The 72,089-nt window shown below is 38.8% G+C and overlaps 1 protein-coding gene across 1 annotated transcript; it reads left to right on the top strand.

The window, feature by feature from the left end:
- Window positions 1-56,837: 56,837 nt before the first annotated feature.
- On the top strand, window positions 56,838-57,269 carry LOC104098209 (uncharacterized). The gene has a single exon (XM_009604879.1). The coding sequence runs from the start codon at window positions 56,838-56,840 to the stop codon at window positions 57,267-57,269; it is 432 nt and encodes a 143-aa protein (XP_009603174.1).
- Window positions 57,270-72,089: the final 14,820 nt, after the last annotated feature.

The raw sequence follows: 72,089 nt of genomic DNA, 5'->3' as shown, positions 1-72,089 counted from the left end.
TCTTTCAAAAACATTTCCGAAAATTGAGCCCAAGTTGGTGGTGTTGCATCGGCTGGTCTAGAAATCCTTGGGCATCCTCTGAAGTTGTGCCACTGAAAGTAGGTAGACTATACCTCTTAAACCTATCAAGTCTCTTTTGTTCTACTTCTGATGCCCCTGGCCTAACCTCAGGCTAAACCGGAATAGCAGGCCTTACCGGTACTACACCCGAAACTTGACCAATGTGAATTTGCTGCTCTGGATTACAAGAGGTTGGAGTCAGAGTTACTCCCCCAATCTGTGCAATATTTGGTGCAACAGAGATCAATCCCGCCTAAGTTAATGTACCAAACATATTCAAAAACTGTGCTAAAGTCTCCTGAAGTACGGGGTAACAACAGGTGCTTTTGGTACCTATTCCCCTACTGGAGCTACTGGCGGCTCCTCAGCTGCTGCTATCACAGGTGCTCTAGTCGATACATGTGCCCTTACTCATCCTCTACCTCGGCCCTAGCAGTATGTGCAGGTGCCTGCTCAGCTGACCCAGTAGCACGTGTCCTTACCATCTGTGAGAGAATAGAGATGCAAAGGCTCAAATTCAAAATTCAACAAATTCCTCATGAAAAGAATGAAAGAAGTGAAAATTTTCTAACAGTTCTGTAGCCTCTCGAATATAAGTACAGACGTCTCCTTACCGATCCGCAAGACTCTTCTAGACTCGTAGAACCTATGAACCTAGAGCTCTGATACCAACCTGTCACAACTCAAAATTCCACCTCAGGCGTCGTGATGGCACCTAGTCTCTAAGACTAGAAAGCCGATTTGAATTACATTTCAAGCCATTTTGTTTTAAAAGTAATCAAATCTAACAGGGAAACAAATATAAAAATCTCCAAAGACTGGTAACATTGAGTCACAAACACTAGTTGAATACATAGAATAATATCAAGGATCGAATACTCGATACTATTTGATTAAAAATTAATAGTACAATAAAATGAAAAGACTTCAAGGGATTGCGATGACCAAGCAGCTCTACCTTGAATCCTTACGATCCTGCTTTAACTCTGTCCAAATTTTATATCTCCAATACCTGGCTTTGTATAAAAATGTGCATAAGTGTAGTATGAGTACACCACAGTCGGTAACCAGTAAGTATCAAGACTAACCTCAGTGGAGTAGTGACGAGGTACTGTCAAGACACTCGTGCCCACATTTCATATCATAATCCGCCTAGCAATAGCCACATGCCCCAAATTTCAACATAAATCGGACTATTACCAATTTACCAACAACAAGACCAATTGCACAATATATAAAAATAAACACAAGGAAGATAACAACATCACATAAAAATCACCAACGCAACAACTCCACATCATCACATATCATCCCTGACAATAGCCACCCTTATCTCTCTTATAGCCATCTTTATCACTCTTATATTAGCCTCCCTTATCCCTCCGCCATGAAAATATCAATAGCCACCCTTATTTCTCATATAGCCACCCTCACCACTCCTATAATAGCCTCCCTTATCCCTCTGCCCTGACAATATCAATAGCCACCCTTATCGCTTTTATAGCCACCCTAATCTCTCTTATAGCCACCCTTATCACTCCGCCCAGACAATATCCCAACACACATAACAACGGTGAAATGCCACCCTTATACCCACATAATATCAATAGTGGAATGCCACCCTTATATCCTCAAAATAATAACTCAAATAACACAACAATTTACACGGAATATTATCACGACAACATAACAAAAACCAATTAACATCACAAATTACCCAACGGCCACAACTAAATTCCAAAGATATAAAAAAATCAATTAATTTCACAACAAATAGCCCAAGGCTCTACCCAATGCATATAAAATCTCGAATCAACAACAGAGATGAAAAAATAACTCAACATAGGACAACACCTTTTTTTTATACAAATATTTGGTAAATATACTAACACATATTCTTAAGCTTATTTAATTATTTATTTGCAGAGAAAAAATCAATAATGAAATTAAATTCCAAGAAACATCAAATCATCAAACTCACAGAATTCACATTAATATTCAACTAAAAATCACATCAAACTATCATTTAAAAACAAATTCAACAAACGCGAATTGAGATATGGCAAATAGATGATTTAATAAATGTCAACAATTATTCAACTTACTAAAAATTTGTCTACGACTTTAACCCAATTTATTTTTCACATATAAGCCCGAGTACGTACTCGTCACCTCGCGTACACGGCTTTTTACATTTCATAAATGTCACATAAGACTCGATGCCTAAGGGGTTATTCCCCCACTCGAGGTTAGGCAAGATACTTACCCGTTTGAAGTTGTGCCGATATTCCAAAATCACCTTCTTTCTTGAATTGACCTCCGGACAACTCAAATATATCCAAATTAATTATGCAACTTCATTAAAATTCATCGAAAATAATTTCGGATAATAAAACGTCGACTTAAAAATTTATTCCAAAAAGTCAATAAAAGTCAACGCGCGGCTCGTCCCTCGAAACCGAAAATAATTTTCATGAAATCCGACCACTCATTCCGATACGAGTTCAATCATACCAATTTTATCAAATTCCGATAACAACTCAACCTCCAAATGTTAAATTTTTTTTTTGGAAGATTTTGCAAAAATCTTGATTTTTTCCATTTAAATTCGAATTAAACGATGAATATAACCATCAATTTATAAAATATAAACACCTTCGTGTATAGGACACTTACTTGAGTTGAAATTGTGAAGCAATCCTCAAAATCGCCTAAGAACTGCTTTTTGGTCCTTATGTTTTTGCCCAGTTCCGCTTATGCGAAGACTGTTCACGCTTCTGCGTTTCATCCGCTTCTGTGAGCATTGTTCACGCTAATGCATTGCCTCCGCTTCTGCGAGCATTGTTCACGCTTCTGCGGGCACTATTCAAGGTTCTGCGAGCACTGTTCACGCTTCTACGATCACTGCTCATTCTTATGTGAAAAAAAACCAGCAAGCTGCCAGCTACGCTTCTATGGTCTTACTTGCGCTTCTGCGATTGCGCAGGTGCGCAGAAATCTCCGCTTCTGCAAGTTCAAGTCAGCCTCTGTCCAGCTCCCTTTCCAGTCACTTCTGCAATGAAACTTCGGCAGAAGCGAAAGCATTAAATGCTGCCTAGAAATTCCAGCAGCTTTTCTTCGAGTCCGAATTGATCCGTTAAGTTTTCGAAATCCACCCGAGGCTCTCGGAACCTCAACCAAATATACCAACACGTCCAAAAATACAATACGAACTTACTTAAGGCTTCAAACCATGTCAAACAATGCCAAAATTAGGAATCGCGCAACGAATCGAATTATGAGTTTTCAAATCTTCAAACTTCTATATTTTGCGCCGAAGCGTATCAAATCAATTCGGAATGACTTCAAATTTTGCACACAAGTCATAACTGACGAAATGGAGCTATTCAAATTTTCGGAATTAAAATCCGACCTCGTTATCAAAAATTCAACCTTCGGTCGAACTTTCCAAAAATCTTCCATTTTCCAACTTTCGCCAAAATGCGTCGAATTATCCTATGGACTTCCAAATCCAAATACGAACATACGCCTAAGTCCGAAATCACCATGCGAAGCTATTGACATCATAAAAATTCCATTCGGGGGTCGTTTTGCTCAAAAGTCAACTCTTTCCATTTAAACTTATAAATAGAAATTGTTCTTTCAATTTAATTCTAAATCTTTCGAAAATCAAACTCGACCACACCCGCGGGTCATAATACATATTATGAAACTGCTCGAGACCTTAAGTCACTGAACGGAGCATTAATTCTTAAAATGACAAGTCGGGTCATTACAAATGCACAATAATATGTATCACAATCAAAACATACAAAAACATATTAAGAAAAAATAAGATAACAATAAAAGAGTAAAAACAAAAGAATATCATATAAAAAACATTACAACTTACGCTTTTTCCTGTTGAGGCAAGTCATTCACTGATAAAAGAGGAAATGGTTCAGATAGATCCTTTTTTCCCAAATAACGAGATATATTCCTTGCAATATCAGTTCTTTGCTCATAAAATGGAGTAGTTTTTAGCAACGATTGTATCATTACAACAAATGAGTGCAATGCTTTATGAACAATAATATCATGACTTGCAGATCTCATTGAGTCGTATATGTAAATGCAGCCATCATGCAAAAATAGACAGAATGCCCAATATCCAATGCCATGCATCTTTCACGTTAATTGGCATAAGAACATAATCAACAAAAATCTAGGGGGTGTTACAAAGAATATAAAACTCAAGCACATACTCTTTTAATATCTTAGTCTAGTCAAATATCTATTTTTTTTACATTCCCGCTATCTGTGCTTGATTTATTGTACACCTCTTGAATGGCACAACTGAAATAATTGTCAGTAGTTGTTATCCTCACTTTTCCATATTTAACTTTCTTCCGGAGGTAATAGAATATAGCATAAATATGCTACAAAAAGAAAATAGACATCAATCGAACATACCCACACATAGTCAAACTAAAACAAATAATGTTTGTTGACATACCGTCTCATTGATACCTATACCAATATAGTGAAGTTCAAAAAACAATGTCCTCTCAACTATAAATACAATTCCAAGATCAAACTATTGATCTAGTATATTATCCTTCTTTTCATACACCTTCTTGCTAAAACGATTTAATAAATATATAAATATGATACTCCAGACTATCATTAAAAAGAAAATACAATCAAAAAATAAATAAATCTGTAACATTACATGCAAGTTCCAATTAACTTTATTTCAACAAACTTAGTAAACTCATCACTAATTACTATAGGAACTTCCTTCGTAATTGACGTTTTAAAAGAGCGATCCCCTTTCACAATAACACGAGGTACAACATGTTTTCTTATTCTTGTTGCATCTTCTTGAGTAGTCATCTGAAATCTCATAAGCTTGGACACCTTCACAACTTGACTGAATAGGCAAAGAAGAAGTTACAGCATCTTCAAGTGTAGAGCATTTTGGAATAGATGACATTATAGGAGCAACACCTATGGAATTATTAGCAATCTCAGAAGTTAGTTTATAAATTTGAGACTCAATTTGAGAGTCAGTCATCTCAACCTCATAATCTGTCATCATCTCGGTTGTTGATTTTTTATAAACCTCAACAGCCGGAACATCTTCATTGCGTGACTGTTTAGGTATCTGAACAGATGGAATATCTTCAATTGTTGTTTGTTTACCAAACTCAACTGTTATTTTATGAGCCTCTGAATCACACATTTCCAACCCCTTATCTTAATCCAGAATTCCAACATCAACAAACCCAGGTGCTACATAAAATATACACAATGATGTCAGAAAAGATAGATATAAAACAATTTAAATATTCAACTATACGTTTCAATACCGGAAGTCCCTTCCTTTATCACTTCTAAATTCATATCATCTAATTTCGCATTTTCATTATTGACATCTTTTTCATTGATATCATGGGAATCCTCTACAAAGCCAGAAATTGAAGCATTAAAAATAAGTTATCAGAAAAAAAAAAAAGAACTCTAGTATATCATACTCATCCAGTATAAAAATACCGCAAAACAAGCCTTCAGAGATAAGATGTCAAGTATAATATACTGCAACAAAATTTTGAATTATGAAGGCTAGCACATTTTTCAAGATTTCATGTTATGAGAAATAATAAATATCCAGCAATAAATATTGGATTAGAATGGAAAACATAATAAAAAATACAGTATATTATACTTATACACTAAATTATACTCATCCAGTATACAAAACAGGACAACAAGTCTTCGCACACCAGATTTCCCAGCATAATATACTGTTTACTAGTATACCTTCTAAGACTTCAAGTATAATATACTAGAACAAAACTTTGAACTATCAAGGCTACCACATTATTATAGAAATCCAATAAAAATAATGGACTAGAATGGAAAAATATGATAAAAAATACAGTATATTTTTCACTCATCCACTAAATTATACTCATCTAGTATATAAAACTGGACAATATCCCTTCGGACACCAGACTTTCATCATAATGTATAGTTTACTAGTATACCATCTTTATTTTTATTGACTGCATCCTAGTTCCTATCACCATCACCTTCTTCATCTTTTCACATCTCTGTTGTCTTGATGCTACATCAATAATTTCAAATAAAATGTTATTAGGTTAAAAACTACCAAAAAACAGAAAACAATACAGACAATAAGTACTAGTATACCTCTAAATTGCTCTTCTTCATTGAATCAATGGCATGAAACACCTCCACAAATTTCTCATCAAGATAATTTTTTAAAACCACTGTTCATCCTTGTATTCTTTCTTCAATAACGTTACATCTTTCTTCAATTCCACTTGGCCATCTGCCAAAATCGTAAACTGAACATCCTAGTCACTACCTTTAGGTGGAGGGTCGAGCAATTTCCTACTCCATACTGGCCCATCATCAGCACACAATGATCAAATATCACACCTCATCAATGGAATCTTCCTCTCCTAGGTCTCACCTAGCTTCTGCGACTCCTTTGTCGCTTCTGCGGCCATCGCACCTGCGCAAACCACCCGCATGTGCGATCATACCAGATCCTGCAACCAGCTGCCTTAGCCAAAAATTGATCCAAACGATTTGAACAACGTCCGAAACTCTTCCGAGCCACTCGGGACCCTGCCCGAAAATACCCAATAGTCCTACAACATAATGCGGTCCTTCTCGCGGCCCCAAATCCCGCATAACAACATCGAAATGACGAATCACACTCAACTTGAACTTAAATGAACTTTGAACTTTCAACTTTCAAAACTCGCGCCGAAACATATCAAACTAACCCGGAATGAACTCAAATTTTTGCACTCAAGTCCCAAATGACATAATGAAGCTATTCTGATTCACGGAACCACAATCCGAACCCGATATCATCAAAGTTAACTCCCGGTCAAACTTATAATATTTTATAGCCTTCAAATTTCCAACTTTTTCCAATTAGCGTCGAATCCTTCTAAAAATATCCAAATGCAAATCGGGGCATACGCCTAAGTTCAAAACCACTATCAGGGCCTAATAGAACCATCCGCACTCCGTTCCGGGTTCAAATATACAAAAGTCAAACTTAATCAACTTTTCCAACTTAAAGCTTCAATCATGAGATTCATTCTTCCAAACCGATTTCGAATAACCTGAAAACAAAAATCTACGATTCACACAAGTCATAATACATCATACAAATCTACTCATGCCGTCAAACTACCGAGCGAAGTGCAAATGCTCAAAATAAATGGTCGTATCGTTACATCCTCCCCCACTTAAATATATATTCGTCCTCAAACGTGCCAAGAGTCGTTCCAAAGACATCAAATCTCTGTGTAACCTTACCACGCACATACCCGAGGGTGATCCCACGTCACCCTATTCCACATAGGCCTGACAACGCAACATAACTGAAGAACATTACTTCAACCTTAGCCCGTAAACAACGGAATCGAATTCCCAACATCTGAAATTTTCTATAAGATGTGAATCTCGCATCTACACACTATATAAGTATGAACAAGCTGTATGAAGCCATAACCATAACCCAAGATGCAATCCCATAATATACCACATAACTCAAATACTCATAGCAATAATTCCGACCATAATAACTATTCGAAGCAAACCCGGTACTGGTAATAAACATCGTATCAAACAAAACCGTTCTAAAACCTTTGTACACTGCCAATGATGGAAGAAACACGCAGAAACTCATAACCACTTATCAGATCAACGAGCCATGGAGCTCCCTCTCATTACACAAGAATTATAGCAAATTTCTAAGCAGGTCAGCAACAGTATCCTTTCAAATATACCGCAATCAGATCCGATATCACTCATTCTAGGTCCAACGACCTCATCTTATCAAATACAAGTTACTCTAATGAAATTCCACACCAATACTACCCAGAGCCACAAACCATTAAATTCGTGCACCAATACGCAACAATTCAAATGTACTCAAACATAGAAAATGACTCCAATGAGAGAACCATCCTGCAAACTCAACAAGTACCACAACAACTACAATGTTACAAACCCATCTTACATTGTAGAACCAAGACACACAAATCAAACACAAAGAATCATATCCCGACATAACTAAGCTGCAATGCGTGATTCCATCCAAAGACGGGTCCATATGAAATACCTCAAGCCACCATTCTCAAAATCAACAACTACACGCAATTCGACATCAAATACCCAAAGTGTATGACCATAACCACAGAGAATCAAATAGCACAATATTCCATAGTCCAAAGAGAACATAACCAATATGCAATCAACTATTCGACACCCCAATAACAATCTCGCTCAAATCCCGCTACAAGACCCAAATAGAACTGCACCATGTGTGCTTATAACCAACAAATCAAAACCCTTCGTGGCATAGAAGGGTAACTCATAGAACATATCAGAACACGAATACGCTCAACTCTGACCGAATGGCACATCCCTCAATAATAGCAGTACAGAATCAACCAATCCGACCCGGTGTAGAATAAATATCCTCATTGGGCCTACCAATTGACCCCAAATCAACTCTGGTCACCCACAAAGAGATAAGTAACCCTCCGAAAGTCTACAATGACTGAATCACAATACATACTATCATCTGGCTAGCTTTAGCCACAACTTCACAGTCCACGACCACAAAACAATCTGCTTCTGAGAACTCCCAGTCTCCAAATACATAGAACACACGAATCATCATATATGATCCCAACTCCATCGCCCGAATGGCTAACACATATCTCATGCACGATCATCCCACAAGGAATACTTCTAAAATTCTTCCGTGCCACATAGCAAAGATCTGAATATCAGCAGTCAATCAACCAGACGAGTACCGCAATACTAATGAAGCATTTGTAAGTCAACACACAGTGCTCCTTCTGAAATGCGCACCCTTATCAGGAATTACCAACTAGTTATAATATTCATATATACATATATATATATATATATATATATATATATATATATATATATATATCTGAAACTGTACATGCTGTCCAAAATTCATGGCCTTCCCTCCAAATATGAATCGTGACCTTGTACATGCAAAACTTAATCTTACACAATACATCGCATCTATTATGCCATCATATGAAAAGTACAAGAATCTCATAATCAACTCTGAGTCACCAGCATAATACTTACCCGATCAGTCAGAAACCTTCCATTTGATCCCATCCAGGAGAAAACCACAGTATGCAACATGTTCCTCACGCTGGTAGGAAATATCCATCTCAAGCCATAATAGAAACCATCGAGAACACATTGAAACTCATTTAGCCATAACAAACCATCAGAACTGAGCCTCTCTAACTCAACCAAGACACGCAAATTGCCAAACCCAAGAGTATTGACACCAAAACACATGTAAAGCCTCACCACATCATAAGTACCCAAAGAACCGATCATATCTATTACCGTACTGATATAACCTATTACCAAGATTTCCCATTTCTCTGAGTTCCTTCCAAATTGCCCTCAAGCTAACACTTCTCCTTATTAGAATACCACGATCCTCACCCAAAGCTCACCACAAGAGAGCCTAGCATAAAACCACACCGATCTAAGGCCCATAAGCCGTTGTATTCCCTATTAAGCACCCCCAAACGTACTGCAACTGAGATACCCAATTGAAAGAGACCTTTTGTGAATCTAAAGCCATTTCCTCTACCTTCTAATACCGAAAAGTAAAATTCATAATGACATAGAAATCCCGTGAGTCTCGACACCATCCAATATAAATCTCACATCCTAGCCCTACTCAAATCTAGAAAAATTGTCAATTGCTATATATAATTCTTGAATCCATTAGATCCTTCTCGATAGTCATCCATTCTACTCAAATCTTAATTATGTCACCCAAACGGGCCAAACGACCTATGCCCCATTATCACAACAACACCCAAAGAAGTAATCCACACCTTTAAGAAACCGAGCAATTTCCTACTCCACGCGCACTACATCCTTCACGAATAACAACTCAATAATCCCATGATTTGCATATACCCATAAAGTGTAACACATCCTGTATGCAGAAATTTCTTTACTCGAGTCATCCTTGATCTCAACCTCTGCAAGTCCTAACCGATCCAAAAGTATGCGTCATACCAAAACTAATACAACACGTAATCATGCAATCAAATCGTCGATAGCACACTCCCCCACTTAGCTCAATGCCATAGAATAGAACATCAGATAACTCACCATACCCATACTCTATTACTGCCATAATACTGCAGGGAGATTCAACTAAATCCTTCATAAGCTCAAATAACACAAACTATCTAGTACCTCAAATCATCTACTAAGATCCTATACAACCACATGACGTTCAAGTCAACTTTCTCAACCAAATTCAAATTCAAATCTCAACACATATACCTCTATGGTAGAAAGGAAACTCTCCCCACAACATTATAAGGATCACACCTCCGTAGATTACTCCGCATGAGATAACCTACCTGCTTAGCCTCAAATTGGCATCTTTCTATACCCTTTCGCATCCGCGATTACTACGCCATCACTTAATCTTCCTGAGTCTAAACTGTTACACCCTATATTTTCGTACGTAAAATTGCGTCGTAAGCAAACTAATGTAGGACCAAAAATGAGATAATATTTGAAAGTATATAAAGTAAGTTAATCACGTTACCTCGGAGGTTAAAAATATTGAAGATCATGAATAACAAGTACAAATAAGGTTGGAAGGTTCAGAAGCTAAAGGAATTGAAGAAAACAATGTTTCGTCAAAAGTCGACAAGTTGAGAATGTTATAACATGTACTTTTGGGGTGAGACTCGGATTCTTAACATGATAAGGAGATTATGATATTATTTATATTAGTTATATAGCAGTCGTGTATTATGTTTTGAATTCAAGCGAGTTGTGGAACAAAAGTCGATGAAAGTCATCACAAGTTACGTTCATAAGTTTTACTGAAACGTTTGGTCAAATGTAACTGCGATTTTCTCCTAATATACTTAGCGTTACGGGGTGTTCCACCCATGAAATTGAATATCTATGAGTCTAATTTCTAACTCATTAAACCGTTTTTCAATAAGACATCAGAGTAGACAAATATGAGCATTTTTGTGAAACTACGTAGGCTGCTAGGTGACAAGTAGGTGTGTCACCTACTTGCTTAAATGAGAGCCCAAAAATGGGCAATTTCGGGTCGTCCAAAGAGGCCTTTTAAAGGACTATTTTCTTCATATATTATAATGAAAATAGGGAATAATAACTAGACATAAACTCTGCAAAAATTCTCCCAAAACCTTCCTACAATCCCTAATTGATTTTCTCTCCCTTTCAAGTTCTAATTGGAGATAAAACCTAGAGTTTGCAGAACCAAGATAAGAGCTGAGTTATCCAAAAAATAAGGTGAGTTTACTGCTCTATTTCATCCATTTTGTCTGCTGTAAATTCATGGTAAGTCGTTCTATACTTGTGTGAACTTACGGGACGGTGATCGGAAGCCGTGGGTTCGAGTTATTCACTTGTAGCAGACTGTTTTGAGGACTGTTTTGTGTTGCTATTGGGCTTCGTGTTTTACTACTGTTTCGTGGGGTTTTAGAGGAGGAAGGGGTGGAGAAACACCATATAAATGTAGGGTGGTGAGCTGGTCTTTCGTCGTAAATTCCGGGTCGTTTGACACTACTATGGTAGTCGTTTTGTGTATGAAGAGATTGGGGTGTGTTGGGCTGTTTTGTAGTATTTGATGGTGTATATAAGGATGAAAAATAATGTATATATGTTGTTATTGTTGTGTTCTTGTTTTGTTTGTGTTATCTTGAATTTGGAGGAAGTAAGGATTATAGGGGAGATGCTGCCCGTTTTAATACAAAATAAGCTTATCGTTCGTTGTGCGATAGTTGTACCTTTCGTAACTTAATGATAGTATTATTATCGTTGTTCTAGATTAAGGTGTGAAGAGGTGAGTTTAACTTGGTGATAGGAAAGATTGTGATAAGGTATGTTAAGTCTAAGACCTTCCTGCATTTTGGCATGATCTCGTAATTACATGTGTTTGATAACGAGGAATAAAGAGAAGTTCATACTCCCGAATTTATATACACTATCCTAGTCTCATAAGTTAAAATATTATCCCTTACCGGGACTTCATATTCAGTTTAGTTTTGTCTATATTAAGTGAAGAGAGCAGAGGGTCTATATATATATATATATATAGTATTACAGTATTTTCACCACCATCGAGCTATAATCGGTGGGCAGGCCCCTATTGGCAACTTCTTATCAGATTGTAAGTTATATACCGAGCCTACTGTGGCCAAGCGCCTATGAGCGAGCCCAGAATGGCCAAGATACGTAGCCTAGTATGGCTGAGCACTTATGAGCGAGCCTACCACGGCAGAGCAGTTACACGTTCCCAATCTTATAGGGCCAGACATTTATTTTACTTATTATATTGAGAAAGTTGAGTCAGTATCAACAGGTAAGTAAATCTCCAGGTCATCTTTGACTCCCAGTTAATTTCAGTTATCATATTATCAGTTCAGTTTCACCTTTCAGTTATTTTATTGCCATACATACTCTGTACATTATTTTATACCGACGTTTCTTTTCCGGGGGCGTTGCATTTAATATGTCGGTTCAGACAGACAGACGGGTAGACCTCCTCAGTAGGTGTTGCCCGAGTTCAGCCTAATCGGTAAGCTCAACGTCCTTCGTAGTTGACGGGTCTAGAGTTTTGTGTACATCTTATGTATATATGGATATATGTTATGGGTAGGTCGGGGCCCTATTCCGATCACAGTACATCCATCAGTAGAGCCTTGTAGACATATCCTGTCAGTTAGTGCAGTATGTTGGGCTTGGAGGCCTTGTATGTATATTTTTTTTATTTGTCTGCTGTAATAGTTATGACGGCCTTGTCAGCCCACTGTTATATTGATGTTTAGTCAGCGTTGGTTTCTGTTTAGTTTTATATTTTTCTTCACAAATTGTCTTGCAATGTGGCCCCATGGCCAAAGTATGACATTATATGTTCAGAGTCCCTTAGTCGCATGTTGGTACGCAAGGTTAGGTAAGGCACCGGGTGCCGGTCTCGCCCCCCAAGTTCGAGGCGTGACAAATTTGGTATCAGAGCAGTTCTATCATAGGGAGTCTACAAGCCGTATCTAGAAGGGTCTTGTTTATAGATGTGTTGTTCACTACATTATATAAGCAGGGAACTACATGGCATTTAGGAGTTGGTTACCCCTATTTCAAATCTAAATCGTGCTATAGAACCGAGTATAAGAAATTTGAGTTAAACTTACGTGTTGGTGTTTGCATGCACAAATGACAGTGACTAGGAAGACTATGGCTAGCCACAGGAGAGATACAGCAGTAGGTGAGGGGACTTGTAGGGTACCCCCCAGTAGATGGTGACCAGTCTGAGGCCCAAGGCGAGACCCCTACTCAGCCATTACCGGATCCTCCACCACCTATGGAGATTCCTAGGGATACTTCACATCCAGTTCCCCCTCCTTTTCCAACAGATCAGGACTTGAGGAGTGCGGTATATTTGTTGACATAGTTGGTAGCTACCCAGAAACAAGCTAGGGCATCAGCTAGTGCAGGGTCTTCCGAGCGGTCTGGGAGTTCAAGGGTCCAAAAGTTTATTGCTTTGAGTCCCCCCAAAGTTCACGGGGACAGATCAGAGGGAGGACCCGCAGGATTTCATAGATCAGCTTCACAGGATCTTTCGGGTTATGCATGCCACGGAGAAAGAGGTATTTGAGCTAGCAGCCTACCTTTCGTACGAGGGATGGGAGAGGTCTCGGGGACGTGATGCACCTCTAGCTATTTGGGAGAATTTTTCAGATGCCTTCCTTGACCAATATTTACCGCGGGAGATCCGACAGGCTCGAGTCGATCAATTTCTAGCCCTCAAGCAGGGCAATATGAGTGTTCGAGAGTATAGTCTCCATTTTTACTTATTGGCCAAATATGCACCATCCATAGTTGCTACTATACGGAATAGGATTCACAGGTTTATAGCAGGGTTGGCCCCAGAGTTAACCGAGGTATGTGCCACCGTTGCATTGCAGGATAGTATGGATATCTCTCGAATTTAGGCATTTGCCAAGAATATAGAAAGAGTAAGGTGTCAGCAGCAGGGTACATAGAGGGCTGAGCAAGGGAAACATAAGAGGATGAGATTTCCCAGGTCTCAAGAGTAATATACTCAGTTAGGACCAGGTGAGAGCTCACGGGCGTCGGGTTTGCAGCGACAACGAGGTTCTGCATAGATATGGTCATTTCCGCCGCGGTGTGACATATATTGTAAAGGTCACTTAGGCCAATGCCGAGTAGGTTCTGATGCTTGTTATACATGTGGGCGTTTGGGGCATATGATGCGAGATTTCCCAAATAGAGATTTTGGGTGAATGGCACAACTAGCGAGTTTAGCAACAGGATCATCTATGTCTGTGCATCCTTCAGGGCGCGAGTCTTAGTCTTCGGCTGGTAGAGGTAGAGGTACAGGTAGAGGTTCCAGTTCAGGTGGTAAATAGAACTGTATCTATGCTTTAGAGGGTCGACAGGACCAGGAGTCTTCACCAGACGTTGTGACAGGTATATTGACCATTTGCTCTCATGATGCTTATGCTTTGATAGACCCAGGATCTACTTTATCGTATACTACCCCATTCGTCACGGGGAAGTTTGGTATAGTGCCTGAAATACTAAGTGATCCTTTTGCGGTACCTACACCGATCGGAGAATCGATTATTTCTAGATGGGTTTAACAAAGTTGTACGGTGACAATTTATAGTCGTCAGAATTCAGCTAACCTAATTGAGCTAGAGATGATGGATTTTGATGCTATCATGGGCATGGACTGGTTGGCAGCTTACTATGCCACATTTGATTGCCGAGCAAAGGCAGCCAGATTTCATCTTTCGGGTGAGCCAGTCCTTGAATGGGTATGTAATATAGCGACACCCATATGTAGGTTTATTTCCTATCTGAAGGCGAGGATAATAATCGCAAAAGGGTGCATTTATAATATTGTGCGAGTTAGAGATGCAGATGCTGAGATACCTACACTTCAGTCTATTCCTGTAGTCAAAGAGTATGTAGATATGTTTCTAGATGAGCTTCCAGGTATTACTCCAGAGTGTAAAGATGGTGCCGACAACAAGGCCCCGACTATACCTCAAAAAGTGACCATAATATAAAGAAAATGTACAATACATGACCCTAGAATGAAATAGGGCACACCGAGTCTACTGGGAAGATGATGATGTACACTAACTGCGATCAACACTGTCATCTATGTAACCACCTGCATCCATTTAAAGATGCATCGCCCCCGGAAAAAGGGACGTTAGTACCATCGAATAGTACTAGTATGTAAAGCTAAAATACCATCTCAATAGAATGGACAATAATACAAGGGGGAAAACAGTCATGAGTTCAATAAGAGCTTCAAAACAATACTAAAACATCAAGTAAGGATCACATAAGTTCTCAAGTCAATTTCCATTTTATTAGGTTGGGTAATCTTTAGTTCCATATGCCACAATCCACAATACCACTGTATTCTTACACAGAGTCCGATCTCGACCCAATCGGCTAGGTCATCTCATTTGAGACATCAACCATATCCACAATTTCAATTATCATTTCCAGCACAGTTACCACCATATGTGCGGCATGGCATCCGATCACGGCCCGATCGGCTAGGCCATCTCACTTGAGACATCAAGCATAAACCACAATTTCAATTATCTCACATCATAATTCTTTCATATTCTTTCGATTCATTGGCACTAGTAATCACTATTACAAAATCATTCTTGGAAATTGGCCATATTTCATAATTCCAGACCCCTTTTCCACATTCAAATATCATTATCATAATCATTATCAACAACAATAAGGCTTCCCATTCAACACATTAAATCCACATAACACAACAATTTGGGAATCTTAGGCACATAGAGGCTTTTCATACAATTTGGCATAACAACTTTTATTTCGATCTTAACATGAGGTCTTAACATTTCTAACACATATTCCACATTTTGAACATATCCTCAAATGGCAAGATGACATGATGAAGCATTTAGAATAAATATTGAACATATATCCTTCGACACAACCACATTAGGAATAGCCAATTCAATAATGATCAAGGTCTTACTTCAATTACATGAACACCGTGGGATTCGATTCTAACAAGAACGGGGTTTAGCCATACATACCTCAATTGAGCTTCCTTAATCTCTAAAATGTTCCAGAATTCTTAGCAACTTCGATCTAATTTAGAAATATAACAAGTTGGACCAAGATTAGGAAGATGAGCATGGTTTTAGCTCATTTGAGCATATTATTAAACACTAGGTGTGCATCAATGTTTAAAGCCCCCCTTTTGAAGGATTACATATTTCCCCAACCCAGTCTATACCATTTTTAGTTCACAACCTCCCCACATACTTCAAGGATTCATGCATGCAAGACAACAACCCTCACATCCAATAATTGTCTCTCTAATTAACCCATTTTTGTAAATTTTCGAAATCGAGAGCTAGGACATAGATTCTTACTTCTTTGGAAGAAGACATAAATGCTTCTATTTATAATCTTCAAGGTTTTAAGTGAGAATTGAAGAGCAATTTTGATGAAGATCACTTCTCCCTCAAGGACCCTCTCTCTCACTTTAAAAATATCAGACAATATATTCAAAATGGTCCAAGGTAGGTGCTTTAATGGAATGGGGTCGGGTTTAAAAAGTAGGAGAATGGATACTCCAAAATTCCGGATCGGGCTACAGACCAGGCTAGGCACGCTCTGCAGCGAGCTATTGACCAGGCTAGGCACACTCTGTAGCGAGCTATAGACCAAGCTAGGCACGCTTTGTAGCGAGCTATAGACCAGACGAGGCACACTCTGTAGCGAGCTATAGACCAAGCTAGGCAAGGGATATAGCACTGTCTAGCACGCTACAGACTTAGCACGGCGAGGGATATAGCATGGTCCAGCACGCTACAGACTTGCCTAGGCAAGGGATATAGCACGGTCTAGCACGCTACAAGCTGGGCGACGCGAGAGTGAAAAATTTCAACGACCCAACACAGTGATCAACCCAAAAACTCCAAAAATATAATACATTAGCGTACCTTGGCACCACGAAACCTTAAATTACTTAGCGATATTTTTCCGGTTCCTTACAACATGAAATGCAGCGTCCCAGGAAAGGGACGTTAGCACAAAATAATGTACCAAGTATGTAAGGCAGTAGAATAAATGAAAGTTGAAACTAACCTAATAATATAATAACTGAAAGTAACTGGGAGTCAAAGATGATCTGGAGATATACTTACCTGCTGTTATTGAATCGACTCCCTTAATAAAGTAAGTAAAATGGTTATCTTGCTCTACAAGGCTCAGAATGTGTAACTGCTCGGCCGTAGTAGACTCGCTCACAAGTGCTCAGCCATACTAGGCTCGGTATCTCAGCCATTCTGGGCTCACCCATAGGTGTTAGGCCACAGTAGGCTTGGTATAACACTTACCATCAGATCATAGGTTTCCAAATAGGGGCCTGCCCACCTACAATAGTTTGCTTACGACGCACTTTTACGTACAACAATATGAGGTGCTACAGATTCGATGTTGTTTGATGTAATCTTTGGCCTCGAGTAGGTCCGTTATGTGCTTTGGAACTTGTTGGTGTATTCGGATGGGGTCCCAAGGGCCCTGGGTGTGAATTAGAGTAAAAGCAAAATAATATTTGGACTTAGTATTGCTGAAGCTTCAGCTGTTCTAGTGCCATTGATGGTAGGCTATAATCTCGTATTTTAGTCGCTTATTGCTGGACAGTTCTGAAAATTCATATTTTTTGGTCCAAACCTATTTAATACTCGACCCAACTCATCTGGAAGACATCTTTGGCAGTCTTTGGGTGAGGATAAAAGCTTGGGAGCTAGGGTGCTTGCACATACACTTGGGAGTTGAAGATTTGAAGACTTTGGATTATATTTTCTTACATATTTTTACTCATTTATTCATTTCTTTGCTTTGTATTGAATATCTAAGTGTGTAGTATTTATTCCAATACTTAAAATTTGTTTATGGAAATATACATTGTGAAAGTTTGGATTAAATCTCTTGTTACGCTTATGTATTGAATGATTTTATTAATATTGAAGTGAGTTCATTATTCTCGTTCTTTAATGTTTCCAAAACGATTAGCTAACCCTAGGAATCTCTGATTAACTTAGAATTAATCGTGGAAAAGGTAATATGGGTTGGGAAAGATCAATTAACAAGAATTTGTGGCGTTAACCCTCACTTTAAGATTCTACCTAGAGATAGGATTGGACAACTTGTAGCCATATTCGAGTGCACTTAATCTCTTAATTGTTTTAGGGACAATTCAATTAGGATGTCTTGTTAATCTTTGGAAGAAGCTAATATAGAACTATTATCTGAGGCTAATTAACATAAACTCACTCATATTTGTAAAATCATGAAATACATTTGATCTACTTCGACGGAAGCTACCGATTTTTAAATAATCTGCCCAGTCGATGTTTTGCACCTGCGGAACACCTTGAGCTTCAACGGCTCTACTTCGACGGAAGCTACCACGCAAATGCGGCTTCCCCCAAGGTGCCAGCTTTTTTCGCTTCTGCGGACATTCAATCACAGGTGTGCATCCACTTCTGCGAAAATCATCTGCATCCGAGGACTCCCCAGCTCGAGCACCACTCCATACATGCGCGCCAATGACCGTACCTACAAAAATATCCCAAAACACAATACGGACTTAGTTGAAGCCTCGAATCACGTCAAAAGACATCAAAATTACAAATTGACGGGGAAAACCTTTCTTTCAACTTTCCAACCTTCAAACTTCGCCAAACGCGTTCGAATTACATTTAAACATCCTAGAATGACGACAAATTTTATGAGCAAGTCACAAATAACGATACAAACTTATTCCAAGGCTCAAAACTCCAAATGGAAATCAATAATATCAAAATCCACTTCAAACCAAACTTATGAAATTCTAGAACTTCCAAAAGGCCAACTTCCCGTAATAGGAGCCGAAATGCTGCCGGACAACCCGATACTCAACGCGAACACACGCCCATGTCCGAAACTCATACCTTAGTCAATTATTATTATTTCCAACTTAAAGCATCTGAATTTAGAATTTTCTTTCCAAATCAATTTCGAACTTCCCAAAATTAGATTCTGACTACGTGTACAAGTCATAATACATGAAGTGAAGCGCCTCAAGTCCTCAAACCGTAGAACGACGTGCTAGAGCGTAAAATGATCAGTTGGATCATTACAATAAGCCTGCTGAATGCCAGAAACATCACTCGGTTACTTTCTTTGCACCTGCAACTGCTTATTGGGCCTATATTTGTTTCAGTTTGTAATATTTGCGCATGTATTCTTTAATTTTGTCCTGTAATAATTTGTAATCACAAACAAGGGAGATTAGTAAAAACTGGGGGGCTGGTATATTTTATTCTTCGCATGTAGAAAACATTTCTATAGGGCCTTAATTTGTTTACTTGCCATTTATCTGCGCCATGTGTTGATATGCATACCTATTCACTTAAAATCATTACTTTGGGCCAATGAAGCATTTTAACTTGCAAATGTTATAAAACATGCCTATAAGAACTATGACAGGAATTGTTGATTGTTACACCTAGATACCATGTCTATAGGACCTCAATGTTATTAATCAAAATTACCATTGTTGCTAGTCTTATCATACTGCCTCCTAGACATCATGCCTATAAGAATAAATAAAACAGGTGTGTGTTCTCAACTACTTTGCTGCCTAGATGCTACTATTTAGAGATCATGCCTATACGATGTTACCATTCAATCTAGAAAGCATGTCTATACGACCAAAATGCATAATTTTATGTTTTTAATATCTTCACCACCCAGACGCAAATCGTGTAGTGATCATGTATTTAGGATGTTGTCACTCACCTAGAGATCATGCCTATAGGATCTTTAACAGAATTATGTATTACAATCAGCACCTTTGTCAAAATAGTCTGCCTAGAAAACACTTCCTATAGAACTTTATATCAACCTTTGAATCGTTCAATCACATAGAAATCATGCCCATAGGTATTGCACAATTCAATATACACTAACTTCAAACCCGCTCATCTATAGTCGCCTGCCTGATAATTTAAACACTGTTATAGTAAGTTCATAATTGCCTGTGTGCATCTGTGTTTATGTGAGGAGGCCAAGTTGAGTCCTTAATTGTTAACTATGTGTAGTCCAAATAGTTTTTTACTGTGCTCCTAGTTTTATCATTTGAGCATCCCAAGGAAGTCTAGAACTAAAAAAGTAGTAGGTTCAAAGCCTCCTGGACCATAGGCATGGGTCGGGTAAAGAACGCATATGGCACATTTTAGAATTGAATTACAAAATCTCTTAGGTAAACAATTTCAAGATAGTAATCTGGTAATAGGAGATGATAGTATGTACCCGCTGAATAATATGAGAAACTCTTGCACGGGGTGATCCTTTAGGCTAAAAAACTTAGGACACCCCCTATAGTTACTATTTATACACCTATCTATGCAAACTTAGACCAAACTAGGATATATCTTGTAATCTTCAAAAGGGCGTATCAATTATGTATGTGTAACCCACTTCTTTCTCTTTTAGTATTTGTTATAATTGGATATTTGGATTCCTTGTTACAATTTACATGATCATAAAGGATAAATGTAATTCAATAATCTCTACATAGCGTAAAATTCGGCGGGACCCACAATTGTGGACCTCGAAGAGTGCCTAACACCTTATCTTTTAGCTAATTTGAGCCCTTACCCGATCTTTGGTGGCACAGACTATCATCTCCTGCTAAAATAGAGTTATTAGCAAATATGTGCCCTAACGCACTTCTAAACCATTAGGTGAAGACTCTTCTCTTTTAATATCCATCTAAAGCATACTTAGGCTCTTATCGTAAAGAATTTTTGCTTGTGTGGATTGTTGGATTATTTGAAATATGCTAACTTCTTCCCTTTATCTTTTCCTTTCTCCGTTCTTTCTCTTTTTTTTATGGCATTATTTTCTACCCTTATGTGTTTTCACTATGGAAAATATCTGGCTACATGTTATTATTTTTTGCATAAAGCATGCTTTCAACATCATACTCCACTTATGTCTGTTGTCAATATAGTGACGCTTGATGAGTGCCCGCGCTTTCCGAACAATACCCTTTTTAAACCGGAAAGGCTTATTAGCGATAGACTAGTCGATCAGCGGTGTAATCACAACATATGTCCAAATAGAGAATTGATTGAACCACTACGTTCTAGGATAAAAAGAGATATGTGTTGCGATTTCGCAATATATAAATGACTCGTCTTGCAGAATAAATTGGGGGTATCGCCAAACTTCCATGGGATAGTCCGAGTCTATTAGTGCCAAAAAACCGTACTCCACACGGTTTTCTGAAAATGCTAGGGTTCAAGAAAAATGATGAGTTAGGTTGGTTGAAGAAATCGTACATCCATTTTGAGTTTCTCTATGAACTATATGGACACAACAAATCATATCGCTTGCATCACGAGGAGTTGGCTATCACCTCTTTGGGATGGGTTCATCGTCTAATTTATGTCTTCATAGTTTTCTTTCTGGGTTTGCTAGTTTTATTTATGCCAGGAGGGAAAATTCACACTCTTTTGGCCATGATCTTTAGGACCATGATGGATGAGATCGAGGGGCAGAAATACACCATCATTTCTATGATACTATGTGATATGTACCGAGCCTTGGATGGGTGAAAACATGGATTTGGACATTTTGAGGGTTGTAATCTTTTACTATAGATTTGGCTGCTAGATCATTTTCAGAAGGGAAACTGCAACCAGGAGCACTTGCGTAAACCACTGAATAACTATATCACCAGTCATCATCCAAAGAAGATGGCGTTTACTATGGATAGGTTTGCAAAGCCTGGGAATGTTGAGGGGTAGGTAAGCTTCTTCAGTAATCTTACTGACGAACAAGTGCATTGGAGATTTGAGTGGTTTGTTAGTAAAGAGTTCATAATCAGGTCCAAAGGGACTACTCATTTGGTGTTCATTGAGTTATGAGGTAGTTACCCTTAGACTCCTATAAGTGTAATAAGGCAAGATGGGAGGAAGAAAGTCATACCTCGGGTTTCTAATATGATTCAGTACAAGTCAGACTTCAAAGGGACATTATTCCATTCAAGCTTGAGGCCCAACACATGTGCAGTCAAAAGATCATTATAGATGGACAGACTATCAAACCAGACAGGTGCCACATCGAGCATATGTATTATTACCTTTCATAGTTAGAGGATGACATAACCGGGGACATAAAACCGGGAGTCTATTTGAAAGATAGAATCATAGATGAGGTGGCCAAGGCTTAGTTAAAGTACAAGAGTCTATGCAAAAGAGTGTTTGAATATGAGGCCAATTATCTGAAACATCATAAGATAGACATGGAGGCAATAAAACAATGGAAGGAGATTGCAAACAAGTCGACAGAGAGGCTGGAGCACTTAGAGCAAGGGTTGATGGAATTTGAAGGAAAGATGTGGAAGAGGCTTTGGAATTGCCAAGGTATGGGTTACGATGAAGGAGGGAAGCTGGCGATGGCATACTTGCTGCTAGACATGTGTGACCTTGGGATTGTGATTGATGGAGCAAAAACAGCAAAGCAATTAGAATGTCCTTCTAGGACCAAATAGATTAGGGGGAAGTTTTCTTTACTTCTTTCTAGTTAGATTTCGTTAAATTCCATGTAATAAGGCTTCATGCCATTAGTGACTTTATATTATTATTTAAGTTTAGTAAAGATTGGTTTGAATTAGTTTTCGCATTAATGAAATGAGGCAACATTAGCATAAAGTTTCTCCAAGTCTACTTGTCTCTTAAGCCTACCTCGGGCACAGCGAGATCCCCAAATTAGGACGCAAACTATTTAATGCCTTACGTGCTACTTGCTCAAATATTGCAAACACTCTTTGATTTTGTCTTACTGACTTGGCTACCTTTTGTTTTTTTCTTTCTTTTGATTGTTCCTATTCCCAAATATTGGTTCGTGCATACTGGCATCATCAGCATATCACACCAAATCCAGAGGTCCTCCACCTCCTCCTCCACCAAACGACATCAAAAGTAAATGCAAAGGAAAGATGGACGATTTTAGTGGTAATTGAAAGGACAATGCTACTATAGAAGAGTGTCGAGACTTCAGATGCAAGAAGTACACCAGGACAAAATGAATTAGTTATGTAGTTGGAGCAGAAGATCTTGGAGTTACATGGCGAGCCCGAGCAGGTCCGAAATCTTGCAAACCTCTCTCTTACTTTGAATGTCCCCGACATCAACCATCAGAACACCACCACCCATAACCAAACACCATCCCAAAATACACAAGCCCATAATCCACCACCCTTAGCTCCACAAAATCCTCCCACAACGCATCAATACCACAACCCCGCACCACCTCAAAACCTTAAGTCTCAAATGTTACACACTCCTAAGCAACACCACCATAATACGACCAAGTATCCGCAAATCACTACCTATCATTCCCCGCAGAATGTGCCATAACCTACCGTCGATCCACCTCGGACCTCAATCAATGATCACTCATACACTCAAGTCCAGGAACACACCAAGGCAACCCGATATACATGGAGACCGTACCACACAAGCCATAGTAAACATTATATATACCCGATCCAATCGAGAAGGACATGCTCATCCGGAACATGGCTGAAGAGTTAAAGAAGTTGACCGGAAGAGTCCAGAACGTTGATGGTGGAGAATATGTTTAAGGGTTGAATTATGAAGATTTGTATATCCAGCCAGACGTGGAGCTACCAGAGGGTTACAAACCTCCTACATTTGAGATATTTGATGGCACTGGTGACCCCAAAGTGCATTTGAGGACTTACTGTGATAAACTGGTGGGAGTGGGAAAGAACGAGTAAATCCACCTGAATTTATTCATGCGAAGGCTCACTAAGGATGCTTTATCATGGTACACTAGTCAGAATGTAGAAAGAAGTGGTCTAACTGGGTAAGCATGGCTTCCGATTTTATCGACAGATTCAGGTTCAACACAAAAAACATGCTAGATGTCTCCAATATCAAGAAACTCAAGAAGAAGCCAATGAAGACCTTCTGTGAGTATGCTACCCACTGAAGATCAGAGGCCGCCAAGGTGAGGCCGCCACTAGAAGAGGAACAAATGAACATGTTTTTCGTCAGAGCTCAAGATCTTCAATATTATGAGAGATTGGTGGTTATAGAGAATCACAAATTCTCCGACATCATCAAGTTTGGAGAAAGAATATAGGAGGGCATCAAGAGTGGTATGGTTACTAATTTAGAAGCGCTGCAAGCTACCATCAAAGACTTACAGTCAAGGGGCATTTCAAAGAAAAAGGAAGTGGGTGCCATGATGGTAGCCCAAGACCCTAAGTCTCCCCTTACCTACCAGACACCTCCACCAACATAAAGCCCTCACTTCCAAATTAACATTACCCTGCCACCACCTACCAGACCTATAATACCCTGCCAGCATACTACCATTCACCCCCCTGCATGTCAGAAATGCCCAAAAGCCCAACCAAATGTCGACCACAAAACTCCTAGACAATACACCACTATTGCTGAACCTATAACCCAATTATATCAGAGAATGAAGGCCGCTGGTTATGTCACTCCCATTCCTGTAGCTACTATTGAAAGCCTTTCTCAGTAGGTCAACCCCTACAAGACTTATGCTTATCAATCAGGCATGAATGGACATACTATCAAGGAATGCCGAATGTTGAAAGATTAAATCCAATCATTGATTGAAACCAAGGTTGTACAGGCGAAGGAGTCCGCACCAAATGTACGCAAACACCCCCTTCCTGATCATAGAGGTGAATGAGTGAATGTGATTGAGACTGATGAATAATAGGACCACGAAACATCCATCGGCCTTATCCAACAGGGAGACACTCACAAGACTTCTCCTGTCACACTTTTGCCAATTGTGGTGTAGACCAAGGCACCGTTCGAGGTCGAGGTAGCTAGACCCTTAACTGTGATGGTAGCTCCATCACCATCCTACGAGTTTGATGTTGTTCCATTGGATTACGTAGAAGAAGTAAGTAGAAAGGAAAAGCCAAGATGGAAGAGACGGGTGCTGCCCAGGGTATGACCAGAATCAACAAGGTTTACACGCCAGAAAATCATGGAGGAATGAGTAAGGAAACCATACCAAAACCACTTGTTGTGGAGACATCTCCCACATGCCCTTAGTCATTCTTTGCTGCCCAATTGCTGCCTCAAATCAAAATCTGTACCTATAGCCCCCGAACTAATAAATTGCTACCAATTCTAAGCCTCCTCGCAGATCATCTTTCTCGAGCTATATGCATTAGAAACTCCAATTCGATTTTTGAAACCGCTACACACCGCCATCTCTAACAACCGCTTCTCACGCATCATTTCACAACTCCCTACCCCGAAGGAAGATTGAAGAAGACCCTAACACCAGCGAACCTTAATGTATTCAAACACGGACGACGACACCACATCACAAATGAGAATTCCACCACTCTTGAAAATATCAGGTCTCGTTACTCTATCACCAAGGCCTGAACACCCACATTTCGATTGCCCTTCCTCCGCTGGAATTAAATGCCGAACCTCTAGTCATGCACCAAGATATCCTCCCTTCAAGTCATTCACTGCCTCGACACATAATCGAGCACCCCACCATTACATCAATACACTGCGATAACAACGCGTGGACATTATAGCAAGCTATGCACAACACCAAAACCATCAAAAATATAGCTGAAATGACAGAACATCTTTCTACAAGGCGACAAAAGTAGCCTGCCCGAATACACAGGGGAAAACATCCTACACCACCTCAGCAGTACCATTACAACTCCTCGATACCCAATTGATAACAATCGCTTCATGTGGCACGAGATTGAGTAGGAAGGAAATAAAGGCATAAGCCTCAAAGGAATCAAATCGCACGAAGAGGGATCAATAAGGGAAGTGCTCCAAATAGCCCCGTAGCCTCTCAAGGATAAGTACAGACGTCTCCGTAACGATCCGCAAAAATCTACTAAACTTGCTTATGACTCGTGAGACCTAAGTAAACCTAATGCTCTGATACCAAGCCATCACGGCCCAAAATCCACTATAGGTCATGATGGCGCCTAACGCCGCCATCAGGCAAGCCAACGGTGATTGATCAACTTAATTACTCAATTTATTACTTATGAAATCATAATTTCGATTAGTATTATGGTATGAAATAGAATTTACAAGGCAAAATGAAATACAAGTTCATCTGTCCGGAATACATCATTTATCTAATAGAGAGTCTACATGCTACAGATCATAATATGGAATACAGCTCACAGTAAAGTCCCCGCAATGGCCGCGCCTTTGCGCCAAAAAGACCACCAGACATGTATGTACTTTAACAATAAGTGCAGCAAGTGCAGCATGAGTACGTAAATCAACGCGTAGCCAGTAAGTATCTAGCCTAACCTCGGAGAAGTAGTGACGAGGGGTCGACAATGAAACTTACTATTGGTTAAATAAATCATGTATAGTAAGAAATAAATAGATGTGAGGTAGAGTAAGTAAACAAAATAAACAAGTATGAATAAGTGGTACAATCTTCCTCTCGACAATAAACGTAAGTTGTCAATTAGCAGTTACGTCCTCAACCAGAACATATATATATATAATGGACCTCACCAGATAGGTCGTCACTATTCAAATTAATAAAACTCGCAGATACACTGGCTTTCTTTTGTCAAATATTATGCACGATTATGTAAGAGTATTTTATAGAAATGCCGAGGCGTACGACCTGATCCCATCATATTGTGTGCACTATCGAGGGTCGAACGACACGAATCATAGATGCATCTATTATACTATCGAGGTGAACAACCCGTTCATATGAGAGTGTGGTACAAAATCCTTCCGAGGCGAATGACCTGATCCCATTCGAATAAGAAGGTTTAACGGGTCCTTGACCCGACTCATGAATAATCGTGTGAGATATAAATTTTAAGGAAAACCTTTCGAGGAAAATGCATAGCACGGGAGAAATTCATAAGAGGAGTATAATTATTTCGCGGCTAATGATGAAGCCCGTCAAATCTCTACAATAGCAAGTGCATCACCCTACGCAAGTCTAGTCTCAAGTCATAACGTATAATAAAGGAATTTAACAGGCAAGGGACAACTCAAATAGTACAACTATAGGATAGCGGGAACCTAAGTCTACCCACACATAATATGAATCTAGTTATCTATAGACTCTCATCACCTCGTGCGTACGTAGCCCCCGCAAAGAGTAGCACATATCAAATACATCACGTAGGGGTATTTTCCCCCTCACAGAGTTAGAAAGGAGACTTACCTCACTCCGAAGTTCCATAGTCGGCTCCAACGCCACTCTAACACCTCTAACCGATGCTCGTCTCTTCAAAACTAGTCAAACAATGTGCAAATCCATAAATATATACTCTATTACGCATCATTAATCAATTTATAACAATTCCAAACTCCGTTCGAATAGTCGATAAAGTCATCCCTTGAGCCAAAACACCACGAACTCTAATACATAATTTATTCCTAATTCCATCTCCAAATTTCGTGGTCAAAATCCAAAAATACCAAATTCTAGGTTTTCTACCAAAATCCCACATTTTAAACTAATTTTCATGTTTAAATCCTTATAGAATCCATATATTTAACTTACAATAGGTGGGAATAACTTAAATTGCCATAGATGATGAAAATCTCCCCTTGAAGCTCTCCAAAAATCGCTCAAACCAAGAGAGAAATGAGTGAAATGAGCAAACCCCCAATTTTTAAACATTCTGCACAGTTGAGTTTTTGCACAAGCGGAACACCATGCGCTTCTACGTCTATGCTTCTACGGAACTACCTCGCAAATGAGGCTTCCCCCAAGGTGCCAGCTTTTTTCCGCTTCTGCAGACATTCAATCGTAGGTGTGCATCCGCTTCTTCGAAAATCATCTGCATTTGCGGACTCCCCAGTTCGAGCACCACTCCACACCTGCGTGCCAATGACCGCACATGCGGCTCCGCAGGTGCACTATAGCACCCGCACCTGCGATCATCCAGCCCAGACAACTTCCGCTTATGTGCTTCTCCGCCCGCATCTGTGGTCTTGCACCTACAGTCATAACCTCACAGGTGCGATCGCACTAGAAGCCTTAAGCTTCAGCAGTTCCTCCAAGTCCAAACTCGATCCGTTTCCAAACATACCAATATTCAAACTTTGCCTAACGCGTGTGAATTACATTTAAACATCCCGAAATGACGACAAAATTTATGTGCAAGTCACAAATCACGATACAAACCTATTACAAGGCTCGAAACTCCAAATGGATATCGATAATGTCACGCCCCAAACCTAGGGAGGTGTGGCTGGCACCCGGTGTCGTACTATCCTGAGCGAACCACTCTGTAACTTTTGTTTTGTAACTATATTGGGTCAACATGTCTACAACTCATAATGTATAACTATAAGTGAGCAAACACTTATCAATGAACCTTCTTTCTTAAAACATGAATACATATGGGCCGTCAAGGCCTCTGACATACTGTACAAAATGAACCTCTGTCTACAAATCCTCTAAGATTATTTGACAAAAAATGGGACAGGGTACCGGACCACCCATAACTCTGTAGCAAAGCTCTGGCACAATAACTCATAGACTCGGCTGCACTCCGAATGAGGTGGATTCTTGCTGATCCTTCGATGAATGCCATTCACGTCTACTATGAGGGATCGTCAAATTGATTATTTATACCTGCAAACATGAATGCAGCGTCCCCAACAAATGGATGTCAGTACGAATAATGTACTAAGTATGTAAGGTAGAACTGAAACATAACAATAAGTCAACATTAATTAAAGACATATAAGGATCAACCTGAATCTCTAAAGTGCCTCCGTTTATGCATACTTATTACACTTACATATATAATGCTTCTCTTTGAGATTATTTCTATTATCCATATCGTATGATGCATGACTGCCTATCTGATCAGTGGTAACTGCCCGACCGGCTGTAGCGCTTTGGTAAATGCATTGCTGCCCGACCGGCCATAGCTCAGTGGTAAATGTGTAACTGCCTAACGGGCCATAGCTCGGTGGTAAATGGATGACTGCCCGACCGGCCGTAGCTCGGTGGTAAATATGTAACTGCCCAACTAGCCGTAGCTCGGTAGTAAATGCATGACTGCCCGATTGGGCGTAGCACGGTGGTAAATGCATAAAGAAGCATGTATCACTATATTATATACATTAACATCTCTATCATATACCTCAATAGGGACTTAGGAACATACTTAGACATGTTTGAATATCACTTTATAGGAATGAATAACGTAGATATCTTTAACTACTAAGAGTAGAATCAATTATGGAATAGCATTACATTTACGTATCGTTACTTGGATCATGCCAAAAGAAGGAAGGATCATCCTTAACATACTTGAACTGATACTCTTAGAATTTGCAATTCACGCTTTACAGAATCAACAACCAACGTTATCTATATTTGGTATGGAATTGTTTTGCTCTTTGAAGAACTCACGACCAGCCACTCTCTACAAGACATTCAATTGGGTTTTAAGGCACACATGAATTCCTATTGAAGAAACCTGAAGCAAACTAATCGTAGTAAGATGGGAACCCATGATCAGCGCAATCCCTAAGAGATTTAATTTAGTTCTTGAACCTTAGTCCTTTGTTACTAAGGAATAAGCATCTCACTAGTTGTAAGAAATATTTAGTGGGTGTGGCCCACTTAGTGGATCACTAAGACACTTTAAATCCTTCAAAATGTGACATCTATGCAAGACTTAAGTGTCACTTTAAATATGATGGGGCGCTGCCACGTTTTTGCACTTAAACTTATCCAAATTTTCACCACTTTTCCTTAATCAACTTATTAATCCCCAACTAATACAATAATTAACCAATTATCCACATAAGTAAGAATTATCTCAAATTACATAAAATACTACTCACTTTTAACACGCTTTGTACACCTTACTATTATGGTCATGTGGAACCATATAAAATCAATACGTACACTATTATTTCATTAAAACATCCGTGTAAAAATACATATTTTCTCAACATCTAATTTTCCTAATCTCATATAAAGAGTTCAAATTTTCGTACGCATAATTCTTAAAATGGTAAAAGATAACCTTCTTTTCTTGTGAGAAAATAATTTCTATCTTTACAATAAAGAAAATCTCATAAACTTTCTCATACTGTGTGTATTATCTAAAGCATATTCGAAAGTAGTAATATTAATAACTATATAAAATCATATTTTTCAAACCTTTTTTTCAATAATATTCCACTAAAAATACCATATCAAATGTATATAACGGTATCAAGGTCGTTAAATTTACGAGGTCTTACAATAACATAGTCACAAATCCTTTATAATCTCATGAATGTTCTTAATCCATGCAAGCTCATATGGATTACTACGACTCATCCTAATATCAAAGTACGGGATGTAACATCCTTCCCCCCTTTAGAAACACTCGTCATCGAATGTTAACTCTTAGAGATTTATAATACTTTTGCTAGGGTCTCGTTTGTAAACTAAACTAAAATCCAATCTCTATCTGAAGTCTCGACTATTCACAATCTTTTGTACATGAGTATCTCGTATATTCTTCACATTTACCTTTCTCAGTTTTCAATCTCGCATCGTATCTTCTGTTTCTTTCATAACCTCCGTTCCACATTAATGGAAATTACGCCTTAAAGCTCAACTATGATACGTGCACCTCTGGTGCATACAAAATCTGGTGAAAGCTTCATACTGACTTCTTACGACTCAACTCTATTGCACGATCCGGAAACAAAAGAATGGTAATATTTCCTAAATTTCCTATAGCCTGTCAATTATAAATGTGGAGCGCAACACACCCGTAAGTGAGACTCTACTAGGCACGACTTTTTAGACTCCCTAGGACTACACTAGCTCTTATACCACTTTGTCACGCCCCATACCTGGGGAGGCGTGGCTGGTACCCGGTACCGTACTAGCATGAGCGAACCACTCTATTAATTTTGTTTTGTAACTGTACTGGGTCAACATGTCCAAAACTCGTAATGTATAACTATAAGTGAGTAAACACTTCTGAACGAACCATCATTCTTAAAACATGAATACATATGAGCCGTCAAGGTCTATGACATACTGTACAAAATGAACCTTTGTCTACAAAGCCTCTAAGATTAATTGACATCAAATTGGACAGGGTACCGGCCCACCCATAACTCTGTAGAAAAACTCGGACACGATGACTCATAGGCTCGGCTGCACTCCGAATAAGGTGGAGTCTTACGGATCCTTCACTGAATGCCAATCTCGTCTACTATGAGGGCTCATGAAATTGATTATCTATACATGCAGGCATGAATGCAGCGTGCCCAACAAAAGGATGTCAGTACGAATAATGTACTAACTATGTAAGGTAGAACTGAAACATAACAATAAGTCAACATTAATTAAAGACATATAAGAATTAACATGAATCTCTGAAGTGCCACCGTATATGCATACTTATTATACTTACATATATAATGCTTCTCTTTGAGATTATTTCTATTATCCATATCGTATGATGCATGACTGCCTATCTGATCAGTGGTAACTGCCCGACCGACTGTAGCGCTTTGGTAAATGCATGGCTGCCCGACCGGCCATAGCTCGGTGGTAAATGTGTAACTGCCCAACGGGCCATAGCTCGGTGGTAAATGGATGACTGCCCGACCGGCCGTAGCTCGGTGGTAAATATGTAACTGCCTAATCGGCCGTAGCTCGGTAGTAAATGAATGACTGCCTGACTGGGCGTAGCACGGTGGTATATGCATAAAGAAGCATGTATCACTATATTATATACATTAACATCTCTATCATATACCTCAATAGGGACTTAGGAACATACTTAGACATGTTTGAATATCACTTTATAGGAAAGAATAACGTAGATATCCTTAACTACTAAGAGTAGAATCAATTATGGAATAGCATTACATTTACGTATCGCTAATTGGATCATGCCAAAAGAAGGAAGGATCAGCCTTAACATACTTGAACTGATACTCTTAGAATTTGCAATTCACGCTTTACAGAATCAACAACCAACGTTATCTATATTTGGTATGGAATTGTTTTGCTCTTTGAAGAACTCACGACCAGCCACTCTCTACAAGACATTCAATTGGGTTTTACGGCACACATGAATTCCTATTGAAGAAACCTGAAGCAGACTAATCGTAGTAAGATGGCAACCCATGATCAGCGCAATCCCTAAGAGATTTAATTTAGTTCTTGAACCTTAGTCCTTTGTTACTAAGGAATAAGCATCTCACTAGTTGTAAGAAATATTTAGTGGGTGTGGCCCACTTAGTGGATCACTAAGACACTTTAAATCCTTCAAAATGTGACATCTATGCAAGACTTAAGTGTCACTTTAAACATGATGGGGCGCTGCCACGTTTTTGCACTTAAACTTATACAAATTTTCACCCCTTTTCCTTAATCAACTTATTAATCCCCAACTAATCCAATAATTAACCAATTATCCACATAAGTAAGAATTATCTCAAATTACATAAAATACTACTCACTTTTAACACGCTTTGTACACCTTACTATTATGGTCATGTGGAACCATATAAAATCAATACATACACTATTATTTCATTAAAACATCCGTGTAAAAATACATATTTTCTCAACATCTAATTTTCCTAATCTCATATAAAGAGTTCAAATTTTCGTACGCATAATTCTTAAAATGGTAAAAGATAACCTTCTTTTCTTGTGAGAAAATAATTTCTATCTTTACAATAAAGAAAATCTCATAAACTTTCTCATACTGTGTGTATTATCTAAAGCATATTCGAAAGTAGTAATATTAATACCTATATAAAATCATATTTTTCAAACCTTTTTTCAATAATATTCCACTAAAAATACCATATCAAATGTATATAACGGTATCAAGGTCGTTAAATTTACGAGGTCTTACAATAACATAGTCACAAATCCTGTATAATCTCATGAATGTTCTTAATCCCTGCAAGCTCATATGGATTACTACGACTCATCCTAATATCAAAGTACGGGATGTAACATCCTTCCCCCCTTTAGAAATACTCGTCCTCGAATGTTAACTCTTAGAGATTTACAATACTTTTGCTAGGGTCTCCTTTGTAAACTAAACTAAAATCCAATCTCTATCTGAAGTCTCGACTATTCACAATCTTTTGTACATGAGTATCTCGTATCTTCTTCACATTTACCTTTCTCAGTTTTCAATCTCGCATCGTATCTTCTGTTTCTTTCATAACATCCGTTCCACATGAATGGAAATTACGCCTTAAAGCTCTACTATGATACCTGCACCTCTGGTGCATACAAAATCTGGTGAAAGCTTCATACTGACTTCTTACGACTCAGCTCTATTGCACGATATGGAAACTAAAGAATGGTAATATTTACTAAATGCCCTACAATCTCTCAATTATAAATGTAGAGCGCAACACACCCATAAGTGAGACTCTACTAGGCACGACTTTTTAGACTCCCTAGGACACCACTAGCTCTTATACCACTTTGTCAGGCCCCATACCTGGGGAGGCGTGGCTGGCACCCGGTGCCGTACTAGCCTGAGCGAACCACTCTATTAATTTTGTTTTGTAACTATACTGGGTCAACATGTCCAAAACTCGTAATGTATAACTATAAGTGAGTAAACACTTCTGAACGAACCATCATTCTTAAAACATGAATACATATGAGCCGTCAAGGTCTCTGACATACTGTACAAAATGAACCTTTGTCTACAAAGCCTCTAAGATTAATTGACATCAAATTGGACAGGGTACCGGCCCACCCATAACTCTGTAGAAAAACTCGGACACGATGACTCATAGGCTCGGCTGCACTCCGAATGAGGTGGAGTCTTACGGATCCTTCACTGAATGCCAATCTCGTCTACTATGAGGGCTCATGAAATTGATTATCTATACATGCAGGCATGAATGCAGCGTGCCCGACAAATTGATGTCAGTACGAATAATGTACTAACTATGTAAGGTAGAACTGAAACAGAACAATAAGTCAACATTAATTAAAGACATATAAGAATTAACATGAATCTCTGAAGTGCCACCGTATATGCATACTTATTATACTTACATATAAAACGCTTCTCTTTGAAACTATTTCTATTATCCATATCGTATGATGCATGGCTGCCCGACTGATCAGTGGTAACTTCCCGACCAGTCGTAGCGCGGTAGTAAATGCATGACTGCCCGACCGGCCGTAGCTCAGTGGTAAATATGTAACTGCCTAACTGGCTATAGCTTGGTGGTAAATGTGTAACTGCCAAACCGGCCGTAGCACGGTGGTAAATGCATGAAGAAGCATGTATCACTATATGATAAACATTATCATCTCTATGATATACCTCAATAGGGACTTAGGAACATACTTAGACATGCTTGAATATCACTTAATAGGAATGAATAGCGTAGATATCCTTAACTGCTAAGAGTAAAATCACTTATGGAATAGCATTATGTTTACCTATCGTTACATGTATCATGCCAAAAGAAGAAAGGATTATCCTTAACATACCTGAACCGATTCTATTAGAATTTGCAATTCACGCTTTAAATAATCAACAACCAATGTTATCTATATTTGGTATGGAATTGTTTTGCTCTTTAAAGAACTCACGACCAGCCACTCTCTATAAGAGATTCAAATGGGTTTTAAGGCACAATTATTTCATACACTATTATTTCATTAAAACATCCGTGTAAAAATACATATTTTCTCAACTTCTAATTTTCCTAATCTCATATAAAGAGTACAAATTTTCGTACATATAATTCTTAAAATGGTAAAAGATAACCTTCTTTTGTTGTGAGAAAATAATTTCTATCTTTACAATAAAGAAAATCTCATAAACTTTCTCATACTGTGTGTATTATCTAAAGCATATTCGAAAGTAGTAATATTAATAACTATATAAAATCATATTTTTCAAACCTTTTTTTCAAAACTATTCCACTAAATATACCATATCAAATGTATATAACGGTATCAAGGTCGTTAAATTTACGAGGTCTTACAATAACATAGTCACAAATTCTGTATAATCTCATGAATGTTCTTAATCCCTGCAAGCTCATATGGATTACTACGACTCATCCTAATATCAAAGTACGGGATGTAACATCCTTCCCCCCTTTAGAAACACTCGTCCTCGAATGTTAACTCTTAGAGATTTACAATACTTTTGCTAGGGTCTCCTTTGTAAAATAAACTAAAATCCAATCTCTATCTGAAGTCTCGACTCTTCACAATCTTTTGTACATGAGTATCTCGTATCTTCTTCACATTTACCTTTCTCAGTTTTTAATCTCGCATCGTATCTTCTATTTCTTTCATAACCTCCGTTGCACATTAATGGAAATTACGCCTTAAAGCTCTACTATGATACCTGCACCTCTGGTGCATACAAAATCTGGTGAAAGCTTCATACTGACTTCTTACGACTCAGCTCTATTGCACGATCTGGAAACAAAAGAATGGTAATATTTCCTAAATACCCAATAGCCTCTCAATTATAAATGTGGAGCGCAACACACCCATAAGTGAGACTCTACTAGGCATGACTTTTTAGACTCCCTAGGACACGACTAGCTCTGATACCACTTTGTCACACCCCAAACCTGGGGAGGCGTGGCTGGCACCCGGTGCCGTACTAGCCCGAGCGAACCACTCTGTTAATTTTGTTTTGTAACTATACCGGGTCAACATGTCCAAAACTCGTAATGTATAACTATAAGTGAATAAACACTTATGAACGAACAATCATTCTTAAAACATGAATACATATGAGCCGTCAAGGTCTCTGACATACTGTACAAAATGAAACTTTGTCTACAAAGCCTCCAAGATTAATTGACATCAAATTGGACAGGGTACCGGCCCACCCATAACTCTGTAGAAAAACTCGGACACGATGACTCATAGGCTCGGCTGCACTCCGAATGAGGTGGAGTCTTACGGATCCTTCACTGAATGCCAATCTCGTCTACTATGAGGGCTCATGAAATTGATTATCTATACATGCAGGCATGAATGCAGCGTGCCCAACAAAAGGATGTCAGTACGAATAATGTACTAACTATGTAAGGTAGAACTGAAACATAACAATAAGTCAACATTAATTAAAGACATATAAGAATTAACATGAATCTCTGAAGTGCCACCGTATATGCATACTTATTATACTTACATATAAAATACTTCTCTTAGAGACTATTTGTATTATCCATATCGTATGATGCATGGCTGCCCGACCGGCCATAGCTCGGTAGTAAATATGTAACTGCCTAACTGGCTGTAGCTCGGTGGTAAATGTGTAACTGCCAAACCGGCCGTAGCTCTGAGGTAAATGCAGGACTGCCCGACCGGCCGTAGCACGGTGGTAAATGCAAAAAGAAGCATGTATCACTATATGATAAAACATTATCATCTCTATGATATACCTCAATATGGACTTAGGAACATACTTAGGCATGCTTGAATATCACTTAATAGGAATGAATAGCATAGATATCCTTAACTGCTAAGAGTAAAATCACTTATGGAATAGCATTATGTTTACCTATCGTTACATGTATCATGCCAAAAGAAGAAAGGATTAGCCTTAACATACCTGAACCGATTCAATTAGAATTTGCAATTCACACTTTAAATAATCAACAACCAATGTTATCTATATTTGGTATGGAATTGTTTTGCTCTTTAAAGAACTCACGACCAGCCACTCTCTATAAGAGATTCGAATAGGTTTTAAGGCACAATTATTTCATACACTATTATTTCATTAAAGCATCCGTGTAAAAATACATATTTTCTCAACTTCTAATTTTCCTAATCTCATATAAAGAGTACAAATTTTCGTACGCATAATTCTTAAAATGGTAAAAGATAACCTTCTTTTCTTGTGAGAAAATAATTTCTATCTTTACAATAAAGAAAATCTCATAAAATTTCTCATACTGTGTGTATTATCTAAAGCATATTCGAAAGTAGTAATATTAATAACTATATAAAATCATATTTTTCAAAACTATTCCACTAAAAATACCATATCAAATGTATATAACGGTATCAAGGTCGTTAAATTTACGAGGTCTTACAATAAAATAGTCACAAATCCTCTATAATCTCATGAATGTTCTTAATCCCTGCAAGCTCATATGGATTACTACGACTCATCCTAATATCAAAGTACGGGATGTAACATCCTTCACCCCTTTAGAAACACTCATCCTCGAATGTTAACTCTTAGAGATTTACAATACTTTTGCAAGGGTCTCCTTTGTAAACTAAATTAAAATCCAATCTCTATCTGAAGTCTCGACTATTCACAATCTTTTGTACATGAGTATCTCGTATCTTCTTCACATTTACCTTTCTCAGTTTTCAATCTCGCATCGTATCTTCTGTTTCTTTCATAACCTCCGTTGCACATTAATGGAAATTACGCCTTAAAGCTCTACTATGTTACCTGCACCTCTGGTGCATACAAAATCTGGTGAAAGCTTCATACTGACGTCTTACGACTCAGCTCTATTGCACGATCTGGAAACAAAAGAATGGTAATATTTCCTAAATACCCTATAGCCTATCAATTATAAATGTGGAGCGCAACACACCCATAAGTGAGACTCAACTAGGCACGACTTTTTAGACTCCCTAGGACACGACTAACTCTGATACCACTTTGTCACGCCCCAAACCTGGGGAGGCGTGGCTGGCACCCGGTGCCGTACTAGCCCGAGCGAACCACTCTGTTAATTTGTTTTGTAACTATACTGGGTCAACATGTCCAAAACTCGTAATGTATAACTATAAGTGAATAAACACTTATGAACGAACCATCATTCTTAAAACATGAATACATATGAGCCGTCAAGGTCTGTGACATACTGTACAAAATGAACCTTTGTCTACAAAGCCTCTAAGATTAATTGACATCAAATTGGACAGGGTACCGGCCCACCCATAACTCTGTAGAAAAACTCGAACACGATGACTCATAGGCTCGGCTGCACTCCGAATGAGGTGGAGTCTTACGGATCCTTCACTGAATGCCAATCTCGTCTATTATGAGGGCTCATGAAATTGATTATCTATACATGCAGGCATGAATGCAGCGTGCCCAACAAAAGGATGTGAGTACGAATAATGTACTAACTATGTAAGGTAGAACTGAAACATAACAATAAGTCAACATTAATTAAAGACATATAAGAATTAACATGAATCTCTGAAGTGCCACCGTATATGCATACTTACATATAAAATGCTTCTCTTTGAAACTATTTCTATTATCCATATCGTATGATGCATGGCTGCCCAACTAATCAGTGGTAACTTCCCGACCAGTCGTAGCGCGGTAGTAAATGCATGACTGCCCGACCGGCCGTAGCTCAGTGGTAAATATGTAACTCCCTAACTGGCTGTAGCTCGGTGGTAAATATGTAACTGCCCAACCGACCGTAGCTCGGTAGTAAATGCATGACTGCCCGACTGGGCGTAGCACGGTGGTAAATGCATAAAGATGCATGTATCACTATATTATATACATTAACATCTCTATCATATACCTCAATAGGGACTTAGGAACATACTTAGACATGTTTGAATATCACTTTATAGGAATGAATAACGTAGATATCCTTAACTACTAAGAGTAGAATCAATTATGGAATAGCATTACATTTATGTATCGTTACTTGGATCATGCCAAAATAAGGAAGGATCAGCCTTAACATACTTGAACTGATACTCTTAGAATTTGCAATTCACGCTTTACAGAATCAACAACCAACGTTATCTATATTTGGTATGGAATTGTTTTGCTCTTTGAAGAACTCACGACCAGCCACTCTCTACAAGACATTCAATTGGGTTTTAAGGCACAATTATTTCATACACTATTATTTCATTAAAACATCCGTGTAAAAATACATATTTTCTCAACTTCTAATTTTCCTAATCTCATATAAAGAGTACAAATTTTCGTACGCATAATTCTTAAAATGGTAAAAGATAACCATCTTTTCTTGTGAGAAAATAATTTATATCTTTACAATAAAGAAAATCTCTCGTACTCTGTGTGTATTATCTAAAGCATATTCGAAAGTAGTAATATTAATAACTATATAAAATCATATTTTTCAAACCTTTTTTCAAAACTATTCCACTAAAAATACCATATCAAATGTATATAACGGTATCAAGGTCGTTAAATTTACGAGGTCTTACAATAACATAGTCACAAATCCTCTATAATCTCATAAATGTTCTTAATCCCTGCAAGCTCATATGGATTACTACGACTCATCCTAATATCAAAGTACGGGATGTAACATCCTTCCCCCCTTTAGAAACACTCGTCCTCGAATGTTAACTCTTAGAGATTTACAATACTTTTGCTAGGGTCTCCTTTGTAAACTAAACTAAAATCCAATCTCTATCTGAAGTTTCGACTATTCACAATCTTTTGTACATGAGTATCTCGTATCTTCTTCACATTTACCTTTCTCAGTTTTCAATCTCGCATCGTATCTTCTGTTTCTTTCATAACCTCCATTCCACATTAATGGAAATTACGCCTTAAAGCTCTACTATGATACACGCACCTCTGGTGCATACAAAATCTGGTGAAAGCTTCATACTGACTTCTTACGACTCAGCTCTATTGCACGATATGGAAACAAAAGAATGGTAATATTTACTAAATGCCCTATAACCTCTCAATTATAAATGTAGAGCGCAACACACCCATAAGTGAGACTCTACTAGGCACGACTTTTTAGACTCCCTAGGACACCACTAGCTCTTATACCACTTTGTCAGGCCCCATACCTGGGGAGGCGTGGCTGGAACCCGGTGCCGTACTAGCCCGAGCGAACCACTCTGTTAATTTTGTTTTGTAACTATACTGGGTCAACATGTCCAAAACTCGTAATGTATAACTATAAGTGAGTAAACACTTATGAGCGAACCATCATTCTTAAAACATGAATACATATGAGCCGTCAAGGTCTGTGACATACTGTACAAAATGAACCTTTGTCTACAAAGCCTATAACATTAATTGACATCAAATTGGACAGGGTACCGGCTCACCCATAACTCTGTAGCAAAACTCGGACACGATGACTCATAGGCTCGGCTGCACTTCGAATGAGGTGGAGTCTTACGGATCCTTCACTGAATGCCAATCTCGTCTACTATGAGGGCTCATGAAATTGATTATCTATACATGCAGACATGAATGCAGCGTGCCCAACAAAAGGATGTCAGTATGAATAATGTACTAACTATGTAAGGTAGAACTGAAACATAACAATAACTCAACATTAATTAAAGACATATAAGAATTAACCTGAATCTCTGAAGTGCCACCGTATATGCATACTTATTATACTTACATATAAAATGCTTATCTTTGTAACTATTTCTATTATCCATATCGTATGATGCATGGCTGCCCAACTGATCAGTGGTAACTTCCCGACCAGCCGTAGCGTGGTAGTAAATGCATGACTGCCCGACCGGCCATAGCTCAGTAGTAAAAATGTAACTGCCCAACTGGCTGTAGCTCGGTGGTAAATGTGTAACTGCCAAACCGGCCGTAGATCGGAGGTAAATGCAGGACTGACCGACCGGCCGTGGCACGGTGGTAAATGCATAAAGAATCATGTATCACTATATGATAAACATTATCATCTCTATGATATACCTCGACTGGGACTTAGGAACATACTTAGACATGCTTGAATATCACTTAATAGGAATGAATAGCATAGATATCCTTAACTGCTAAGACTAAAATCACTTATGCAATAGCATTATGTTTACATATCGTTACATGGATCATGCCAAAAGAAGAAAGGATTAGCCTTAACATACCTGAACCGATTCTCTTAGAATTTGCAATTCACGCTTTTAATAATCAACAACCAATGTTATCTATATTTGGTATGGAATTGTTTTGCTCTTTAAAGAACTCACGACTAGCCACTCTCTATAAGAGATTCAATTGGGTTTTATGGCACACATGAATTCCTATTGAAGAAACCTGCAGCAAACTAATTGTAGTAAGATGGCAACTCATGATCAGCCCACTCCCTAAGAGATTTAATTCAATTCTTGATCTTTAGTCCTTTGTTACTAAGGAATAAGCATCTCACTAGTTGTAAGAAATCTTTAGTGGGTGTGGCCCACTTAGTGGATGACTAAGCCACTTTAAATCCTTTAAAATGTGACATATATGCAAGACTTAAGTGTCACTTTAAATATGATGGGGTGCTGCCACGTTTTTGCACTTAAACATATCCAAATTTCACCCCTTTTCCTTAATCAACTTATTAATCCCCCACTAATCCAATAATTAATAAATTGTCCATATAAGTAAGAATTATCTCAAATTACTTAAAATACTACTCACTTTTAATACACTTTGTATACCTTACTATTATGGTCATGTGGTACCATATAAAATCAATACATACACTATTAATTTTTTAAGCCATCCGTGTAAAAATACATATTTTCTCAACTTCTAATTTTCCTAATCTCATATAAAGAGTACAAATTTTCGTACACTTAATTCTTAAAATGGTAAAAGATAACCTTCTTTTCTTGTGAGAAAATAATTTATATCTTTACAATAAAGAAAATCTCATATTATGTGTATTATTTAAAGCATATTCAAAAGTTGTAATATTAATAACTATATAAAATCATATTTTTCAAACCTTCATTTAAAAAAATGTTCCACTCAAAATACCATATCAAATGTATATAACGGTATCAAGGTTGTTAAACTTACAGGGTCTTACACTAACATAGTCACGAATCCTCTATAATCTCATGAATGGTCTTAATCCCTTCAAGCTCATATGGATTAGTACAACTCATCCTAATATCAAAGTACAGGATATAATATATAACATCAAAATCCACTTCAAACCAAACTTATGATATTTTAGAACTTCCAAATGGCCAACTTCTCATAATAGGCGCTGAAATGCTTTCGTACCTCTCGATACACAAAGCGAACACACGCTCATGTCCAAAATCATCATACGAACCTATTTGAACCTTCAAATCCCGATTTTTAGGTCATTTACACAAAAGTCAAACCTTAGTCAATTATTTTTTTATTTCAACTTAAAGCATCTGAATTTAGAATTTTCATTCCAAATCAATTCTGAACTTCCCGAAATTAGATTCTGACTATGTGTACAAGTCATAATACATGAAGTGACGTGACTCAAGTCCTAAAACTGCCGAACGACATGCAAGATCTTAACACGACAAATCGGGTCGTTACAATAAGCCTGCTGAATGCGAGAAACGTCAGTGGGTTATTTTCTTTGTGTATACAGCTGCTTATTAGGCCTATATTTGTTTCAGTTTGCAATATTTGAGCATGTATTCTTTCATTTGGGCCAGTAATAACTTGTAATCACAAACAAATGGAGATTAGTAGAAACTGGGGGGGCTGGTATATTCTATTCTTCGCATGTAGAAAACATTTATATAGGGCCTTAATTTGTTTACTTGCCATTTATTTGCGCCATGTGTTGATTTGCTTGCCTATTCTCTTAAAAATCATGACTTAGGGCTAATGAAGCATCTTAACTTGCAAATGTTAGAAAATATGCCTATAGGAACTACAACAAAAATTGTTGATTGTTACACCTAGATACCATATCTATAGGACCTAAATATTGTTAATCAAAATTACCGTTGTTGCTAGTTTTATCATACTACCTCCTAGACATCATGCCTATAAGAATAAATAAAACATGTGTGTTCTCAACTACTTTGTTGCCAAGATGCTACTATTTAGAGATCATGCCGATATGATATTACCATTCAATCTAGAAAGCATGTCTATAGGACCAAAATGAATAATTTTATGTTTTTAATAGAGTCGGTACCCAGACACAAATCGTGTAGTGATCATATGTTTAGGAAGCTGTCAGTCACCAAGAGATCATGCCTATAGGATCTTTAACAGAATTTTGTATTGAAATCAGCACCTTTGTCAAAATAGTCCGCCTAGAAAACACTTCCTATTGAACGTTATATCAACCTTTGAATCGTTCAATCACATAGAAATCATGCCTATAGGTCTTGCACAATTCAATATACTATAACATCAAACCTCCTCATCTATAGTTGCCTGCCTAATAATTTGAACACTGTTATAGTAAGCTCATAATTGGCTGTGTGCATCTTTGTCTATGTGAGGAGGCCAACTTTAGTCCTTAATTGTTAACTATGTGTAGTCCGAATTGTTTTTAACGGTGTCCATATTTTTAGCATTTGAGCATCCAGGGAAGTCTAGAACTACAAAAGTAGTAGGTTCAAAGCCTCCTGGACCATAGACATGGGAAGGGTAAAGAACACATCGGACAAGTTTTAGAATTAAATTAGAACTCTCTTAGGCAAACAACTTCAAGATAGCAATCTGGTAGCAAGAGATGATAGCTTGTGCCCACTGAATAATATGAGCAACTCTTACACTTAAGGGAGTTGCAGAGTATTATTTATGTTGCACAGGGTAATCCTTTAGGCTAAAAAAAATTAGAACCCCCCATAGTTACTATTTATACACCTATTTGTGCAAACTTAGACCAAACTAGGACATATCTTGTAATCTTCAAAGGGCGTATCAATTATTTATGTGTAACCCACCTCTTTCTCTTTAGTATTTATTATAATTGGATGTTTGGATTCCTTGTTACAATTTATATGATCACATTGGATAATTGTAATTCAATAATATCCACATAGCGTAAAATACGGGACCAACAGTTGTGGACCTCGAAAAGTGCCTAACACCTTCTCTTTGAGGTAATTTGAGCCTTTACCCGATCTTTGGTGGCACGGACTAGTTAAAACAGAGTTATTAGCAAAGATGTGCCCTAACGCACCTCAAAACCATTAGGTGTCGACTTTTCTCTTTTAATACCCATCTAAAAGAGTTGTCACGTATCGAAACCCGCTTTCGCGAGAAAACATAGTGCGACAGCATGGAGACTCTGTTGGTGACATACTAAGGCTCTTACCATAAAGAATTTTCACTTGTGTGGATTGGTCAATTATTTGTAATATGCTAACTTCTTCCCTTTGTCTTTTCCTTTGTCTATTCTTTCTCTTTTTTATGGCATTATTTACTACCCTTATGTGTTTTCACTATGGAAAATATCTGACTACATGTTATTAGTTTTTTCATAAAGCATGCTTTCAAAATCATACTCCACTCATGCCTATCGTCAATAAAGCGATGCTTGATGAGTGCCCGCATTTTCCGAAAAATACCCTTTTTAAATTGGAAAGGCTTATTAACGGTAGACTAGTCGATAAGCGGTGCAGTCACAACATCTGGCCAAATAGAGAATTGATTGGGCCACTATGTTCTGGGATTAAAAGAGATATGTGTTCCGATTTGGCAATATAGAAATGACTCCTCTTGTAGAATAAATTGTGGGTTTTGCCAATCTTCCATGGGATAATCCAAGTCTATTGGTGCCAGAAAATCGTACTCCACACGGTTTTCGAAAAATGATAGGGTTCAAGAAAGATGATGAGTTAGGTTGGTTATATAAATCCTACATCCCTTTTGAGTTTCTCTATAAACGGTATGGACACAACAAATCATATCTCTTGCATCATGAGGAGTTGGCTATCACCTCTTTGGGATGGGTTCATCATCTAGTTTATGTCTTCATAGTTTACTTTCTGGGTTTGCTAGTTTTTTTAATGCTAGGAGGGAAAATTCACACTCGTTTGGCCATGATCTCCAGGACCATGATGAAAGTTGATCAAGGGTTAGAGATATACCATTATTATTATGATACTATGTGAGATGTATCGAGCCTTGGATCGGTGCAAACATGGGTTTGGACATTTTTAGGGTTACATTCTTCTACTATAGGTTTGGCCGCTAGAGTATTTTCAGAGGGCAAGCTGCCATCATGAGCTCTTGCGTAGACTACTGAATGATCATCCAAAGAAGATGGCGTTTACTATGGATAGGTTTGCAAAGCCTGGGAATGCTGAGGGGTGGGTAAGCTTCTTTAGTAATCTGACTTACCAACAAGTGCATTGGATATTTGAGTGGTTTCCCATTAAAGAATTCATAATCAGGTCCAAAGGGACCACTCATTTAGTGTTGATTGAGTTACGAGGTATTTACCCTTACACTCCTATAAGTGTAATAAGGCAAGATGGAAGGAAGAAAGTCATACCTCGGGTTTCTAATATGATTCAGTATAAGTCAGATTTCAAAGGGGACATTATTCCATTCAAGTTTGAGGCCGAACACATGTGGAACCAAAATATCATTATAGATGGACAGACTATCGAACCACGTCGGGCATATGTATTAATACCTTTCATTATTAGAGGACGACATAACTGGGGACGTCAAACCGAGAGTCTATTTGAAATATAGAATCATAGATGAGGTGGTCGAGGCTCAGTTAAAGTACAAGAATCTATGCAAAAGAGTGTTTGAATATGAGGCCAATCATCTGGAACATCATAAGATAGACATGGAGGCAATAAAATAATGGAAGGAGATTGAAAACAAGTTGACAGAGAGGTTCGAGCACTTAGAGTAAAGGTTGATGGAATTGGAAGGAAATATGTGGAAGAGGCTTTGGGATAGCCAAGGTCTGGGATATGATGAACGAGGGAAGCTGGCGATGCCATACTTGCTGCTCGACATGTGTGACCCTAGGATTGTGATTGATTAAGCCAAAAGAGCAAAGCATGGAGAATGTCCTTCTAGGACCAAATATATTAGGAGGAAGTTTTGTTTACTTATTTCTAGTAAGATTTCGTTAGATTCCATGTAATAAGGCTTCATGCCATTAGTGACTTTATATTATTATTTTGGTTTAGTAAATATTGGTTTGAATTCGTTTTCGCATTAATGAAATGAGGCAATATTAGCATAAATGTTCTCCAAGTTTACTTGTCTCTTGGACTACCTCGGGCATAGCGAGGTCCCCAAATTAGGACTGGAACTATTGAATGTCTTACGTGCTACTTGCTCTAATATTGCAAACACACTTAGATTTTTGTCTTACTAACTTGGCAACCTTTTGTTTTTTTTTCTTTCTTTTGATTATTCCTATTCCCAAAGGTTGGTTGGTGCATTCTGGCATTATCAGCGTATCACACCAGATCCATAGGTCCTCCACCTCCTCATCCACTTAACAACATCAAAAGTAAAGGCAAAGGAATGATGGACAATTTGAGTGGGAATCGAAAGGACAATGCTACTATAGAAGAGAATGTCGATACTTCAGACGGAAGAAGTTTACAAGGACAAAATGATTTAGTTCTGCAGTTGGAGCAGAAGATCTTGCAGTTACAAGGCGAGCCCGAGCAGGTCCGAAATCTTGTAAACCTCTCTCTTACTTTGAATGTCCCCGACATCAACCATCAGAACACCACCACCCATAACGAAACACCACTCCAACATAACCAACCCAAAAATCCACCACCCTCAGCTCCACAAAATCCTCCCACAACGAATCAATACCACAACCCGGCACCCCCTCTAAACCTTAACCCTCAACCATTACAAACTCCTAAGCAACACCACCATAATACGACCCAGTATCCGCAAACCACTACCTATCATTCCCCTTGGAATGTGCCAGAACCTACACCCGATCAACCTCAGACCTTAATCAATGATGAACCATACACTCAAGTCTAGGAACACACCAAGGCAACCCAATATACGTGGAGACCGTACCACATAAGCCATAGTATACAATATATATACCCGATCCAACTGAGAAGGACATGCTCCTCCGAAACATGGCTGAAGAGTTAAAGAAGTTGACCGGAACAGTCCAGAACGTTGAGGGTGGAAAATGTGTTGAAGGGTTGAATTATGAAGATTAGTGTATCCAGCCAGATGTGGAGCTACCGGAGGGTTACAACCCTCCTAAGTTTGAGATGTTCGATGGCACTGGTGACCCCAAAGTGCATTTGAGGACTTACTGTGATAAATTGGTGGGAGTGGGCAAGAACGAGTAAATCCACATAAAGTTATTCATGCAAAGGCTCACTAAGGATGCTTTATCCGTGTACACTAGTTAGAATCCAAAGAAGTGATCTAACTGGGTAAGCATGGCATCTGATTTTATGGACAGATTCAGTTTTAATACAAAAAGGGTGCCAGACGTCTTCTATAGCCAGAACCTCAAGAAGTAGCCAATGAAGACCTTCCGTGAGTTTGCTACCCACTGGATATCAGAGGCCGCCATGGTGAGGCTTCCATTAGAAGAAGAACAAATGAACAAGTTTTTTGTCATAGCGCAAGATCCTCAATACTATAAGAGATTGATTGTTATAGTGAATCACAAATTCTCCGACATCATCAAGTTGGAAGAAAGAATAGAGGAATGCATCAATAGTGGTATGGTTACTAATTTAGAAGCACTGCAAGCTACCAGCAAAGACTTACATTCCAGGGGAATTTTAATGAAAAAGGAAATGGGTGCCGTGATGGTAGTCCACGACCCTAAGTCTCCCCTTACCTACAGGACACCTCCACCAACATATAAACCCTCACCTCCAAAATACCCTTACCCCGCCACCACCTATTACACCTACAATACCCTGCCATCATACTACCAGTCACCCCCCCCCTGACCGTCAGATATACCCAAAAAACCCAACCAAATATCGACCGCAGAACTCCTAAACAATACACCCCTATTGCTAAACCCATAGCCCAATTATTTAAGAGAATGAAGGCCGCTGGTTATGTCACTCCCATTCCTACAGCTGCTATTGAAAACCCTTCTCAGTGGGTCAACCCCAGCATGACTTATGCCTATCCATCAGACATGAAGGTACATACTATCAAGGAATGGCGCATGTTGAAAGATAAAATCCAGTCATTGATTGAAACCAAGGTTGTACAACCGAAGGAGTCTGCACTGAATATCTGCAATAACCCCCTTCCTGATCACAGAGGTGAAGCAGTGAATGTGATTGAGACTGATGAATAATAGGACCAGGAAAGATCCATCAGCCGTATCCGAAAGGGTGACACTCCCAAGACATCTCCTGTCACACTTTCACGAATTGTGGTGTAGACCAAGGCACCGTTCGAGGTCGAGGTAGCTACATGCTTAACTGTGATTGTAGCTCCATCACCATCCTATGAGTTTGATGTTGTTCCATGGGATTACGTAGCAGAAGAAAGTAGAAAAGGAAAAGACAAGATGGAAGAGACGGGTGCCGCCTAGGGGATGACCAGAATCGGCAGGGTTTACACACTAGAAAAACATGGAGGAAAGAGTAAGGAAACCACACCAAAACCACTTGTTGTGGAGACAGGAATTGATGATCTTTGGAGGAAGGTACAGGTGAGGGAGTACTCTGTTGTTTATCACCAAAATAATACTCCCGCCTAAATATCTATCCTGTCATTGTTACAGAATTCAGATGTACACAAGAATGCCTTGATGAAGGTGTTAAGTGATGCTTATGTACCTACTGGTATTACTAGTGGAGAGATGGAAAAAATAGTAGGACAGGTACTGTAGAGTCACAAGATCACTTTCCTTAAAGATGAGCTGCCGCATGAAGGATTGAGTCATAAAAAGTATTGCACATCACTATGCAATATGAAGATAAGTTCATTGCTCAGGTTTTGATCGATAGGGGTTCAAGTCTGAACATATGCCCTTTGACTACTCTGAAAAGATTTGGTATAGGTCTATAGGAGATACGAATGGGAAGCATGAATGTGAAAGCATTTGATTGATCTCAAAGAGCTTCTATTGGAGAGATTAACCTGGATCTGAAGATGGGTTAAACTTGGTTCGATGTAGAATTCCATGTGCTAGATATATCCACTACCTATAACTTGTTGTTGGGATGACCATGGATACACGCGGTTGTGGCAGTTGTTTCTATATTGTATCAGGTTGTGAAGTTCGAGTGGAATCACCAAGAGGTAGTTGTCCTATATCTATACCAACTAGATTGTGCCAGCCATTGAATATAAAAAGAAGTTGGGAGGAGAGACATTCTACAATATTGATCTGGTGAATACAATCGAGAAAGGATGATGGTAGAGAAATAAGGTACTAGCATGCTGTTGTGGCTAGGGTATGGACCAGGAAAGAGTCTTGGTCCTAAGCTTCAAGGGATCAGAGAACCAATACAAACCATAATATCATGGCACGACCTTAGGTCTCGGATATGAATACACTGTAGAGGAATATAATGATCAGACACCACCGTGGCGTGACTTCTACTATCCATTGGAACAACCCATACCACCGCTATACCAGACATTCCACCAGACTGATGTGATTTGGGGATTTGAGGAGGACGAGGTCTTAGCCAACATGAGGAACCTATTTTTGAATGAGGAAGGCATGGACTGCAGTGCAATCTTGGAGGAGAAGGAGGTAGATCTTACCATTCAGACAATGGGAGATGGAGTTGTTCTCAGGAACTGGACTACTGCACCATCCCGGGCTTTCCAAGCACCCGGGTAGTCTTGGAAGGATTAGCATGATTTCTTTAAAAATTGTTTTTTGGAATTTAAGACATTTCAGTACTTTGTTTTGAAATAATTACCCAAACATTGGGTCGTACTTATTTGACAGTTTTTATTTTTTAATTAATGCATCCTTACTTTTTGTTTATTTATATTATTATCTTTCTACATTTTGTTCAACATAATTATTACCTATCATGTTGAATCTACGCATGTGACATGTAACACAACATGAGGAAAGTGATTCAGAAGATTGGGAAAATGATATAATACCTGAGGAAATTTTCAAAGAAGTAGCTGATTTTGAGAACAAACAAAAGTCCAATATGGAAGAAACTGAGGAAGTTAATTTAGGGAATTCTGAAATAGTCAAAAGAACTCGCATTAGCATTCATCTGTCACCATCAGAGAATGAAGAGTATATCTGATTCCTAAAGGAATATGAGGCCATTTTCGCATGGTCCTACGACAACATGAAAGGGTTGAGTACATCCATAGTGGCTCACAAGCTACCTACCAATCCTATGTGTCCGCTGGTAAAGCAGAAACTTAGAGAATTTAAGCCATACATGAGTTTGAAGAAAAAAGAGGAAGTTATCAAGAAAATCAGAGCCAAGGTCATTTGGGTGGTCGAGTACCTGACATGTGTAGCTGAGATCGTGTCGATACCAAACAAGGATGGGAAAGTCAGGGTGGTGAGCATTGACTATCGAGATCTGAACAAAGCAAGTCCTAAGGATGATGTTCTGCTACCCAACATAAACATACAAATTGATAACCGCATCAAGCATGAACTCCAATCCTTTATGGATTGCTTCATAGGATACCACCATATTTGGATGGATGAAGAGGATTCAGAAAAGACAGCCTTCATAACGCCACGGGGAATATACTATTACAAGATGATACTGTTTCATTAGAAGAACGTCGAGAAAACATACATAAGGGCCATGAGTATTCGCTTTCACGATATGATACACAAGGAAATATAGGTTTACATGGACGATGACATCATCAAGTCTAAGAAGAGTTCAGATCACGTAATAGACTTGAGAATGTTTTCTGACTGACTACGAAAGTACAATCTAAAGTTGAATCCTACAAATTGTTCTTTCGGAGTCCTTATCGGGAATTTTTTAGGTTTCATCGTCAGTCGCCGCGGAAATGAGCTGGACCCGTCAAAGATCAAAGCTATTCAAGATCTGCCGCCACCAAAGAATAAGAAGGATGTAATGAGTTTCCTAGGCCGTCTCAATTATATCAGCTTCTTTATAGCATAGTCAACAGTAATATTTGAGCCAATCTACAAGATACTGAGGAAGGATGTTGCGATCAGTTGGACTGAAGAGTATCAAAGGGATTTGGATAAAATCAAGGAGTATCGATCGAAACCATCTATGTTGGTCCCACCTAAACTCGGGAGACCTTTGCTATTGTACCTGTCTGTGTTAGATGGAGCCTTTGGTTTCTTTTTGGGGCAACATGATGAGACTGGAAGGAAAGAGCAAGCAATATACTATTTGAGTAAGAGGTTCACACCTTACGAGGCTCGGTATTCATTGTTGGAACGTACCAGTTATGGCCAAATATGGATAGCCCAGAAGTTTAGGCGTTATTTCAGTGCATATACCACATACCTCGTATCGAGAATGGATCCGATAAATTATATCCTTCAAAAGCCTATGCCTAAGGGCAAGCTAGCAAAATGGTAAATACTGCTAACTGGGTTCAACGTCATCTATGTGACTTAGAAGGCAGTCAAGGGTCAAGCAATGGCCAATCACCTGGCAGAGAACCCCGTGGATGGAGAATATGAACCATTAAAGGCCTATTTTCCCGACGAAGAGGTATCTTTCATAGGGTAGGATATTTCCGAAGCATACTATGGTTGGATGATATTTTTCAACAGAGATATAAACTTCAAAGGAGTAGGCATTTGATTTGTCCTGGTATCAGCAACCTGTCAACACTATCTGGTATCCCCCAAGCTCGGGTTCCTGTGCACCAACAATATGGTGGAATACGAGGCTTGCATTTTTGGCCATCGACATGAATATTCAAGAACTTCTGGTAATCGAAGATTCATATTTTCTAATACAATGGGTACTTAGAGAATGGGACACCAAGAACATACAGATATTGCCATACCTATAGTATGTGTAAGATTTTATCAAGTAGTTCACAAAGATAGAGTTTAAACATGTTCCTAGAATTCAGAACAAGTTCGCGGATACACTGGCTACCTTGTATTCTATGATACAACATCCAGACAAGAATTATATTCATCCCATCCCAATAGATATCCGTAAGCAGCCATCTTACTGTGCTCATGTTGAAGAAGATTTCGATGGGAATCCATGTTTTCACGATATCAAGGAGTATTTGGAAAAAGGAGAATACCCAGAAAATGATATGCACACCTAGCAGCACACACTTCGGAATTATGTATAGAAGGACTCCCGACTTGGGTCTGCTATGATGTGTCAATACCAATGAGGCATCTAGGTCGCTCGGAGAGATACATGGCGGAACCTACGGACCTCACACAGTTGTTTATTCTAGCCAAGAAAATAGTAAGGGCAGGTTATTTCTGGATGACTATGGAAACTGACTGCATCAAATATGTATAGAAGTGTCACCAGTGTTAGGTGCATGCTGATATGATATGAGTACCACCCAATAAACTTAATGCAACAAGTTCACCCTGGCCTTTTTCTGCCTGGGGCATGGACATCACCGGACTGATTGAACCTGTCGCTTCCAACGGACACAAATTCATTTTGGTGGCCATATATTACTTCACAAAATGGGTCAAAGCCACTTCCTATAATGTTGTGACTAAGAAGGTCGTAGGAGAATTTGTCTGGGATCGTATTGTTTGCCGATTCGAACCACCTGAATCAATCATTACCGATAATGCTGCCAATCTCAACAATGATCTAATGAAATCCATGTGTCAAACATTCAAAATCAAGCATAAAAAACTATGACATATAGGCCACAAATGAATGGAGCCGTAGAAGCCGCCAACAAGAATATCAAGAAGATATTGAGGAAGATGGTGGACACTTGCAAGAAGTAGCACGAGAAGCTACCGTTTGCTCTGCTCAGGTACCGCAGCATGATCTGCACGTCAATTGGTGAAACTCCCTATTTACTGGTCTACGATACTAAAGATATCATACTCGCTGATGTGGAAATTCCTTCCCTAAGAATCATATAAGAGCCCGAGCTTAGTGATGCAGAATGGATACAAAGACGGTATGAGCAATTGGCTATCATTAATGGTAAAAAGATGAACGTGGTGTGTCACGGTCAACTCTACCAAAATAGAATGGAAAGGGCTTTTGATAAGAAAGTTAGACCGAGGCAATTTATATCGGGGCAATTGGAGTTGAAGCGAATCTTCCTGCATTAGGACGAAGCAATAGGAAACTTCTCACCTAACTTGCAACGTCCTTACATGGTTTACCGAGTACTAACAGGAGGAGTGCTCATACTTTGCAGAAATGGATAGGGAGGTATGGCCGAAACCTATCAATATTGATGCCGACAAGAGATATTACATTTGAGATTGTATTTACACATTCTTTTGATATAACATGAACTACCCTTAACCTGATTCCCATTTAAGAGGGGATACGTAGGCAACCCTGTGAGTTCGGTCACATTATAATAAAAGCTTCATTCCCCTTTACGGTCTAAAACCAAGGAAAGATTTCAAGTTTCGTCAATCTCATTTACATCAAAGGGTATCACCAGAAGTATACATCAAAATGGGGTAGAATTTTGAGGGGTTCCTCAAAATTCCGAGATTAAAAGGCCGCAATGTCTCAAAACATGTCACGACCAATGAATTGACCAAATTACTTACTTTTGTGCATTATCTTTTAAAACAATTATATTATTTATAAATGATTTACCGTAAATGCATATTTTTCAAAAAACCTCATTTTTGTAATAGCCAGATGTTACACTAGGCGACTCGAGCAAGGCGTCAATACAGGATAAGAGGCAAAATGAGTAATCAAAACCACGAACCAACCTTCCCCCAAACTTACAATTTTTCTTTGAAAGAAGGCATAGCGTACATAACATTGAAGAGCATGTCCACAAATGTATACAATAAGATCATAATCTTCACACCCACAGAAGTCGCCAAACCCCAAACGCTTCAAGCTAAGAATCACTTTTCTTATATTTAATTTTTGCCTTTCTCCTGTATAGGGCTAAGCACTGCGCTCATTTCTTTGCATGAGACTAAACACTGTCTCCATTACATTGCATGAAGAATTGCCTCCATCATTGCATAAGGCTAAATGCCACCTTTCTTTGCATGAGACCAGGCACAGTCTCTATCGCTTGTATAAGGCTAAATATTGCCTTTCTTTGCATGAGACTAAGCACTTTGTCTATTACATTGCATGAGGCTAAGCACTGCCTCAATTATTGCATAAGGCTAAATGTTGTCTTCACCAACATAGGGCTAAGCACTGCCCTCATTATGTTGCATGAGACTAACCACGGTCTCCATCACTTACATAAGGCTAAGCACTAGCTTCACCTACATAGTGCTAAGCACTGCCCTTATTATGTTGCATGAGACTAAGCAGTGTCTCCATCACTTGCATAAGGCTAAACGTTGCATTCATCTGCACAGGGCTAAACACTGCCCTCATTATGTTGCATGAGACTAATCACTCTCCTTCACTTACGTAAGGCTAAGTACTACCCTCATTATGTTTCATGAGACTAAGCACTATCTCCATCACTTGCATAGGGCTAAGCACTTCCCTCGTCTCATCCAAGGCTAAGTATTTCCTTGTCTCGTTCTCGCATACGACTAAGCACCACATGTTCCCTCTATCAAGCAATCAACATCGCCGCAACCTTGCATTTTCATGGGCTGATACATCGCCACATTGTCTGAAGGCGTCATAGTCTGAAGGCATCATCCTCATAGCTTGAATACATCATTCCATGACCTAAGGATCTCTCGAAACTGCATATCATTATTCAAAGGCGTCATAATCCAGAGGCACCATCCTCATGGCCCGAGTACACCATTTCATGGCCTGCAAATCCCTTATCATACGCTTTATGGCCAAGGATATCATGGTCTAAGGACATCATCCCCATCGTACGAAAGACAACTCTCATGGTCCGAAGGGAATTTACATCATGTTTAAATTTCCTCAACAACTATATATATATTCGCATGCATCATGATTCAGTATTGCAGGTGACTGAGGAAGTAACCCTTCTACAAACAGGAGCAATTCTCTCTCCGGTTTTTGTTCATAATGTTCATATCCTTTGATTTTCTCAAATGTAACCGATGATCATCAATTCATCATCCTCTATTCCGTAACCGCTCAAACAATTGTCTTGTGTATCCATAACATTCAATTTTGCATTCATAACCCCACCGGAAATTATCCGCTACTTACCCTACACAGAGAAGATCCTTCTTCGAAATGTACGACCCTTTTGCAACAACTTCATTAGTTTCATTCGTCATTGAATCCAGAACTACATACAGCCTGATTCCCGTAGTACTAGGGATACTTAGGCAACTCAAGAACCAGGGTTCGACCTCTATTTATTTTAACACCTCATACCCCATCCTCGTTCATTCGAACAACATTTGTTATCATTTTGTTTACCCTATAATTCTTTCACCATTCCCGGGTAAAGAGGGGCAACTGTTGATACCAAAATATTTTCCCTCACACTTTATAAAGTATTTCATATATTTCAAAATATCATTTTGCATAGTTACCCGATTTATTGGGGTCATATAAATGATTTCTACAAATTTTAAAGCTTTTAAAATTGATTTCTTGCATTTTTAATTATTAAAATATTTAATAATCATTCCCCATATGCACGGTTAATAATATTTTACTCCATTTATATAATTATATTTAAATGGAGTCATCTAGTGTCAACAATATATTATTGAAAGCATTGTTTCGTTTTTACTGTCTAACATATCTCTCACCTCGATTTCTTCTTTGTAACGTCTCTTTCTCTATCCCACAAATTCCCTCACCCCAATGGCGACTGCACCACTATAACACCCAGGTAAGTCCTCTCTTTCCCCCATCCTTCTCTCTCTCTCTCTCTCTCTCTCGCTCCTCTAGTTCACCTAGTCTATCCTACTGCTCTCTCTCTCTCCTCGATTTCTCTCTCCCCCTCTCTCTCCACTTTGGTTCTTGTGGTATCTTCCCTATTTTCATTTTCTCTCTCCCTGATCCTCCCTCCCCTTTCCCTGTCGCTTCTTTTTTCCCTTTTTGTTGTGAGCAGTTGTATTGTCGGTGTCTCTATCAGAGACCCACCAGAAACTAGCCCGGATGTGAGGTTACGGTATAGCATACCTCTATTCTTCCACCCTTTATTCCCCCTTTGGTTCACTCTTCTGTTTTTGCAAGTATTCACTACTGGATCGGAACGTGCCTTGACATTTACAATGATTCACCTAGGTTTCGCACTAATCGGGAGTTGGAACCTCCTATTCTTCGATCAATATCTCTGTCTCCCTTGTTGGTAACCAATTAGTTTACGATAGTTTAAGACTAATTCTTGATTGCCTATAACTATTTAGTGCATTTGCCTGAATACTTTTCTTTCTAGTAACTGTTTAGGGATTTCTAGACTATAATTTGATTTCTTAGTGGTTGTTCTGTAGGCCTTCTTTTATATATCTATTGTTATCACTAGTTTAATTCTTGATTGTCTGTTTGTCTTGTTTGTATGCATTTCTAGTGGTTAGGGTTGTAAGTGTTAGAGCTGCCACTTTTAGTTTAATCCTTTGTCTGTTTTAGAGATAATTCTAGCATAATTTTCAATATATTATAGTGGTTGGGGTGAGTCATGGTGGAATAAGGTCATGCCCTTGGGTGAGGTGGGGGGCAAAGGTGGTTAGGGAGTCTCTAGGCCGAGAGTGGGGTCTTGGAACAAAGGTACTTTGACGGGGAAGTATATAATGTTAGCGAAGATCCTCCAAAAGAGGAAGATCAACATAGCTTGTGCCCAAGAGAGTAGATGGGTGGGTGCAAAGGCTCGAGATGCTGATGGGTTTAAACTATGGTTCTCAGGATGTGAGAGGGGTAAGAATAAGGTAGGTATCTTGGTTGACAGGGATCTTAAGGAGCTAGTGGTAGAAGTTAGGAGGGTGACCGATAGGTTGATGGCTATTAAGCTGGTTGTGGGAGGGTCTACTTTAAATGCGATTAGTGCTTACGCACCCCAAGCGGGTTTGGACGAGGAGATTAAGAGGCGCTTGTGGGAAGAACTAGATGGGTTGGTCTGTGGCATTCCGCACACTAAGAAGTTATTCATAGGAGGTGACTTTAATGGTCAGATTGGGGTGACATCTAGGGGTTATAACGGTGTGCATGGCGGCTTTGGATTTTGAGTTAAGAACGGAGAAGGTACTTCATTGTTGGACTCTACTAAATCCTTGTATTTGGTGATGGCCAACTCGTGTTTTCCGAAAAGCGAGGTGCACTTGGTTATATTCCAGAGTTTGTTGGCAAAGACTCAAATTGATTATCTACTCCTCCAGAAGTGCGATAGGCGTCTGTTCATGGATTGCAAGGTTATACCAAGGGAGAATCTCATGACTCAGCCTAGGTTATTTGTGATGGACTCAGAGATCGTGAGGAAAAGGAAGAAGAGGGTCATGTATGGTCAACCCAGGATCAGGTAGGTGCTTTGATTAATGACAAAGTGCATGGGTTGTGGGGGGGGAGGGGTTATTGGCTATAGGAGCTTAGAGGAGCAGTGGGGAAACGAGTTGTATGTGGACCACGACAACAGAGTTTATTAGAGTAGCTGCGAGAGAATTGTTAGGGGTCTCGATAGGTTTCTTTGGCGGCCACAAAAGTGACTGATTGTGGAGTGACGAGGTACAAGAGAATGTGGATGCCAAGAAAGTGGCATACTTGAAGCTTATAGAGAGCATGGACGAGGAGGTGATGAATATGAACAGGGAGGGGTATTGGAGGGCTAAGAAGGAGGCAAAGTTAGCGGTTACTGTGGCGAAGACTACAGCGTTTGGGCATTTGTATGAAGAGCTTGAGGACAAAGGCGGGGACAAGAAGCTATACAAGCTAGCCAAGGTGAGAGAGATGAAGGACCATGATCTGGATCAACTTAAGTGTATCAAAGATGAGGAAGGTACAGTTTTAATGGAAGAGGCTCAAATTAAATGAAGATGGCAGCGATATTTCCATAAACTCCTGAATGAAGAGGGTGATAGGGACATTGTGGTGGGCGACTTGGAGCACTCTGAGATGCGTCGGGATTTCGGGTATTGTAGGCGGATAAGAGTAGAGCTGGTCGAGAGGGCTATGTGTAAGATGCACAGGGCTAGAGCTATAGGTCGAGATGAAATCCATGTGGAATTTTGGAAGAATGCGGGTAGGGTAGGTTTGGAGTGGCTCACTAGGTCGTTCAACATCATTTTTAGGACGAAGAAGATGCCTGATGAATCCTAGCTGCCTCCCTTTCTCTCTCAAACTCATCCCCTTCTTTCTAAAGAATCGTAGACGCCTCCCTTTCAGTTCCTCTCTAAATACCGTTCATAATGGGTTTCACCCATTATTTGCTTACCATATTTACGTTCCTTCGCTACTGGTCACACATTTGTGGTATTACTTAGGTATTTGCCCCAATTTTTCAAGTATTATCTCCTAGATCATATTGGATCAACCACAACCTTTGAGATTTAGATGATATTCCATCCATATACATGGAAAAGGGGCCTGATTTCTAACACCGGTTGACCGATTTCAAATGTTGAACCCTAATTAGGGTTTGAAATTTGATTTCTTTCCTTTGTCGGTTACTCTACTAATTGCATGCAAAAGTTTTCTTTTCCTTTGTTATGTTTGCTTGATTTTTTTCCTTGTTTACTCGCCTAATTCAACACTATATAAATATCTCCCACAAATTCCCATGAAATGAACTTTTAATCACTATTACTCCCTCACTTGCTCACTCAAACTATTCAGAAATTCTTAATTTTGGCCCGCTGAAAGCCAAGGATTCCAAAATCTGCTCTATTGACCTTCCCAGTGCGAGCACTGCTCGGGGCTCTACTAAAGCTCCTGTGAACTCTGACGCATTGGGGCTCGGGGACCTGTTGTTGTCTTTTTGCTACTGATACTCAAGTTGTTGCTGGCACTTGGTTTTCTCCTTTATTTTGCATGTTAAATCAGCAAACTGGTGAGTACTTAGACCCTTGCAATTATATTTTTCTACTTTTGTTCATGCCTCTGAATATTTGTGTTAATTTAACTCTACTATGTCGACCTTGTTTTTAAATTCTTCTATATTTCTTCATTAGAATCTGCATAAGTCTAAATATGTTTATTTAATGTGTTCAATTTGGATGATTCCTGCCTGTAACGACCCGACCGGTCATTTTGAGCTTTAGCATTCCATTCGGTGGTTTAAGGATTTAAGTAGATTCATAATATATATTATGGCATTCGTGTATGGTTGGTTTTGACTTTCGAGCGGTTCCGGATTGATTTGGAAGAATGATTCTCGTTTTAGAAGCTTTAAGTTAGAAGAGTTGACCAAGGTTTGACTTTTGGGTAAACGTACTCGGAATCGGTTTTTAATTATTCCAATAAGATTGTATGATGATTTTGGACATGCCCACAAAGTTTGGTTAAATTCCTATGAGTTTTGGATAAGTTTGAGGCGTATGGTGATTGTTTTCGATTTCTACGTCAATTTGAGCATAAAGGTTAACATATTGAGCAAACGGCTTTTACTTCATGTTTTGACTAAATCACTGTATCCGTAGCCTAATTTTGGAACCTTAGCAACTGAAATCTTCAAGTTTCGACATCGTATGATGAAATTAATGGTCATTTTACTAAGATTTGGGCTACCAAATTTTTTTCAGATTAGTTACGAAATTGCCACTGAATTCGTATTTAAAATTCTGCACTATTTCCAAATATTGAAACCAACATATATCCTTTATTATAAGGTCAAATGGAATGATTCAAAAGTCTAACTTATCTAGGATTTCATGAGGAATCCATTGGAGGTATCAAAAGAAAGTTTCGGGATTGTTTGGCAAAAAAACAAAATGTAGAACAGCTGGGCATTTTTGTCTATCAATGTTGTTAGAATTTTTCTCATCTTGAATGTTTGTGATTGGGAGAATTCAAGGATGTTCTTCACATTTCTTCATGGGGTAAGGTCTCAACCATAACCTAATTATTTTCCTTTGATTCATTCCCTTGGTTTAAGCTTTAATCCATGATTTTAATTAAAACCTCATTTAATTCTTTAAATCAAGAACTAGAGTTATGTCCTAAATTTTAAAAATTAAAAATGAGTTAGAGGCGTTTATTTCCCGATTCCTTTTGGAGTCTTGTTATCCTATATTAGGAGAACAACATACTCGAATTTGGCGAGTTTTGGAGGAGTATTTCGAGAGATATGGGACCCAAGTAGTGTGGCTTGGACTCTTTGGTTATGAACACCCAAGAGCGATGTTTTAGCGAATTGCTTGAGCTATAGGCCTCTGATTGAGTCGGTTGTCATTCATGTGAGCTTGAATTGGCTCTGGCCTTGCTCGGGTAAGCTTGGATTTGGAATCCAAGGCGAGCCCGACGTTGACTTTTGTTGACTTTTTAAGGAAAATCTAAAGATCATAACTTTATTTTTGGCAATTGGTTTCTATTGCATTGTTTGATGTTATTAAATCATTTTTGGTTAGATTTGAGCCGTGTGGAGGTGATTTTTAGGGGAAAAGCTATTTCAGAGGGTTGAGTTGGCCTATTTGAGGTAAGTATCTTGCCTAACATTGTGGTGGGGAAGCTACTCCTTAGGATTTGGGTTGATTGCGCTATTTGTATTTTGTGAAAGCCGTGTACGCAAGGTTACGAGTGGGTATATGAGCTATATGTGGTATTTTACTGGTATTGATTATATAGACTCTTTCCATGCCTTTAATTGAATTGTCATAACATGTTATATATCTCATTGTTAATCTACTCTTACATGCTCTATTTGATGTGGTTAGCACTTGTTCTACCTCTTACTTGTTTTTTTTCTATTATATGCTTTATTTGAAGCTATTGCCTTCCTTATTGTCTTGTTACCTATTAATTATTGAATCACTTTAAATTGAAGTTGCTATTTGTTGCAATCATCTTGTTGAGTTATTGTTGTTGAAGTTGTAATAGCCGTTATCACATTGAGGCGGAGTTGTTAATTGTTGAGATACCTTGTTGAGCATTCCTATCCATTTTGTTATTGTTGAAATTCTTGTAGACATTGTGGTTGAGCCATGGGCTATTTGTTGTGGAAATATTGGTGTTGTTGACTTTGTGGCAAGTTGTGGCATATGAGCACTTGTGGTGCGAGTTATAATTGGGTTGTGATGTTGATACGCATGAGGTGGTATTAGGCTAGGGGTTGTGATGTTGATATGCATGTAGTGAGATAAGATGGGCTTGATACGCATGTTTCTAGTAAGGGAAATACTTGAGGACATGCGGTGAGATAAGGTGACCTAAACGCGTGTAGCTATTTCGGAAACAATGATTTTCAAAACTAAATATAAAGATCACGCAGTGATATAACAAAAGATTGTGATTGAAATTGTAAAATGTTAATACAATGCGATACCTCGGTTGTGATTTTCATTGTACATTCCATGTTGGAACAACTTGTTCATTTGAACGGTTGCAAAGTACATGGTAGCACGTGGGCTTTGCCGTGCGAAGGTAATTTTTATTGTGGGCACGAGGTGCCATATATGTAAGATTTGAAAATTGTGGTTCATGAATTGTGGTTTATAAGGTGTGGTGCCTTGGGGTTATTCTTGTTGTCAGTCCATGCGTTGGGAGCTTTTTGATTATTTGAGTTGTCATCTGTTTTTTTCTTATTTGAGTTCATTTAAATCTCATTGGTGTTTGATTATATTGTTTCTTTACTACTCGTTTACTACTTGCTTCTATTTATGTTTCTATTACTTTATTATTAGTTGTAAATCAATAATTTTTTCGGCGTTGGTCTTACATTGATGCTTTTTCCATTTTTACCTTATACATATCTTGAACAAGTTTCTATGTCTAGTAGGTGTCTTGATCTGGCCTTGTCACTACTCTACCGAGGTTAGGCTTGATACTTACTGGGTACTGTTGTGGTATACTCATGCTACGCTTCTGCACATTTTTGTGCAGATCCGGGTATTCTCACTGTGTTGTTGAGAGTCGCGTATGTACGGCGGGAGACTTCAAGGTATACATGCTTGACATTCGCAGGCCTCGAAGTCACTATCTTACTTCATTATGCTACTATTAAATTGTAATTCAAAATAGTATTGTGTTTAAAAATTCTAGTGTATTTTAGTAGTGCTTATGACTCCGTACTATCGGTTTTAGGAAGTGTATAACTATTGGCTACTTGCGGCTATGCATGCCATTTAATAGTTTATGAAAAATGATTAAATAGTTCAATTCTTTTATTAAATTAGCATGTGTTACGATTACCTAGTCGGCGAACCTTCTTTAAGCACTTGGAAATCTCAACCACCTGGTCAAACCTAGCATCTGTCTCGGTCTCTCGAGCCAAACTGTAACATTGACCATAGTTGAGGCCATTAATGAACCTTCTGATCCTCTCTCTCTCTCTCTGGAAACCAACCATAGGTCATGACGGGCCAAATTTGCGAACCTCATCTCGACGAGATTGTGGAACAAACTTCTCTAAGAAGAGAACTAAGAATGCATGCCACGTAAAGGGTACTGCGCCAACTGGACTGCTGAACTCATAAGCACCAACTGGACTCCACCGGTGTCAAAAATACCCGTGGCACAAATAATCCGCTAGTATCGATCAAGAAAATCCTAAGCATCCTCTAACTCTCCTCCGTTGAACCCTGGCTCTAATACCACAAGGGGTGAGTGTAGTACTAGGAATCGTAGGGATCGTAAAATACTAGAGTAGAGATTGAATTAATAGAATAAAGATTGGATTACCTTCGTAGAGATTGGATCACCTCAGTAGATATTGGATCACCTTAGAAGCAGTTGAATTATTCGCACAAAATTCTTCCTACAAGGGTGGTGTTGGAGGCTGAAAAAGGCGTCCCTCACCCCAACTAACCCATCAACAGCGAACTCGGAAAACGTTTGCACTCCTAATGTAACAACTACTAAAGCAATCTTCCTCAACTACTGAAGTAATCTTCCTTAACTACTAGAGCAATCTTCTTCAACTACTAAAGTATTTTGAGACTACACACTCAAATATAAACCAGCCATATCCCCATATTTTGGGGGAAGAAACTATAAAAGACATTACTAGAAGAAGAAATTTTATTACACAAAAGTTTTTACAAGAAAACTAGGTTGGACCTAAAATGATCTCCAACTATTACAAAGGCTCCTATTTATAGGAGATCGAAAGCTAGTACTTGTCCTACCCTTATTTAATTACATAGTATAAGTAGCATAAAATAAGTACAGCAAACATAAAAAGTCTTACGATGTAAGACACTTATTTGGTTAATAGACAAAGCATAAAAGCAAGATCATGAACTAAAAAAACAAATTGCATGGCCTTGAGTTTTGAATTTTGGTTGGACAAGACATGGATGATGGCAAAGGGACCCCATGAATAGTATTTTAATGGCATTGGGTTTGGGTAAATTTATGGCTTGATATGGAAATATGCAAATACCATTAACCCTTTTAGACATAGCATTTTAGCTCTTGTGAAATATCTCTTTGCGTGCGAATAATCCTCCTCTATAATTCCTACTCTTTTTACTTTTCTTATTCTATGACAAAGTACATGTATCCCCATTTAAATTGAACTTCACAATTTCTGTTGGATCAATGTCATAGAGTTCTGTTTGGTCTTCTAGCATTTCCCTGTATTCCTTAAGTGTTGTCTTAACATTTTGCCAATGGGGGTGAGTGGAAAAATAATTCCAACTTCCTTCCTCTCCTGGCCATATTTCCTCCGGAAGGCACTTACTTTGCTGAGAAATGAACCTCTGAGCTTAAGCGTACTTCTTTTCCATTGCTAGGATTTTGACAGGATAATGAAACCAAAAGGACATCGTAGGCATCACCTTGATAGTTCTTTTGATCACACTAAATGACCTGTGGAACATGAATATTTTGACTCCACGAGAATGAAAATAATGAACCCAATAATTTTGAGGTTTGAACAATAACAAAAATATTTTTAGGAAAGGTTCAAGATTGTCAAAGTCTCCGAAATCATGGCACTTGAATTCCATGAGAATGTGGTATTGATGGCAGAGATACTAAAAGGGCTCATGTGGAAAATTCTTGGCATGCGCTATAAACACCTGGCAAATAGGATATTTCGGTTTAACACCAAAAGGTTCTAGTATTTAACATTCGTAGTTTTGAAAAACCTGGAGTTTATACAAAAATCCTTCTCTCTAGTAAGATGGACGGATCATGAGGATTCAAAAAATCAAATAACTCCGGTGGGTGATGTAATGATGAGAACCTGGCCGTGGCACATGTGAGAACATGAACTTTTGAACTGTTGATTTATTGTTCTTCCTGTACTTTTGTTTTTGAAACCGTTTGGAAAATTCACCTTGCCTTGAAAGGAAACTAGCAAAAAAATTATCATTTCCTTTCAAGTGATTGGCCTAAAACTTGTAGGGAGAGAACCGCTGAGCCCATTTGAGAATTTGCAGGTTCGAAATGATCTTTGGATTCACCTCGATCATTCTCATAAAAACATTCATATCCATCTCAATAGGAAACTCTAAGTGAATTAGGAAAAAATTGAACTGTTTAATCCCATTTTTTACTGGAAGAATCTCCTCGAAAGTGGAATAATAGTGTTGTTCAGCATCCTTGAATTTTTCACTGGTGTAACCACATATTTTTCTCTGACCATTTTCTTCCTCAAACAAAATCGCGCTCCAATATTCATTGCTGTCATATGTCTACGATATTTTCTTTCCATTGAAGGGAATGTGCAATGATTTGACACTTTGGGACACCTCTTATATTTTTTTAACTGCATCACTTTGCTCCTTGCCCCATAGTTGGGCGTTCTTCTTCATCATTTTTGTGAGAGTAGATATATATGTGAAAACATTAGGAATAAAATCTCTCACATAATTTATTATTCCCAAAAACTGCTGGATTTGCTTCTTCAGGATACCATTATCGGGGAACTTGAGAAGCTCCTAAGAAATATCAGTTCCTGGAGTGTAATCTCCATGGGAAACATTCATGCCCAAAAACTCAGTTTCCTTTTTTGCAAAAACTATTTTTTCGGTTGAAAGCATGATGCAATTTTTTTGCACGAAAGATGCAAAATGATTGAGCAAATTTATATGCTCCTCCTAAGTATCACTGAATAGTAATATATCATCAATATAAACATGTGATGTGTGGAGGATGTGCTAAAATATTTTTATCATGGATTTTTGAAACAAAGATGGAGCAATTTTTAAACCAAAAGGCATGACGTTCCACTGAAAATTGTTTATGGGAATGCAAAAACCATTTTTTTCCCTTTTACCCGCGTGGATTCCCATATGACAAAAGTCTAATTTGAGATCAAACTTAGAAACAATATTTTGCATTGGCAAGTTGGGAGAAAAGGATGAGCTTATTCGGGCTTGAAATGACCCGATCGGTCATTTTGAGCTCTAACATATCGTTTGGAGGTTTGAGGTCTTGGGTAGCTTCACTTCATGTAATATAACTTGTATGCGTAATGAGAATTGAATTTCGGGAAGTTCGGAGTTGATTCGGATGGAAAATTCTCAATTCAGAAGCTTTAAGTTGGAAGGGTTGACCAAGGTTTAACTTTTAAGTAAACGATCTCGGAATCGGGATGGGAAGGTTCCAATAGGTTCGTATGATAAATTCAGTCTTAGGTGTATGTTCGGATTTAGTATTGGTTGATCCGGCAGCATTTCAACGCTATTGTGGAAACTTGGCAATTCGAAGGTTTTAGAATTTTCAAAGTTTGGTTTGAAGTGGACTTTGGTATTATCGATGTCCGTGTGGGGTTCTGAGCTTTGGAATAGTTTCTTATCATGATTTGTGACTTGTACGTAAAGTTTGGCGTCATTCCAGAATGTTTAAGTGTAAGTCGGACGCGTTCGTCGAAGTTTAAATGTTTAAAAGTTAAAAGGAGGATTTGATCATCGATTCATAGTTTTGATGTTTTTGGTATGATTTGAGGCCTCGAATAGGTTCATTATATGTTTTGGGACTGGTTTGTGTAGTTGGACGAGGTCCCGAGGGCCTCGGGTGTGTTTCAGATGTGTTTGGGTTGTATCGCACTCATATTTGATGTTTCAACGTCGTTTCTTTGGACATAAAGGGTACCATATGAGAAAACGACCTTTGATTTGTGATTGGATTGAACCATTAGATCTGTATCGTAAGTACGAAAACATAGCCACAAGAATCGTCGAAGAACTCTCATACCCAGAAGCTAAAAGTAGCTGAGATGAGCATGTTGTGGTGGATGTGTAGGCATACCCAGCTGGATAACATTAGGAATGAAGTTATTTGGGAAAAGGTGGTAGTGGCCCCTGTGGAGGATAAGATGTGGAAGGTGAGGTTGAGATGGTTAGGGCATGTTAAGAGGAGAAGTATAGAAGCCCCAGTTAGAAGGTGCGAGCGGTTAGCCTCGGTGGGTAGCAGGAGGAGTAGAGGTAGGCCTAAGAAGTCTTGGGGAAAGGTTATTAGGCGGGACAAAGTGCAACTGGAGCTGACTGAGGACATGGCCCTAAACATAAGGGTGTGGAGGTCAAAGATTAGGGTAGAAGGTTCGTAGGTAGTCGAGTATTTCTCTGTGTCTTACTCAGTTCGCTAGCATTAGTGTTAGTGTGATTTATTTTATTTATAGATTGGTATTCCTACCTAGAGTTTGACTGCATTCTTGGATTCGGTCTTATTTTATCTTGCTGTTATTCCTACTTGATGCAATTACCTTTTCTTTTTCAGCCATTCTCTAGCCGATGGTCTATAGGAAACAACCTCTCTACCCTTCCAGGGGTAGGGGTAAGGCTGCGTATATCTTACTCTCCCCATACCTCACTTGTGGGAAACTATTGGGTTTATTGTTATTGTTGTTATATAATTACATCTGCATTTTTATACTATTTACATATTTTTGAAAACAATAACATATACTTTATAATTAGTTATATTTATCGTTTTATTTAGGTTTAACATAACTTTTTACAATTTTATAATCTTCATCTATTATTTTAAAATATTTATTTTCTTCAATAATATTTTTATACTTATTTAGATATTTTATTAATTTATTTTTTCCTTAATTTCTTTTATTTAAAATCTGGCCTAAATTAGGCCAATTTTTTGACCAAATTAATGGCCCAAACATCCCAGCCCAAATCAAATGACCACTGTGACCAACCGGTCGGAACCCATTTAAAATGACCCGCCTTGCCTTCTTAAAAATCCTGGCCGTTGATCTCTTAATATCAACGACCCACGATCAACCCCTCATTTTGAATTACCCAAACCCCCAAAACCCTAACCCATTATCCCCAAACAGCCTCCCCCAAACACTCTAAAACGCCTCCCCTTCTCTCGAAAGAACCTTAGCCGCCTCCCCTTTCAATCCCTCTCTAAATCCCGTTCATAATAGGATTCACCCATTATTTGCTTACCATATTTACGTTCCTCCGCTACTGGTCACATGTTGGTGGTATTACTTAGGTATTTGCCCAATTTTTGCAAGTATAATCTCCTAGATCAGATTGGATCGACCACAACCTTTGAGATTTGGACGATATTTCGTCCATATACATGGAAAACGAGCCTGATTTCTGACACCGGTTGGCCTATTTCAAATGTTGAACCCTAATTAGGGTTTGAAATTTGATTTCTTTCTTTTGTCGATTACTCTACTGATTGCATGTCAAAATTTTATTTTCTTTTTTTATGTTTGCTTGATTCAACACTATATAAACCTCTCCCCCAAATTCCCATGAAACAAACTTTTAATCACTATTACTCCCTCGCTTGCTCACTCACACTATTCTAAAACTCTTAATTTTGGCCGGCTGAAAGCCAAGGACACCAGAATCTGATCTGTTGCCCTTACTAGTGCGAGCACTTGGGATTCTTCTTTATTTTGCATGTTAAATCTGCAAACTGGCGAGTACTTAGACCCTTGCAATTCTATTTTTCTGCTTTTGTTCATGCCTCTGAATATTTGTGCTAATTGAACTCTTATAACTAATATGACACTTTGTCGACCTTGTTTTTAAATTCTTCTATATTTCTTCATTGGAATTTGCATATGTCTAAATATGTTCATTCAGTGTGTTCAATTTGGAAGATTCACGGCTGATATGTTCGTTTGAGACTATCATGTTTATGTATGCTCGAATTCCTGTAATGACCCGATCGGTTGTCACGACCCGAAATTTCCCACCGACGGGACCGTGATGGCGCCTAACATTTCACTTGCCAGGCAAGCCAACGTTATAGAATCATTAAACCAATTCCTTATTTCCATTCAGTAAATAACAATAATTAACTAAAATGAAATATAATAAGTGCGGAATATCATAAAATTGTATTAATTATTACCACCCGGATCTGGAGTCACAATTTACGAGCATTCTAGAATTTACTACAAGTAATAGTCTGAAAGAAATACAACTGTCTGAATGAAAGAAAACATTAGGACATAAAAAGATAGACGGGGACTTCAAGGTCTGTGAACGCCGACAGATCTACCTTGAGTCTCCAGACAGCGGACCAATAGCAAATCTCGATCAACTTGAGCCGGTATCAAAATCTGCATAGAAAGAGCAAAGTGCAGCATCAGTACAACCGACCCCATGTACTGGTAAGTGTTGAGCCTAACCTCGACGAAGTAGTGACGAGGCTAAGGAAAGACACCTACAATCAACCTGTACAATTTAATAGTGTATACACAAATAACAGGAATGAAGAACTAAACAGAAAATGTCAGGAGGGGAGACATGCTGAAGGGAATACAATATAAAGAACTACAACAGAATGATCACCGGAGAAGTCAATATACCATGAATCAACAGGAATAGTTAATATAGTAAAGAAAAATGCACGGCATCACCCTTCGTGCTTTTACTCTCAATCTCACGATAAAATTAATAGAAACGGCACGGCATCACCCTTCGTGCTTTTACTCTCATATCTTGGCACGGCATCACCCTTGGTGCATTAACACTCGTAATATGGCACGGCATCACCCTTCATGCATTAACACTCACAATATGGCACGACATCACCCTTCGTACATTAATACTCACAATATGGCACGACATCACCCTTCGTGCATTAACACTCTCCCTTACCATAATGCAGTGCATAAATAACAACAGGGAGAAAGAATAACAAATACAAACCTTACTTCAACATTTGGTTCCATAATATCAATCTCAACTTTGAAATAAAAACTCAATTATCATCAGACAATTCCGTAAACATGATAGGAACGAGAGAAAAACATGGAAAATAGGTAAATTTGTGGTGCATAGGTACTCGTCGCCTTACATATACGCAGCTCACATGAATTTCACTTAGCAAATAATCTAAGGTTCCTAATTCCCTCAAGTCAGGCTTAGACACAACACTTTTCCTTTGGAATTCACCTCCAAACCACTCGAATCTATTTAAAAATGACTCAATAATATCAAATATTGCTAAAGGAATCAATTATATTGCATAAATTAAATTTCCCAAATTTTCCTCAAAAAAGTCAAAAAATCGACCCCGGGCCCACTTGGTCAAAACCCGAGGTTCGGACCAAAATCTTTTTACCCATTCACCCCCAAGCCTAAATATGTAATTAGTTTTGGAATCCGACCTCAAATTGAGGTCTAAATCCCCAAATACCCGAAATCCCTATTTTCTACCCTAACCCCTAATTCTACCATGAAAACTCTAGATTTTAGGTTGAAAATTCAAGAAATGTAATGGGTAATTGAAAGAAGATGGTTTAGAATCACTTACAAGTAATTTGGGGAAGGAATGACTCTTGAAAAATTACCCCTGACCGTTTGGTTTTTGAGAAAAATGAGTTTTTTGGCAAAAATCCCGTTTTGGGTTCTGTTAAGTGCTCGGCGACAGTGTTCATCGAGTTCGCGAGAGCACTGTCGCGTTCTTGAAGGGTACTGGCTACCAAGCCTTCGCGTTCGCGAGACCCAGCTCACATTCGCGATGATCACTCCCCTCTGGCCTTCGCGTTCACGAGGAATGGCTCGTGTTCGCGCTGAAGGAACGACCAAAACCTCCCCCCCAGGTCCCCATATGCTTCGGGTTCGCGTTGAGCCGGTCACGGTTGCGAAGGGTAAATCCCCCATTACTTTTAAGGCAATGGATCTGGACCCGTTTACCAAAAATGTGATCAAAGTCAACTAAAATCAACTTTTAAGGCAAAAGTTCATATTTTCATTAGTTTTCAACATAAAAGCTTTCCGAAAACCTACCCGGACTACGCAGATTCGAGTTCTAAAACATAAGATGACCTTTTAACTCATCACATTCTCCACCTCTAAAACAACCGTTAGTCCTCGAACGGAAATAGAAAAATACCTGGGCTGGTGAAAAGGTGGGGATATCTACTCTGTATATCGGACTTGGACTCCCAATTAGCTGCCTCAATAGGCTGACCTCCAATGCACTCGAACTGAATGGTAACTCTTTGACATCAACTGACGAACCTGCCGGTCTAGAATGGCCACCGGCTCGTCCTCGTAAGTCAAATCCTTATCCAACTGGACACAGCTAAAATCTAACACGTGGGATGGGTCACCATGATATTTTTGGAGCATAGACACATGGAATACCGGATGAACTAAGGATAACCCTGGAGGCAACGCAAGTCAATAAGCTACCTCCCCCACTCTCTCGAGGATCTCAAATGGCCCGATATACCTAGGGCTCAACTTGCCCTTCTTCCCAAATCTCATAACACCCTTCATGGGCGATACCGGAAGCAATATTCATTTTCCAACCATGAATTCAATATCACGAACTTTACGGTCAACATAACTCGATCTTGTATAATCTTGACCTTGTCCAAGGCCTCCTGAACTAAATATGTACCCAATAACCGAGCCTGCCCCGGCTCGAACCACCCAACTGGAGACCTACACCGTCTACCATATAATGCCTCATAGGGAGCCATCTGAATGCTCGACTAGTAGCTGTTATTGCAGGAAAACTCTGATAATGGCAAAAACTGGTCCAAAGAACCTCCAAAGTCAATAACACAGGCGCGAAGCACATCCTCCAAGATCTGAATAGTACGCTCGGATTGCCCATCTGTCTGAGGATGAAATGTTGTGCTCAACTCAACCCGCATATCCAACTCACGCTGAACTGTCCTCTACAAGTGCGAGGTAAACTGCGTACCTCAATCAAAAATGATATACACGGGCACACCGTGAAAATGCAGGATCTCACAAATATAAATCTCTGCCAACCGCTCTGAGGAATGGGTAACTGCCACATGAATGAAATGCGCTGACTTAGTCAGCCTGTCCACAATGACCCAAACTGCATCGAACTTCCTATGAGTCCGTGGGAGTCCAACAACAAAGTCCATAGTGATACGCTCCCACTTCCACTTAGGAATATCTAACCTCTGAAGTAAACCACCAGGTCTCTGATGCTCACATTTTACCTGCTGGCAATTTAGGCACCGAGCAACATAGGCAACTATGTCCTTCTTCATTCGCCTCCACCAATAATGTTGCCTCAAGTCCCGTTACATCTTGGCGGCGCCCGGATGAATAGAATACCGGGAACTGTGGTACTCCTCAAGGATTAACTCACGAAGTGCATCCACATTAGGCACAAAAATATGACCCTACATCCTCAAAACTCTCTCATCTCCAACAGTAACTTGCTTGGCACCACCGTGCTGCACTGTGTCTCTAAGGATCTCTAATGTACTCAAATAAAGAAGACCAAGCAACTGTACAAGCTAGAACATAGCTGGGCTCAGAAACATCTAACCTCACGAACACGGCGGTCTCTCACCAACTGGAATATATGCAAGGCTACCCATACTGACTCACTTTCTAATCAAACCATCGGCCACCACATTGGCCATTGGCTTTCCCGGAATGATACACTATGGTGATATCATAGTCTTTCAATAGCTCCAGCCACCTCCTCTGCCTCAAATTGAGTTCCTTCTGCTTGAACAA

This window comes from Nicotiana tomentosiformis, chromosome 9, assembly GCF_000390325.3.
Source record: "Nicotiana tomentosiformis chromosome 9, ASM39032v3, whole genome shotgun sequence".
Lineage (NCBI taxonomy): Eukaryota > Viridiplantae > Streptophyta > Magnoliopsida > Solanales > Solanaceae > Nicotiana > Nicotiana tomentosiformis.
This window is presented reverse-complemented; position numbering and strand designations above follow the sequence as displayed.

Coding starts and splice junctions, on each gene's coding strand:
- LOC104098209 (XM_009604879.1), top strand. CDS start 56,838: ATGTTAGCGAAGATCCTCCAAAAGAGGAAGATCAACATAGCTTGTGCC.